This window comes from Hyaena hyaena, unplaced genomic scaffold, assembly GCF_003009895.1.
Source record: "Hyaena hyaena isolate Hyena2069 unplaced genomic scaffold, ASM300989v1 scaffold_794, whole genome shotgun sequence".
Taxonomy (NCBI): Eukaryota; Metazoa; Chordata; class Mammalia; order Carnivora; family Hyaenidae; genus Hyaena; species Hyaena hyaena.
In genome coordinates, this window is record NW_024081427.1 from 1 (window position 1) to 72089 (window position 72089).

At 34.6% G+C, this 72089-nt stretch overlaps 1 long non-coding RNA gene across 1 annotated transcript; it reads right to left on the reverse strand.

Moving 5' to 3' along the window:
* Window positions 1-20374: 20374 nt before the first annotated feature.
* Window positions 20375-34596, reverse strand: LOC120221644. Its single transcript, XR_005525859.1, has 3 exons — window positions 34476-34596; window positions 22007-22165; window positions 20375-20544 (listed from the first exon to the last, which is right to left on the reverse strand). It is a non-coding gene; the product is annotated as an uncharacterized LOC120221644 (long non-coding RNA).
* Window positions 34597-72089: the final 37493 nt, after the last annotated feature.

A 72089-nucleotide genomic window follows, 5' to 3' on the forward strand; every position in this document is an offset into this window, starting at 1 on the left:
CTTGAATGCTGACAAAAACTGAGGACTGATGGATGTGGGGGGGAGGGGGGAATGGGCATGGAGGAGGACACTTGTGGGGATGAGCACTGAGTGTTATGTGGAAACTAATTTGACAATAAATAAATTATTTGTAAAAAAAAAATAGTCTTAATGAAAATCTCAAAGCCTCAGGTCCATGGATCTCCATTTTTTTTTCTGTTTTGTGTGTGTGTGTGTGTTTGTGTGTGTGTGTGTGTTTGATTTTTTTTTTTTTTTTTGGCCATTAATGTTTTGAGAATCACTACTTTTCTTTTTTATGGGCTCACAGGTAGTTCTGTGCACTGGCATTTGAGAAATGCTTCTGGAAGTCAATGTACGTCCTCAGCAGGGACTGTGAGGTCTTTCAGCCTCTTTGGTGGAGGCTGAATAAGGCAGTATGACTAAACCATGGAAACTTTTACAAATCCAAATCGCCTGAAACTTCAGACTTTTTCTAAATTCAACAAGAAACCATAAAAGAGTTTTGTGTGGTGAGGTAACCAAATCAGACATTTTTTAATATGATTAGACAGGTTGGAAGGTTTGAAGATAATTAATAGCTTAAAACAAATCTAGTTACATTGCAAAGGCAATCTAATAAGAGCAACACAGCAAGTAGAAAGGAAGTGACATTTGGTGGTTGACTTTTCAGAATTTGGGAACAGCATAAAGGGGGTATAGGACAGAGGACAAGCTGAAGACAACCGTGCTTTTAAACTTTAGTGACATTCTTCAGACACACCTAGACAGTAATGTTGGGGAAGGACCAAGGAAGCTGCATTTTTAACAAGTACCAACTTCCTGCCAGGGTTTTCAATCCCAGGACCAAATGCAGAAAATACTGGGTTAGAGAGATGGTATGTCACCAACAGAAACTGGTACTATAAGGAGGTCGTAGGGAGAAGTAGATATGGGGGAGCGGTGAGGGTAGGGGAGTGTTATAAAAATACATTACAAAATGTTTATAATTGCTGTAAGAAAACAATGCTCTTGTTTTTCCTGAAACCTCATAGAATTGGTCGATCTAAACATAAATGTATCACAAATTTCCTGGTCTCCATAAAAAAATATCCACAAATATTTTACTTACTTTTATTTTAATGTCTTTTTAATGCACAGATTGTCGTGGCATCTGGACACATGACATACTTGAAAACAACACATTAAATTTATACTGCCCAGAATAGACAAAAAGCTGCCTTGCATGTACCATCAACAATGCTCATCGCTAGGGAAGGGGGTGCTACAGTAGCTGGGTCCCATGGAATTATTTTTTTTTTTAGTTCTGAACTTTGCATGGGTATCAGAGGAATGAACAGCTCAATTATGAGAAGGAGAGAATTTCTATCAAGTAAGTGACCATGTTCCTAAGTAGAAAAATGATCATTACTATTTACAGGCTTTAAAATTAACAAAATGGGAAATGCACTTCAGCTAATTTCTTGTATTACATTTGTAAGAGGAGATGCGTTAGCTAGAGTAGGACTAGCCCGTGATATAACTTTTAATAGTCAATAAAAAGTCACTAGTGACATAAATTATACTATTCTTTCAAATAAAGGATGTTTTAGGTCACTTTACTTTCAAAAAGTTTCTAAGGTTATAATAAATGGTACCAAATAAATAAAACTGCAGACCCTGTTTTTACTATTACAAAGTGCTGATACAAGGAAGCACTTATCTGACCATATTAAAAGAGCAAAGACATCTACAATTCTCATATAAAACCGGTAAGGCAGGGGCGCGTGGGTGTTTCAATCAGTTAAGCATCAGATTCTGGATTTCAGGTCAGGTCATGATCTCATGGTCTTGAGATGAGCCCCAAGTTGGGCTCAGAGCTCTGGGCATTGAGCCTGCCTAAGATTCTCTCTCTCTCTCTCTCTCTCTCTCTCTCTCTCTCTCTCACACACACACACACACACACACACACACACACACACTGTCCTTCCCCCTCTCTCTCTCAAAAAACAAAACAAAATGAGACCAAAAAAAACAGTAAGGCAAATAAGACAAAAAAACAAAACAAAACAAAACAAAACAATAAGGCAGGCAGCTCATACCACTTAATGATATTAATTAGTCAAGAGGCATGGGAAGAAGAAAGTATATGTTTGGCTTCAGGGATTCTGAGCTAGAGAAAAGCAGTTTCATATCTGCCTTGACCACTATACACTTCCACACTGTTTTTTCTGATGAAACAATGATTAATTGAAAATAGAATTATAGATCTAAAGGTCACAAGATTGAGATTTTCAATACTTACAATCCCTTTTTTGGGTTATTTTAAGGTAATTATATGAAACCCAAGATTGTCTCAATTATCATATGGATAAAAAAAATCTGGATTTTGTCCAGTAGGTACCAAACATTGGTGGCCGAAGAAAGAGGGAAAACAGTAAGCTCTAGATGCAAACATCTCAGACAGCATCTAGTCTTATCTCTGTAATTCCTAAGTAAACAGATAGATATTTTACCATGATTTCTCAATACAAACTCCTTTTTCTTGGTTTTCAAGTAACATTAGTGAATTCTTATGATTCAGAGCTTTCAATAAGTTCCCCAAAACAAGGTTTACTGACAAAAAGTACATTTTTAAAAGATATTTAGCCCAAATGTTTAAATATATTTGACTGAGAACTTCCAAATAATAAATCTGTGTTCAGAATAGACGAAATGTTCTGATATACTATAAATCTATCAAAATCACAAAAACCAAGTTTGGCTTATTCAAAGTTAAAGTTGTAATTTTTCTTAGTTTTTATGCATTTTACACTGAAGCAAACATGAACCAAGTTCTCCAACTATGGTAGTTTTAGGACAACATACTAACAATTTTGGGAAGTCTACTGAAAAGTTTTTCTGAGTCTCTACATGTGCTCTGTCAGTTTCTTAGAGAGGAGTTGAAAATGTCATGTTTCCAATGTTACTTGACCCACTTTTCAAGTTTTGCACATTATCATCTTGTGAAGCCTCCATTTCATGTAAAGTTTTGGAATACAAGGATTATTGGAAAGCTGATTTAGAAGGATTATAAGGAAAGTGAATAAGCAGCTGGTTAATGAATAAAAGATGTGAAGAAATGGCTAAAAGACACACTTATCAACTCCCCAGCATCATATAGGAAAGGAATATTCTGCCAACAGAGACCTAGAATAGGATGACCGTATAATTTACCATCCAAGCAAGAACAATTTTGAAAGTGAAAGGGAACTCTGTGTCACCAGGACAACAAGTATAAATCAGGACTGTCCCGGGCCAACTTCTGCCCCAGTACGCTATTGCCCCAACTATAAAGTACACAGGTACAACTCACAACACACTTTACCTCAGCTAGTTTTGTCATTCATAAGGTGTTGCAATAGAAGGAAGGAATGGCAAATCATCTTCTGGAATACTTACATCTCAGGAAACAAATTATTATTTTAGACAATACTTGCTGCAGATATGACAATACCACAATATGAGACTGTGCTATGGGACAAACTGTCCTTATTTATGAAATCTCTCTGCTACGTGAAGCACTACTAAATACTTGGTCTTGAAAACTAAGCTGTTGGTTTTCGAGCTAATGCTGTCCAATTTTCCCTTTCCTGTCTTTATTTCTCCTTTATCACCTTCTTCTTGTCACATGCTGTCTTGCTCTCAGAGCATGAGCAGTCTGCCTCACATGCTCTTCTTGGGTACCTCAGTCCCTTGAATATAGGGATCAGGGACCCATATCCTTAGCCTTGGCTTATTCAATCACACATCCAGCATCATTCTAACTGGACATGACCAATCTGAACTGCTCTTTTCTTCCAATGACTGCCTTGTTTTATCCAGGTTCTATCCTCATTAATTTTCTGGCACAAAACTCACAGGAATATCACAGAAGCGATCCTGTTCTCTTCTTATAGTATGTTTTCTTCAACTGGTAATGTTAACTTTCATTACTTGATTAAGGCAATAATCTGTGACTTCCCCAATGTGAATTTAGCCTTTTCCTCTTTGTCAATAGTAAGTATTTGGTTGGGGGAGGGGTACTTTGAAACTATATAAATATCCTGTTCTTACTCAAATTTGCAACTACTAGTTTAGTGTTTATTGATGTTTCATGCTGAATTACTTATATTCATACAGTTGTCAAATGATGATTTTCTAATTTCATCATTTCTTCTACTTTAGCTGGTATTCTATGGTATAAAAAAGTGTTTTTCCCTCGTTTATGTATTTGTTTCTGTGTTTATAGCAGTATATATTAATAAATTACTGTTTTATTCAATGGGTGAAAATTCATTTCTATCATATGTTTATTTTGATGCTCAAATTGTCCGGGATTTAGCCAGTGAAAGATCCATTAAATGACTTATGTCTTTTTGACGTATTGCCATCATTTTTTAAGCACTTGTTATTTTCTGACACAATAAAATATTCCAGGTTCATCTTATACTTTCCCTGATTCTGCCCTGGAATCTGTCATTTCTGCCATGAGCCCAGTTCCATTTCAGTGAAAAATAGTGCTTACAAATCAAGATCAGGGGACAGGATATGTTCACTGCTAAGAGAGTGGTGCTGTTTCCAAGCTTGTCAATGCACAGAGCTAGGGGACATATGTATTGGCATGAGGTCAGTGCTTCCAATTTCCAATCAAGTGCCACCCAATTCATTGTAGTTTTGTCCTTTCCACATATTTGTAACTTTCTTCTCCTATACTGACAAACCTGTCAGCATTGTCAAGGAACCTTGTCATGTTTAATGTCTTGTATAATATTTAGTAATAAAAAGTTAACACCTAAGATTTTTTTAACTTGTAGATCACCTAACAAACAATGGACAAAAGCCCATTTGAACTAAACCTACCAAGTAACCAACCTGTGCTGATGTAGACCAACTTGAGGGTAATACTAATATCGATTAAATGAACCACAGATGCCTATCACATTATTTAGGGCCTTATGGACACATGCTCTATTCTGCGGCATGAAAAATGAGACTGCTCTTAAAATAACTAGGCTTATCCCTAAAGGTAGCCATGGGATCTACTTCTCATAAGCCTATATTTGCATACAGAAAGAGTAACTAGTGGAATAAAATCAAAATTCTTTGAAGATAAAGGGGAATTCTAAACAGACAACCAAAAGTGAGATTTCAATGTGTAGTTACATATGACGTATACATAAGTACTCATACATTAAAAAACAGATTGCATATATTGAATTGTTAACATTCAAGATCTGTATTATGCAATTACATGTATCAATATTGATTCATCACTTAATCTAAGATTTGAAAATTATGGATTTTCATGTTTTTGTTTATTTGTTTATTAAACCTTTTAGTGCCAGTGCAGTTAACATAGAGTGTTATATCAGTTTAGATGTACAATATAGTGATTCAACAATTCTATATATTGCTCAGTGATTGTCATCATAAGTGTACTCATTAATCCCCATCACCTATTTTAACCATGCCCCGCCCACCTCGCCTCTGGTAGCCATCAGCTTGTTCTCTATCATTACGAGTCTGATTCTTGGTTTCTTTTCTTTTTTTTCCCCTTTGCTCACTTGTTTTATTTCTTAAATTCCACATATGAGTGAAATCATGTTATTTCTTTCCCTGACTGACTTATTTCATGTAGCATTATATTATGTAGTTCCATCCATGTTGTCGCAAATGGCAAAATTTCATTCTTTTTTATGACTGAATAATACTGCATTGTGTATATATGGATAAATACTACATGTTCTTTAACCATTCATCAGTCGAGAGACACTTGGCTGTTCCATAACTTGGCTATTATGAATAATGCTGCAATAAAATAGGGGTGCATGTCTCCCTTTGAAACACTTTGAATTAATGTTTTTGTATTTTGGGGGTAAATACCAAGTAGTGTGATTACTGGATCATAGGATAGTTCTTTTTTTAACTTTTTGAGGAACCTTTATACTGTTTTCCACAGTGGCTATACCAGTTTGCAGTCTCACCAACAGTGCAAGAAGGTTCCACATCCTTGCCAATACCTGTTTCTTCTGTTTTTGATTTTAGTCATTCTGGCAGGTATAAAGTGCTATCTCATGCAAATAGCTTTGATCTGCATTTCCGTGATGATGAGGGATTTGAGCATCTTTCATGTGTCTGGCAAGTGACTGTTGGCCAACTGTATGTCCTCTTTGGAGAAATATCTATTCATGTCTTCTGCCCACTTTTTAATTGAGTTATTTCTTTCGGAGGTGATGAGTTGTATAAGTTCTTTATATATTTTGGATACTAACCTTTTATAAGGTATGTCATTTGCAAATATCTTCTTCCATTTAATAGATTGCCTTTTAGTTTTATAACAATTTTCATTATGGCAATTATCACTTATACTAATTATTAGTCATTTTATTGTGTATTATATATTTCAAGTAATTAGGTTTTCAAATTTAACAAAAACATCCTGTGAAAAGTCACTTAAGTCCATCTAGATAGAGCAAAAACTAAGATTTAACTTATAGATGAAATCTAAAAAAACAAATGAACCAAAAACCTGAAGAAAAAAAACAGAAACAAACTCATGGATATAGAGAACAAACTGTTGCTTACAAAGGAAAAGGTAGTGGGGATATGAACAAAATAGGTGAAGAAGATTAAAAGATACAAACTTCCAATTACAAAATAAGTAAGTCATGGGGAGAAAAAGTACAGCATGGGGAATACAGTCAGTAGCATTATAGTAACAGTATTTGGTGACAAATAGTACCAATTTATGATGGGTACTACACGTTGTAGAGAATTGCCAAATCACTACATTGCACAAGTAAAACTAACATGGTATGTCAACTATATTTCAGTAATAAAAATCTTCTTAAAACTTCAAAAAATAACCTAGATTTGTCCTTATTTCTCTCTCTCTCTCCCTCTCTCTGTGTGTGTGTGTGTGTGTGTGTGTGTGTGTGTGTGTGTGTGTCTGGCAAACTACTTTAGGAAAAGTGAACTGAAAAAGGAAATTCTAGTTTGGTATATGGATAGTTTCCAAGAAACACTCAATGTTAATATACCAGCCCAGAACATATAAAACTTTAATTGAGTAAAGTCTTTTTTAATAAAAGGTTGAATGAGCTTGACTAAGTCATGCTTTCTCCCTTCTTATGTGATTCCTAAATTTCCTTCAAATTTAAAAATGTAGTTTACATGATCATATATATCACGTTATAATTATTTTCATGCCTAGAAACAAATTCCAGAAACAAACAAATTAAACAGGCCCAATAATAATACGACATACACATTAAACATATCATTTAGAACCAATGAAAGATATGTTCACTGAGGTAAATTTAATCTGAATATATAAGGGAAAATAAACATCTCAAGGCAATCATCAGAACACTCTTTATGGTTATTCTGTTTCTAATAGTTTCATAATTCTGTATGACTTATTAAAAATAGCTTTGTTAGTAAATAAGTGTCAAAAGTATAAAAATAACTAGTATACATCCAATTTCATAGAAGTTGCATTAAATGCATTCATTATATTGAAGTCCCATGGGATTATATCATTACCATTTTACTAATGTAAGAATTTCTTAGATTGGTACTTTTCAAACATATTGTGTTGTTAAAACATATTTATAAACAATGATGCAAATTATTCACTTTTAAAACCACCAAACTATACTACCCAAGAAATACAATAAAAAGTATTGAGTTTAACAATTAAGAAAACAATGTGGAAAAGGGTTATTTACTAACATAATTTTATTATGTAGAAACAAGTAAATAAATAGAGAAAAGTGCAAAAATACAAAAGTATATTTACATGTTTCTATAATAAGGTATTGATAGAGGAAAAAAATATTCCAGCTATGAACCAAAACACAAATGAGAAAAACATAAATTCTATTTTGTACCAGGCTCTATTTCTCATCACCTATTCCCTAATTCCTGTTGTATCAAATGCATTATGCCTTTTATAAGGCATTTCACTTATAAAGATGTCAAAGTATTGCTTGATAGCTGACCTTTTTAAATATTTCACATTCAGTTTCACCAAAAAAAAGAAATAATTAAAGAAAAGCTATCAAGTGAAAATACGGAAAATATAGATTTGAAATAGGTAAAAAGCAATGAAAGACTTTACATTGTATCATGATTATGAATTACTGAGATTGAAACACTTCAACCTAGAAATTATCAGGATTCTGTATACATGAGCATTCATTTTGTGAAAACTGAATATCTAAATTCCTGTGTTATGTGCACGTTGCTTTATGTATTATACATCAATTAATGGTTAAAAATATTACAGGATTCAACTACCATAAAACTTAGAAGAAAGAAATTAAAATAGACAAAGACTGAGAAAAACTAAAAAGAAAACAGTAGGAAAAAAAGGAGTAAAGTTCCTCAAATTACAAGGAATGATAAACTAAGAACAAAAAACAATGAAATAGGAAACAAAGATGCAAAAGAGGTGAGATAATCAACATTGATGGAAGCTGATCTTTTGAAAAATAACAACCTGTAGCAAACTCTTGTCAGTATAGCACAAGAAAAAGATACAAAAGTATGAGAAATGTATAAGGGAACATAGCTAAACATTCAGCAGCTATCACTATTATATAACAAGAGGATACTATAAAAAATTCTTGTCAATAAATTTTAAAATTAAGATAAAATATTTCTTAGAAAATATAGTTTCTAATACCAGTTCAAGAAGGTGGAGGTAGCATAAAATTGAACATCACAAAAGTCAATTAAAGGAGTCAATTATGTTTAAAATCTACCCTTAAAAGTTAAAAGATATACACACAAAACAAAACAAACAAGACTGGATAGCTTTACAGGTAAGTTCTCTTACCCATTCAAGAGACAGTTAATCTTTATAAATAAGCTATATCAGATACATAAAATGATAAGCTATTTTGAAAAATACAAAAGGTACAACACTTCTCAACTCATTTCATGAGGCTAATAAACCCTTATAATGACAAGGCAAGGACATTATGAAAATGAGAAATCATAGGCTAAACTCACTTAAAAAGAGAGAAGAAAAATCCTAATTATAATATTAGAAACCCAATCCAGTATGTATAATTATGATAACAAAATTTACCATGATAGAGCAGGGCTATTAACAATGGAAGGATAGTTTAATATTATATAATGCACTAATAATATTCTCCATGTCAACTGATTTAAGGTGAAAAAAAATTGGAAGTCCTCAACAGATAGAAGAAAAAAAAAAGTTGTATTCAGTACTCATTGATTCTTAAAGAGTGAGAGAAAGTAGAAAAGAAGGCAGGGAGGGAGGAAAGAAAGGAGAAAAAGAAGGAAATAGCAATAGAAAAGAATTTTCTTACTCTGTTGATGGGTAGCAAACAGGGAAAGAAAAGATTACCCTTAATAGTGAAAATCATGAAGAAGACATAGATAATCACTGTAATCAGAAATCCAGGTAATATAGAGAGACAAGGGGAGTCAGGACATAGGAACTGGAAAGGGAAAAAAATGTTATTATTCGCAAATAATATGACTGGGGAGGGAGAGAGAAAAACTACAAACAAATTATTAGAATCTGTACAAGATTTCTTTATAAGACCTCAGGAATGTTACAATTTATAAAGTGTATATACAAAAATCATAACTACTACAGCAATAAACATTTTTAAATATCTATAAATACTATGAATACCTCTAAAATATATGCAAGACTACTCATGGAGCTTTTTTAAGAGAACAGATTTTTACAATAAAATAAGAGCAGTAATTAATGAGTATTTTGGTGACAATGGCAATTATCTAGTAAAATTTAAGATATGTGTATATCAGAACCATCAATTCCATTGCCTAGCTATATGAATTAGAGAAGCAATGCTATATGTGTAAAAAACAAAAAAACTAACAAGACTTATTCCCTGCCACATTTTTAAAAACTTTTTTAAATCTTTCTTTTTTTGAGAGAGACAGTGTGAGTAGGGGAGGGTCAGAGAGAGAGGGAGACACAGAATCTGAAACAGGCTCCAAGCTCCGAGCTAGCTGTCAGCAGTGAGCCTGATGCGGGGCTCAAATCCACGAATCGTGAGATCATGACCTGAGCTGAAGTCGGCCACTTAAACGACTGAGCCACCTAGGCGCCCCTTCACTGCCACATTTTTAATAACAACAAAATAAATTTTTTTTGAAAACAATCCGAAGCCCTGTAGATATACCACAATTTATTCATCAATGAAATACAATACAGTTAAAATATGTGGGCAATGATCCACGTGTTAACACATTTATGTAACATTTTAAAATATTCAAATCAACAGCTGATACTACTTAGGGGAAATATATATAATAAAAATGTTATATATTATATAAATATCTCATGTTTCTTAATAATAAACGTTAAAACATCTAATTCTTTTGGGTTATCTGGTAGAAACAAGGAAAACTGATACAAATGACACGGCTTGCACAGAGATATTTAATTGGATCTGTTAACAGCATATAGTTGGGTCTTGTTTTTTTACCCAGCCTGAAAACATTTGTTTTAAATGGAGTGTTAAGATCATTTTATTTAATGGAATTGTGTTTGTGTTTGTACCTGCTATTATGTAATTTATTTTATATTTGTCCCATCTGTTCTTTTCCTTGTTCTTCTTTACCTGCTTGTTTAGGATTGATTGAACATATTTTAGTATCCTATTCTATCTTCACTTTTAGTCTCTGGTGATTCTTCTTTGTTTTGCAGTTCTAGTGGTCACTCTCGTTTTTAATGTACATGAATTGCTTATCACAGGCTGTCCTCAAATAATCTTCTACTACATTACATCATATAAAGCTTTACAACAGTAAGCTTCCATTCCCCTTTCTCAGTCCTTTGGGCTATTACTGTCATGCATGTTACATCTACATGTGTAATAAATAAATCAGAGCCAATATACTTACTTTAAACAATTAAGTATATTTTTTAAATTTTTAAAAATGATACAAATGCTTTTCATATTTACCAACATATTTACGATCTCCAGTTCTCTTTATTCATTGCGTAAACTGATTATTTCATTTTCCTTTTTCCTGAAGAACTTAAACATTTCTTATAGTGCAAGTTTGGGGCAATGAATTTTCACAGCTGTTTTGCTTGTTTGTTTGTTTTTAAGATATGGAAGTATTTGTTTTGTCTTTCATGCTTGAAGAATAGTTTTGCTGTGTATAGAATTCTGCTTTCTTTCAGTACTTGATAGATGCCACTCCTTTGTCTTCTGGGTGACATAGTATTGAAGAAAATTCTTCAAAGTTATTCTTTTCTCTACTTCCATTCCCTGCTTTGACTCTTTTACCACTGTTTTCAGCAATTTAATTTTAATGGGCTTTGCTGTCTGTTTTATCTTGGTTAGAGTTCTTTGGGCAGTTCAGCTAGCCTACTTAGGTTCCATCCTACCCTAATCTTGCTAACAATGACAACAAAATAAATAATAAATATTTTTTTCTAAGAAAACCATGTAAATATTAATCTGAATTCTGCTGTAATTGTGTGAAATTTAGACAACTGGCTTTTGTCTATACCAGTAAAGAATACTGATCTAGTTCAATACTCACAGTTGAAAAGCAACACACCCACAAGATTGATGCTTTTCAGTACAACTCTAGGACTCAATTAACAAGAGTATGTCAAGGACTGATATTTATTGTTTCTCTGTTAATTACGCTTGAGTTATTTCCCTATCCATAAAAAAAACCCTAAATTTTGAAGAGGTTCTAAGAACAAAGGAGATTACATTACCTAAAAATTAAACTTCACATTTAAGGAGTTCAAATTGTGGCCTAGGTACATTTACATATGATAAAGAATCTTTAAAGCAATTGGCCAGATTCAATCACTATAAATTATCTTATGTTAGACATAATTTATGCACTTGACCAGATTCACTGCCTACCATAGTCTCAATCACATGCCCAGGGCACAACACCAACCATTCCCTTCAACTCATCTCGGGTTCCTCTGGGTGTGAAGGTGAAAGCACAGCCTCCACTACCCCATCCATAGTCACAGGAATACCTTACCACTCCAACACCCACAGGGAGCCTGGCCTCTCTCACCAATTCCAAGATTCCAATGAAGCCCCAGATCACACAGTGTAAGATTTGACTTTCCCAGAAACTGAAAAGTACAAGGACAGTAGCATACGGTCAAAGGTGAGCTTTAACCAATGAGAAACCAAAGATAGGAGATGCTGGCAGATAAATTTCTTACTCTTCCTCAGTTCAACTACAACTGACCTTTGAGCAACATGGGGGTCAGGGGTGCCAAACCATCACACAGTCAAAAATCCACATATAACTTTTCATACTTAACTACTTAGCTTAACTGCTAATAGTCCACTGTGGACTGGAAGCCTTGCCAATAACATAAACAGTCAATTAACACATATTTTGCATGTTATATATATTATATATCATGTTATATTCTTACAATAAAGTAAGCTAGAGGAAATACTATACTGTATTGATTGAAAAAAAAATCCACAAATTGAAATACACAGTTCAAACCCATATTGTTCAAGGATCAACTGTAATTCGTCTTGTATAGCGTGTCTGGAGATGAACCACTTGATGAAACAAATATCTACATTTTTTTATGCTGCAGTGGCCAGCTAAGTAACCACCTTGCATTTGTCTTTCTTATTATCTACTGTTTTTTTTTTTTTTAACATTTTTCACTTACTCATATCCCCCTATTATTACACCCACGTTTAACCTGTACCTCAAACTCCATTGTCTGATGAATCTATAATGAACCTATAAGGTAATTCATTACTATACTTCTGTCACATCAATTCCTAAATATATTACAGCTTTTTGCAGTTAACCGGGATACTCTGTGGTTTCTCAAAACAGTTTTGAATGTCTGGTGGAGACCCAGAGTAACTCTGCCTAGAAATTCATAAGCTGCTTTTTAAAAATAGAAATCTCAATGTGTGGGTTCCCTATGTCTATCCTGTTCTAGATAAGAAAAATCTATGAAAATAGTGGCAGAGACGTAGAAAGTGGTATGGCAAATGTAGAAGACCTGTGTGTAATGTAAAAGACCTGTGTCAAATGTGAAAGACCTGGATTAGCTGCAAAAACAATGAGGTGACCTTGCAGCACATATAAATCAGAGTTTGTGTGTGGGTGGAATCTGTGAACATGAAGAAATATAACTCTTATGGCTATGTTACATTAAATGGCAAAAGAGATTTCACCGATTTAATTAATATCTATATCAGTTGACTTTAAAACAGGGATATTATCAAAGTGGGACACATCTAATATTATAATCACTTTAAATCTTGGTTTAGAGGTCAAAGTCAGAGAAGTCAGAGAGATTCACATTAAAAGGGACTTGATACCTAAGAAAGTCTCCACTGTTGGATAGAGCCATCTGGCAAGAAAGATGAGTGGCCTGAAAGAGTTTAGTCAGCTAAGGAGGCAATGAAGACTTCAGTCCTACAACCGCAAGAAACTAAATTCAGCCAACAACCTATATAAGTTGAGAAGCAGAGTCTTCGACAGAGCCTTGAATGTCCTGGTTGGCATTTGATTTCAAGTTTGTAATACCCTGAGCAGAGAAGCCTGCCAGGCCACACTGGGCTTCTGACCAACAAAATAGGGAGCTAATAAAAGGTTATTGCTTTCAGCCACAAAGTTTATGGTACTTTGTTATGCAGCAGTATAAAAATAATTAATACATAGGGGCGCCTGGGTGGCTCAGTCCATTAATGTCCGACTTCAGCTCAGGTCATGATCTCGTGGTCCGTGGGTTCAGGCTCTGTGTCAGGCTCTGTGCTGACAGCTCAGAGCCTGGAGCCTGCTTCAGATTCTGTGTCTCCCTCTCACACTCTGTCCCTGTCCCGCTCATGCTCTGTACCTCTCTCTCGCAAAAAATAAACATTAAAAAAATTTAAAACTAATCAATACATACCTGGAAATAGGTCATCTGATATCTAGACGACTGAATCAGCTAAACTTACCAATGCGGGTTATTACTAGTAATTATTTTTAAAAACAAAAGAATGTGTAACTTTTGTCATATTCCCTCCTAAACTATATTCTTCTTAGTAAGCTAAAATGTCTCAATATTAACATATGTTTAAGTGGCTTTTATATTAGAATCAGTTGTTATTCTACTATGGCGTTAGTACTCTGCAAGTGGTCTCTTTTCCACTGGCCAATTTTCAACAGGGTTGATAAAATCCTCCTCCAGATAAGTTAACATTTTACCTCTGAATCAGGTCCTCTAGAAGGATATTTCCCAAAGAGACAGATTATTGTCAGCAGTTTGCTATTTGCCTCATGAACAAAAAGAATAATGTTCACTGATGTTCATAATGAAAGGCCACAAAGCAAAGGAAATACACAAATGTTTCTCAATTTAAAAACGTACTTATTTTAATATAGTTTATAAATATATTTTATTTCACTTTCTTTCATACACTATTACTTTTATATTTATATGAGTAAATATAGCATCTCCTTCAGCTATGTCTTATAATAAAAGAGTTTGTTTTACTTCTGCCCCAGGTCTTTGTATCTGAACTTATATGTCATTCAGATATATAAGGTACTGATTGAAAAAACATCTTTTCATCTTTATTATTTTCAAATAATTTGAAAAACATGTACTTTGGATCTTCTGTCTAAAAAGAAGTAGAAAATAAATACAGGCCACCCCAGTCACCTGCTCTTTAAATGCTTATTCATACAGGTATACATTGGGACCATGCAACAATAACAAGAAAACCAGGAATAGTGACATATGTGATTTTTATTTGTACAGTCTCATACTTTCTATAGAATCACTTGCTTTGCTACATGATGAGAAGACAAGCAATAGAATGCTAGCAGCTTTCACTGAGTGTTTCATGTCAATTTGTTTCTTAATTTTGCAAATTGCACTTAAATTTTTACTAAGCCCACCTTAGGAACACTCATACAAGGAAAGAATGGCATCTGTGCAATGAACTGTCATACTAGCATGTAAAGCATTCCTTATGAAAAGATAGAGAGAAGTGATATACTAACAAAGAATTCCCACATCCTTCACTTAACACTTTTAACTGTGAATATCATTATAAAGAATAAAGGAAGAATAAAAGATGTGTAATAAACTGAACTCATAAGATCAATTAAAGGTGCTCATGTTCTATGTGATTAAAGGAGCGTGATGATTTTGTGAATTCAAGACTGAAGTTTAAAGGGCTTACTCACAATGAGAAACTCTCTGAAAATAAATTCGTTGCTACTAGAAATGGTTTATTTCAAAGATTTAAGCAATATGTTGATCACCATGATGTTAAAGTAAATAGTTTAACTGTAATTGCTGATAAAGGGGCAATGAAACATTTAAATAAAAGTTTTAGTTTCAATTATTAAAAAGAAAAATATACAAGTCTGACAATCATAATTTGCATAAAATTTCATATTCAAGAAGATATATAGTGGGGTTTGCTTTAATTTGACAAGGAAGCTGTGTAAGTTATCTCTACATAAATCAATAATCACATTTATTCACAAAATCAATATTTTCACAACAAAAATACTCTACGAAAAACTGTATATGTGTGGGTGCATATACAGAACAAATATGTGCAAAGATTTTGTGTACAAGCATAGATATTCATTTAGTGTTATCATGTACCCAAAGAGATAGCTCCATGTATAAAGTTTAGAGTATAAAATAAAATTAATTATTAATTATTTTTAAAAATTTCCTAAAATATGTCCAGAGGAATGTCCAGCAGCATTTATAGTTAAAAATGGAAGCAAAAAATAGAAAAGAAAAAATATATCTGCTGGTACATAACATAACTATTTAAAAAACACATATACCTTAATTTCCCAATGAAAATGATGTCTTGGGCAGAAAGAAAATGACTAAAATATCAAATCATAAAATTTTAAAAATGGTTTGTTCAAAAACATAGACTCTTAATAAAAGTCTACTCTACTTCCTAGAATACTTTGATGATATGAAAATGATGAGTAAATTATTTTTCAAGTGTGATGTATCTAGGAAATAGATCAGTGAAACAAAAAGAGTAATATCATCACAGCATACAAACAGAAAATTCACATATAGAAGGAAAAAATCACAGTTTACATTGCATTCATGTTTAAAATCAAACATCACTTTTTCACATTCTGAAGATTCCCCCCCCCCCCCGTAAATATGGAAAGAAAAACAAGCCAGGGCTTTAATATAATATTTTTTTCCAACCTGGAACAGCTGCAAAAAACAAATCTTGCTGGAGATAAGCTTGGTTATAAATATCAACATTCCCTTTAAATAAGGGAGTCCAGTTTTCATACCATCTGCCTCTTTCTAAAAGGGAAAAAATATGAAAATCATAAACTAGGACATTCTCTTTCAAAGAAGGCATTTAAAAATGAATGTGGTAAAAAGGCTATGAACTGCTCTGAGCCCCTGCCTCCAAACGTGCCCTGTTTATTAGCTCAGGTCAGGAGACCGGATTTCATGAATGTAAACAACTCTTAGTCTATGAATAAAATACTTAAAGCAATTAATAAAGAAAAAAAATGTTCCCAAACTTTTTCACATTATTGGCTATAATCACAATCTGATAAGGTCATACTTCTTCTTAATGTATTATACTCCTTACTGTTCATTTTTAAACTACATTTGCTACTTTTGTTACCTCTACTTCTTCCAAAACCTTTTTATACCCTGTTCCAAAGACTCTCATGTTATCTCTTCTAGTACAAAATCTAGTTGCTAACAGAACTGGACTCTTCGTTTAATACAGATTCTAACCTCTGCAAAATCTTTCCAATGCTTCTCTCAACACAGTGGTCTTCTGGTACGTGAGTCTGGGTTTTATCTTAAAACCTTTTTTCTTCTTTTGCCCTTAATTATTTTTCATTCTTTGTTAATGACCTTGTGATTGAACACTTTAAATTTTTACTGTACCACATCATTACTACTTCAATAATGAAGTCCATAAACCTTATCCATTATTTAACTCCTTAAAGCATTCATAAGAAAGTATTAATGAAAGATGGCCTACCAAATAGAGCGGTTCAGAGTGGTCTACTAGAGATGGGTACATAAAGGAATATCCTGTATAGCAATACTAAGATTGCTTGAGAGAAAGGAGAAGAAACCCAAGACCGAGAGAAATGGCATCCTTTATTTTAACAATATATGTAAATGTTTAGTCAATTCCTAGAATTACAGTGGTAGGATTCTGAAAAGCTACTGTAACAAAGGCACCTAGGGAGCCCTGGCATAATTCATTCTCCTCATATTCATTCTCTGCTTTCCTCTTTTTCTCATACACACATAAAGGCACACTGATACAGCTGAACAAAAAGAGCAAAATTGAATCTTCAATCATGAGCATTTGCAGTTATTTTAAGGTGCTAAGACTGCACTTAAATGCGTCCTTCCTAGGAAAAATATGTCTTAAGACTTTTTTTTCATTCACTTTCATTCCATTTTAACCATGGACCACCCAGGTCTGTAATAATACGAAACAAAGTTCTTTTACAAATGACAAATGACATTTAATTGCTTTCTTGGAATGATGCTTCCTCAGTGTGCAAGGAGGGAGGACGGGAAGATATGTCTTCAGAGTAATGGTCAATAACATTTAATCTCAAATTAATTATTTAAAATAAATGATGATTTTAAATAATCAATATTTCATGCTTTTCGCAATTTGATGCAGGCACTACAAAATGATACAAACAATCAGATTATCAGTATTGTAACAGAAATGTTATCTTACCTTAGATCTATCAACTATTTAAAAATATTAAAAAAGGCTTTTTCATATTAAATTTACTCTACTGTTTCTTTTCTGAATTCTCTCCACTAGAACATAGTACACAAGAGCAAGGATCTTTGTTTTTATAACTAAAATTCCATAACAATTAGAAAAATGTGGTACACAGTAGACACTCATTACATGTTTTGAGTAAGTATTTTTCAGAAGACAGTTAACATTGACTTTAATCTTCCACATTTTATGGTTAGTTATTGTAAACACATAAAAATGCTTTGAGTTTTAAAATGTTACTATGAATTCTCTATCTCTCACAGGAATATGGGGGTTAACTCTTCTCAACTTTAACTCATTTCCCTCTGGTTCCATCACTTTTTAGTTGCTTCCCAAGCTAAGCTCATTTACCATTTTTAAAATGGACACTGTAAGAATACCTATCTCCTATGGCTGTTGTAAGCGCTGAATTAAATAGCTAAATATATAAAGTACTTAACATAGTCCTTCTCACATAGTGTTTATTAAATGTTTTTAATATCATTACGTCATGCTGGTTTAATCAGTTACTTGCTGTTGAGATACCACAGAGTCCAAATGGTTTTTGTGAACAAAATACAACCTGAACTTGATGATCTCACATTTGTTTAAGAAGTCAATGAGCTCCCTTACAGTTAAGGTTCTAAAAGTATAAGAATGGTCTCAGAATATACTATGCCTGTACTAATTTAATTACATATAAACTGTACACTTTCTGCTATTATTTGGTCTTCTAACAATCTTCTATTATCAGTTAAGTGACTTCAACAAAAATATCTTTGGACAACTTTTAAGATGCCAAATTACATGTACTGTTTTATTGTCAGTAAATATCGGAAATTCTGGATTAAGAGAGTACCACTTTCATGCTCACAGCATATGTACATAATCAGTACTCAAAAATACTTTCTAAAATGGAAGACTTCTAAACAAACAAACAAAAGCTTAAACACTAGTCCTCAGTTTTAAAAGTGATAACTATAGCTCTAATCTTTGTCAAGTGTTCTAAAATACCTTTCAATCTAAGAAAAGAATCTTTTCAGGTCAACTTTTCCACCAATTCCTTGTTATTCTCTCCTGAGAAGATGTACTAAATGTATATATATCTCCACAACACGCATTGAGCAGATCAATATGTTCCCTATTAGATAAAACTGGTTCTGTCATCAAGGTCTCAAAACTTTCATTTGCAATACTAAATGTGGCATCCCAAATATTTTAACCATGGGTTTAATACACAATGGCAAACAAGAAACATGATTTCAGAATATCCTTTTAATTATAGTACATACCAAACAATGTCTTCTGAAAACTTTCTTAAAAAATATCACAAATATTCTAATAATTTCTCTATCTTCTTTTTAAAAATTAAACCTCACTGTCGCATTATAGTACTTTATTTGAAAATCTATCATAAAAGCATGATCCCATAAAAGCACTGGATAACTACCTCACTAGTTTTCGACATTTTTATTCCCTCTGTTGTGAAATGATTGGGTCCTTAATATCATGGTAACCAAAATTTGAGAGCTAGAGTTAGATTATATCTCATGAGTCCCTCTAATGGAAGCAGCATACACAAAAGTCTTTTAAAGTGTACATTTTTAAGTTATTACTGATCTCTAAACAATTTAAAGAAAAAGTAACTGAACTTTCCAAAGTAATATTGCAGTAAAATATATAATCTAAGTTTTTATAAGTGTATAACATTTCCCAGCAACCTCTCTGCCCCAAGTCAACTGTATGTCCCATTTGACTCAGCAGCCATTAAAACCTGCAGGGCTCTCCTGAAGTCTTCCACTCACCCTCATTTTATTTTAGGCATATGAACTTATTTCCCAAGTTACAAAGAAAATACAGACCACTAAGTAAAAATCGCTCACTTGCAAGCTTGCTCTAGCTCATTGTTTCACACACCAACATACACATTGACACATACTCCAAACACACATATATACACACATACGTGTTAACATACAGACATTGTTTAGGTAATCACCTCTACCATAATCTCAGTGAAAGAAGTGTCCTGTGGTGTACCAAGGCTCCCTCTGTGCCCTGGAGTCCACCCCTATGTATATACTTTTCCTGCCTTTTTTACCTTTTGTTCTCCTCTTTTACCTTTCTTCTATCATTGCTTTTGTCTGGGATCTCACCAGCATTACTGAATTAGTATCATTATTAGTCTTCCTGTCTCTGGTCTTGCTCCCCTCAAACCATCTCCCACACTGTTTCCAGCATAATCTTTCATAAATTAAGTTAATCAAGAAAATCCCCTGAAGGATATTATATCATTCAGTGTTTCCCTATGTCCTGTAGGATGGAGTTCTAATCTCATAGCTTGGTATATTCTAACCCCTGTTCTCCTTCCGATTTCTACCTGTCTTTATCCCACACAAACAATGTGCTCTAACTATTTTGAATTGCATACAGTTCCCTGAAATTGTCACACTACATAACAGCTTATTGCCTTTGCCTATACTCTTCTTTTCTCTGAAAATGTTTTCAAATACTTCTTTATCTGGATATGTTATACTTCTGTAAAACAGTAGAAAGGTATAGCAGTCATTAATTCTACTCACATATCTTCCAATTCTCTTTTCCCTCTGAGTAGAGACAATATTGCACTTCATAGTCCCCCTTTTGAAATTTGTTTTGACCAATGTATCAGTGCGTAATTAGCCACTCTCTTCCCATTGCTGCATCTGGGTCATGGAAGTACATGAGCTTTCCTACCAACACGTTTTGGACATGTAGTCTGTGTGAGAAAGAAACATTTGTTGAGTTAAGACACTGTGAATTGGGCTTGTTTGTTTCTACAGCATAATTCAGGCTATTCTGGCTGATAATAAAAGGCTACCTTTTCCAGCAAGCCTTCCATGAGCCCAACACAGTGTGATTCAAATGCTGTTTCTCCAAGGGCAGACAGCATTGTATTCATACTCGTATCACAACACAACACTAGTAAGATGGCTGCCATAACTACCCATCTCCCTTCCAATAGTACTTCTGAGGGCAGGAACTGTGTATTTCATCTCTATATCATCACCAATTAGCATAGTGCCTCGCTCATAGTAAATGTTGAAAAAATGTTTGCTAAATTTACCGCTCTTTCATTAATTCACTCATCAAGAACCAAGGATTCATCTAGTTGCTACAGATAGAGTAAAACCAGAGGAAACAAAAACACCTGCTGTCACAGGAACTAATATTCTTAAGAAGGACAATGACGATAAGCAAGACAAATAAGTATAAAATGTATAGTTCGTTATACAGTGATAAATGCTAAGTAGAAAATACAGAGCAGGGATATTTAGATGGTGACCAGTTAAGATCTCATTTAGAAGATGACCTTTTAATAAAGACCCAAAGGAAAGTAAATAAATTGGCTATGAAGATATCTAAGGAAGAGCAATTCTGTAGAGAGAATACCCTAAAAACCCTGAGATGGGAACAGTCCTGGAATGTTCAAAGAACATCAAAGGAGCCAGTATGGCTGAACAAATGAATGATTAGAGATGAGATTAGAGCAGTAACAAGGACCCATCTCTTGTGGAGACATATAGGCACGTTTAAGAGCTTTAGCTTTTATCATGGTGAAATAGAGAGCCATTGAAAAGTTCTGAGCAGAGGAGGAGGTGGGAGAGGACAGCAGAAGATAAGGTCAGGGATATAATGGGGGCCCATATTCTTTGACTGTATAACATATTTCCTCTTTCCACAAAACACGTAAAAAGAGGATATAGCAATTAATCAAGAAAGATTAAAAATGACATTGAATGACATTTTACAATGATCTTAATGTGTTCCTTACTTACTAAGCAGAAACATTGATTATGATCCCTACACAATTACCAAACTTACAGTAATGTACCAAAGTATCATAAAGGACCAAACACCAAGAGAAACAAGTATTTAATGTAGAAACAAATCCTAATAGACAATAAATAATAATAAATGATTCAAAAATATATCAGATATAGATTTATAGTTCCATGGATCTTGTTTTATTTACTTGGATTTGTCCAAATGCCACAAAATAAATATAAGTAAAAACATTCCCCCATTGTAGTACTTCTGTCTTCCATAAGAAACACTACCTTCCAAACTCAAGCTCATTGCCAGAAGCAAACAAACCAAAACAAGAAACAAGTGAAAAAAAAAAAAAAAAACCGCAAGTCAAAACACCTTTTGCCAAATGTTAGATCAAATAAACACACCTTGTGTTGTGTCCTTGATGCTGCCAAGTCTGAACTCTGGAGAGCTGCCAAGGGGAAGATGTTTCCAAAGGCAAGATCTTTACTGAAGAAGCCGTGCTTGCATTCCTGGAAAATTCAATTCCAGATACCAATAATAATGCTCTTGGTTGTTTTTTCTTACTGGAATTCAAAATAGAGTATATGGAAATATTAAACAGATGATCTCCAGTGCCCTAATGCCCACAAGATAAAATCACTATGGCGGCAATATCCAAGAAGTGTTTCTTGGTATGCTAAGTCTGTTATACATTCAATCGAATTAAGCTTCTCTGGTCAATACAGTCAAAAAAATGCTGCATACTATGCCCCTTTTTCATAAAGCACACCTTCTAAAAAAAAAAAAAAAAGGTCCTGAGAAGTCATGTAATAAGAAACCTTTTTTAAATTTACTTGACCCAATGTTTCTGAAATATAAAGACACCCTTTCCACTGCAATAAATAGTAACATTATTTCTACAGATCATACTTTAATCACTATGCATTCACTGTATAGTGATTATCTGAAAAGTAGTGAGAGATGTGTTCACTATATTTTTAGAGTTGAATATGTATGCAAAGAGACCAATTTTAATTTGTTCTCTGTTACTGCAATTTGTACAAAGGTGACCTATAAAAATAATTTCTAAAACTACAAAAATAATTTAATGAAATATAAATATTAAATATGTTACTTTCTAAACTAAATGCCCATTAAAAAGCAACAAAGAAATAACATGATTTATTCATTTTTGTTCAACAGGTATTTACTGAATATCTATTATGTGCCAGGCACTGGACCTATCCCTAGTTTTATGTTGCAATTGCTCTTATATAGATAAGAGTATCAAGTTTAAATGGTTCCAACCACTGTCCCATAATAATAAAATCAACTCGAAATTTATCCCCAAGCCTCTGAGAACACAAGTTTCATTAATTCCAAGCATATCATTAAAAATAGCTCGCAACCTTTAGGCCATTTTAAATAGTGATAATAATCCAGGTCAAGCATGATAATATGAAAGCACAGGTTTTTTTTTTTTTTTAAACAAATGGTACTGCAAAAGAATAAAACTGAAGTCCTGCTTCATAATATGCACAAAAATTAACTCCAATGAGTCACTGACTTAGATCAAAATACTGAAATAATTAAATGCTTAGAAGAAAACAGAAGAGTAAAATTTCATGACCATGGGTTGGCAAATAGTTTCTTAGATACAACCCCAAACATACAAGCAACAACAACAAAAAACAGGTACACTGGACTTCATCAGAATAAAGAAAAACTTTTGTGCTCCAAAGTACATAATCAAGAAAGTGAAAAGACAACCAACAGAATGGGAGAAATTACTTGCAAATTATATATCTGTCATGGGTCTTATATCCAGACTAATGAAGAACTCTTACGACACAACAGTAAAAATGTAAATAATCCAATTTTAAAAAGGGCAAAGGATTTAAATAGACGTTTCTTCAGAATAAATACAGACTGCCAATAAGCGCATGAAAAGATCAGTCACTAAGGAAATTCAAATCAAAAGAGATACAATGAGATGCCACTTCACTAGACAGACATTAACAAGTGTGGGTGAGGATATGAATTAGACCTTCCTACATTGCTGGTGGGAAAGTAAAATGGTTGCACAGCCGTCTTGGAAAACAGTTTCTCAGTTCCTCAAACCATATGACCCAGCAATTTCACTCCTAGGTATTTACCCAAGAGAAATGAAAACACATTTCATGTCCACATAAAAACTTGTACATAAATGTTCATAGCATCATTATTTTTATAGCCACAAAGTGGAAACAATCCATGATGAATAGATAAATAAAATGTGGTATAACCATACAATGGAATATTATTCCACCACAAAAAGGAATGAAATATTAATACATGTTACCCCATGGGTGAACCTTGAAAACATGCTAAGTGAAAGAAGCCAATCACAAAAGTCCAATTAATGCATCATTCGTATTGTTCTCTTTGTATGAAATGTCCAGAATGAGAAAATCTATCAAGAAAGAAGACAGATTAACAGTTATATAGGTCTGGGAGTGAGAGCAAAAGAGATGGGGCATGACTGATAATGGGTACTGGGTTTCTTTTTGAGGTTATTTAAATGTTCTAAAATTACATAGTGGTTATGTTTGCACAACTCTGTGAATATCCAAACAAGCTACTGACTTATACACTTAAAAAAATAAATTTAATGGTTTTCGATTATATCTCAGTAAAGCTGTTCCTAAAATAAAAAACCATAATAATATATATAATCCTTATCTAAAATGTTTGAGCCAAAAAATAAAATAAAAATAAAATAAAGTAAAGTAAAAAAATAAAATAAAATACAGTGTTTGGGCTAATTGTGCCTTGGAGGTTTTTAGATTATAGAAAAGTTAATATATCCCATTTACCATAATTACATAACACTCCTGGAGGAAAGTAGGGGCAGCACATTAATATTTCATAGTAAAATCTTATCAATATTAACACTGACTGGAAAAATAAAGACTACATAAATAGTCCCAAGTCATTTTAAGTATGATTTTGCCTCAAATGAGTTTATGCAAAACTTGGAAACAAATTATTCTGCAGAAATTTTGGATTTTGAAAATGAGAATAATGGGTGTTGGACCCTTATTAATGATGATGATTAACATCAGCAACAACAGGGGCGCCTGGGTGGCTTAGTCGGTTAAGCGTCCGACTTTCGCTTAGGTCATGATCTCGCGATTCGTGGGTTCGGGCCCCGCGTCGGGCTCTGTGCTGACTGCCAGCTCAGAGCCTGGAGGCTGTTTCAGTCTGTGACTCCCTCTCTCTCTGACCCTCCCCTGCTCACGCTGTCTCTCTCTCCTGGAAATAAATAAAACATTAAAAAAATAAAAAAAAACATCAGCAACAACAATATCAGCCGTTTCTATTTACTGTGCTTTGCATGTCACATGTATTATCAGAAATTCTCATAACATTCCTGCAGGACAACTACAGTGAACCCCAACCGAAAAAACTGAGTGTCCTAATGATTAAGTCACTTTTCCAACGCACACAGATTACAAAGAAAAGGGCAGAGATCTGAACGCAAATCCATCTGATCACAGAGCACACTCACTTTCCTCTATAAGGAAGAGTATATCCAGATCATCCATCTGAGATATAGATTTCAAATCTATAAGATGGAGAAAATAACTCTTTTATATGTATCACAGAGATGACTGTAAGGATGAAATGAGATCATTTTTATGAAAATAATGTGTTAAATATAAAGATCTATATAAATGTGAGACAATATTACCTAGAAAACTTTTTATTATATATCTGAATCAATGTTTAAAATGAGATATGGTTTTAATGAAATTCTTTTCAGGTATTCAAAACAAATATGCTAATTTTACCAGAAGAAATGCTAAGCATTAAACATTGTTTTTTAAATATCTAAGAAAGGAAAATCCCAATATGTTCAAGGGGGTCCATAACTAAATGCCTATCATCTCAAGTTTTTATAAAGTTTTTATAAGCCATATATAAAACCAGTGCAGTATGCAGGCATAATACATTATGTTTGGTCTTAAAGTAGCTCTGGGTACCCAGGAGAGATAAGACAGATCATTTTTTACCTTATAGGTAACTTCTTAATCTTTTGAAATTTTAAAATTATTCCAGTTTATGTAGCAATCTGCTCACAAAAGTTTCCATACCACTTAAGTTCCAAGGATAACTGGGGGATTGCTTATGTATCCTTCCTCAAGGAAAATTCTGTTATAAATAGGACATACGTAGGTACTGCCCAATGCAACTTTTGTTCCGTGACGGTATATTCATAGCATTAAAAAAGTTGAGGGAGTGCTGTATTTGAAAAGTTTAAGAATTATTACTCTAAAATATTGATCTGATCATGTGGACTCTACAGCATAAAAATCTAAAATGGATCCTCATGGCCTAAAAGATAAAAATTGCTTTGTGTGGCACATAACACCTCTCTCGGCCTGGACCACACGTCTTTATTGCTTCAACTCTAGCTACTTTTCTCCAAATTGTGTTCCAGCCACTGAATTTCTTTCATTTCCCAACTATGTGATCCTATTGACAGCTTAGTAGCTTTACAAATATTGTTCTCTTTGCCTGATTACCTTAGCCCCTTATCTACCTTAAATTCACAGGCATCTTTCCAAACCTTGTTTCAAAGCCACTTCCGCTATATAATTCATCAGTGCCTGCCAAATGAATCTTTGCTGATTAATGACTGATTCATACCTTCCTTATTAAATACAATACATGCTTATCTCTATAAATACATAGATTTTTGGCATACAATAATACAGTGATAGTATTTCTAACAGTACTGCAATATATAAATGAATGTCTCTGGAAATGAAATTTAAAAATCTTTACATTAACATGTTTCATTTAAAGCACAGAGGTAAAAAAGAGAAATTTTGGATGATTAAATGTAAAAAATAATAGACTTGTTTTTCATCGCAGTCCATAGAAGACCAAAGAAATGCTGGGGTAAGCAGAACACTGAAGGGCAATTACTGAGTAAATTTGGGTGCCTTGAAATAAAAAGAAAATTCTTCAATTTTATACACTAAAGTTTTTTTTTAATATTTTATAGTTTATTTTTGAGACAGAGACAGAGCATGAGAGGGGGAGGGGCAGAGAGAGAGGGAGACACGTAATCAGAAACAGGCTCCAGGCTCTGAGCTGCCTTCACAGAGCCGGACGCGGGGCTCGAACCCACGAACCGCGAGATCACCACCTGAGCCGAAGTCGGCTGCTTAACCGACTGAGCCACCCAGGCGCCCCTATACACTAAAGTTTATAGTTTAGGTCAGGAGTTGCCAACTTTTCATATAAAGGATCAAATCATAAATTTTTAGGCTTTGAAGGTTGAAAAGCAAAATCAAATTACAACTATGTCACAGCAAATCCCAGTGCTCTGAGCAATGCAAAACTACACAGCCACACATTTGCATATCCGTTGCAATTACTCTATACTGCTGTTTTAGTGCCACATACAATATGTAAACAAATGTGTAGGTGTGTTCCAGTGAAACTATTTATAAACAAAATCTTAATTTCATGTTTACATTACAAAATATTATTGCTTTGCTTTGTTTTCCCCCACCCATTTAAAAATGTAAAAACTATTCTTGGTTCACAGGTCATACAAAACAAGCATGGAGCCAGATTTGGAAAAGCCATGGATCATAGTTTGCTGAGGAATGCTTTAGGTATATTTTAAAGTCTATTCATACTATTAAATTACTAGGTTTCATCTCTGGCATAAGTCAATCAGAAAATCACAAAATGCTATTTACATATAGATTGTCGTTGATGAATTTTTACATTATATATCTTTTCATGTAAGCAATTTTTTACATTTATAGTCAATTTTTCTCTAGATTTGACATAATTATTGAGAGCAACATCAATACTCTAGAATTCTAACATGTACCATCAGCTTTTTAAAAAGTATGCCATGGCTGGGGCACCAGGGTGGCTCAGTCGGTTAAGTGTCCGACTTCGGCTCAGGTCATGATCTTACGGTTCATGGGTTCGAGTCCCACGTCGGGCTCTGTGCCAACAGCTAGCTCAGAGCCTGGAGTCTGCTTTGGATTCTGTGTCTCCCTCTCTCTCTGACCCTCTCTCTCTCTCTCTCAGAAATAAATAAAACATTTAAAAAGATTTTTTAAATACGCCATGGCTTTTACACTTATATCATCTTCTAATAAACTGTTGGTCTTAGGTTTTTTCCCCCACAAAAAGCAAATAGGGTGTAGTTTAGGGTCCCTTATAACCTTAGGAGTGGTTTTCTGTTGCCATTACACAAGAAATATAAAAAAAAAAAATCTAAAATTGTTTCCCTGTTGTCTTCTACTTAATGCTCCAGGAAAGGAGTCTGAGACCAGTCTAACTTTTGTTTCCTAATTTTAATATGCTATTTTTCTCTATTTCTAGATATAGAAAGTATTTTTCTGTATCATTACACTAGTTTGAAAATTTTTTGATATTGTGTCTCTTTGAGTTGTCACATCTTATTCTTTCTTCATGTCTTTTTCAACTCAAAAAGTTTGGATTCCTGTTACTTCTTTGCTTATTTCCTTTTTTTCAAATACTGTCTTCTCTTCTTTAGGAATAATTACCAATATGGCAGTCTCTTCTTCAAAAACTCGAAATTTTCATAGAGTGTACCTCATTTTTTTTCCTCCACATATCATCTTTCTTTTCATGAATTTAAGATTTACATTAGGAGAACTTTTCAAGTCTATTTTTCATATTGATTAAATTTTCTACAGTAATATCAATTCTGTTCTTTACTGCCTCAAATATAGATTTTTAATATGTCACTGTGGTAGGCAGAATAATGTGTCCCTCAAAGATGCCAAGGTCCTGAGGCCCTAACTTGTGATTATGTGAATATTACCTGTGAGGATTACATAGCAAAAGATGTGATTAAATGAGGAACCTTAAAAGGAAGAGATTATCGTGGATTATCCAGGTGGGTCTTTATAAGCTGATCACTTTTCTTAGCTGTGGTCTGGATGGGATTTGACTACAGAAAAATATGAATGTAATGTTGCTGGCTCTGAAGATGAAGGAAGGGAGCCATTAACCAAGGAATGCGAGAAGCCACTAGAAGCTGGGAGAAGCAAGGAAACAGATTCCCTCCCAGGGCCTCCAGAAAGACACGCAGCCCTGCCAAAACCTTGATTTCAGCCCAGTGAGACCTGTGTCAAACTTCTGCACTACAGATTAAGATAATGACTTTTCGGGTGTTAAAGTCACTAAATTTGTGGTAGTTTGTCAAAGGGACAATACAATACAATACAATTCTCATTTTTAGTTTTTCCTCATCTTTCTGTTTTACCTTTCTATCTTCCTACTGTCACCTAATCACGGTCTGTTCATTATATAGGGAGTTCTCCTATCCATAGAGGCCATGAATTCTTGCACATGTTAGATGTCAAAGAATTTTCTCAAACGTTCTTCCTTAGCTTAAAATTCTTCTTTGGTTTTCACAGGTATGCCACTGAGTCTTCTGCTGATTACCTTTTCCTTGGGTTTGTGGAATTTTTTGTTCCACTTTTTCATTTTGAATGCTAGAGTTATCCAGCTTATTTGGCTTTGAAATAGACTGTGGGGACTGTACCTCTTTTCCAAAGGTACGTATGTATGGGTGGGTGGGAGAGGATGTTCAGGAGAGGAGGAAAGGCAGAGAACAGACCTCTAGAAAATGACAAAATGGAATCAGAAACTGGTTCTTTTTTTAAATTACTTTCAAAAATTTTTTTAAGTTTATTTATTTATTTTGAGAGAAGCAGAGAAAGCACGAGCAGGGGAGGGACAAAGAAAGAGGGAGAATCCCAAGCAGGCTCCACGCTGTAGGCACAGAACCTGACGCAGGGCTCAAACTCATAAAACTGTGAGATCATGGCCTGAGCCAAAATCAAGAGTGGGAGGCTTAACCAACTGAGCCACCCAGATGCCCCATAAACTGCTTCTTTAAAAAAAAAAATCTGATATGCCCCTGCCCAGGGACATTCATGCTATATTGAACCACTGTGAATAATGAGAATGTATTATAATGTTCAAGCACATTCTTCATAAAAATGGAAAAACACCACAAATCTTCAACTCTATATATTCACATATAAGGAACTTGATGCCTAGAATATTATCATCCCCTCACCCCCCAAATAATGTATCTCCTGCTGGAACCAAATCTAAAGCTTTCAGTCCAGTGTACCTTCTGTCTAGTGTAGGTTACAAACTGTAATCCACAATTAGGATTTTGTCACAGGTATTCATGTAATTTATCAGTCTACACTCAGCAATATTTGAATATTTTTAACATCTAAGACATGTTAAAAAAGGTTTTCTTCCTTTTGTCTTTGCCAAAATTTTAAGTTATTCAGTCTAATTGGTCTGCTCTTTTTACAACTATGTCACTATATAATACTATTATAGAAGAACAAGTTTCTTTTTATTCCTGTGGTCATTCTCCAGGCTCAGTGGCTTGAAAATCCTTAAGATCCTCTCACTTATGGGAGGTTCAACAAAACAGAATTTGTGAAACCTCTGAGTACACAGTATTTACTTTCTATTGTTTTTCAACATTTCCAAGTTAAGAAGCTAAGAAATCATCTTTTCTTTTTCAAGAAAATATACACTCTATCATCACAAAGATACTTAACATTTCTGGGGTGCCTGGGTGGCTCACTTAGTCCCTTAAGCCTCCGACTTGATCTAGGCTCAGGTCATGATCTCAAGGGTCGTGACATCAACCCCCATGTTGGGCTCCGTGCTGACATTTCTTGGAGCCTGTTGGTATTCTCTCTCTCCCTCTCTCTCTGCTCCTCCTCTATGCTCATACTCTCTCCCTCCCTCCCTCCTCTCTCTCTCTCTCTCAAAATAAATAAATAAACAGTTAAAAAAAAAAAAAAGATGCTGAACATTTCTGTCATACCAAAAAGGATTAAATGTATGTACCAGGTGTCAAAAGATTTAGCTCTCAGACTCTATGATCCTTCTCTGTTCAGTTAGAAATGTTTTGAGGATATCAAATATTATGAAATATGCATCATTATTTTCCATTAACATTGTTTTACTTATTCTGGGAGAATACAAAATTTGAAAAAAACTATTTTCTAAGCAGTATTTTTATTAAGACCTTCACATTTAGAGCTTAATGTAATGATATCAAAAACGTGAATACAGAGGAATGAAGATTAGGGGGAAATCTCATCTAGCCTCATGCTTCCATGGAGAGGAACTACCACTAGAACAGCAGTTCTCAAAGGACATGTTTTTGGTCTTGGGAGTGTAGGAAGAACATTCTTCATGGAGCTGGACCTCTATGTTACACAATATTTACCATCCCTAAACTTCAGGGTCCCAAAAGCCAGTATCTTTTAAAGACACAATAATAATTTAAAAACACCTCCACTTACAGGACTCCTGGGTGGCTCAGTCAGTTAAGCATCTGACTTCGGTTCAAGTCATGATCTCTCCATTTCCCAGTTCAAGTCCTGCGTGAGGCCCTGTGCTAATAACTTGGAGCCTGGAGCCTGCTTCGGATTCTGTGTCTCCCTCTCTCTCTGCCTCTACCCTGCTCATGCTCTGTCTCTCTATCTCTCAAAAATAAATAAACATTAAAAAAAAATTTAAAACACCACTTATTTCAAAAGGCCCAAAGGGCTCATCGAGAGTGGAAAATCAGAGCACTCGGTTAACAGTCCTGGCCTCAGGTCCTAACTCCTTACTCACAGCTTCCCAACATAAGAGTTATCTGATTGGTGACTGGTGGCTGAAATCTATTGGTCCATATTACTCCAATGGGTAGATATTAGCTATTAGAAACCCGTAAATACTAGAGGTTTTCCTTCTTTTGCTTCATTTATAATTCTGGGTAAAGGTACCTTTTCTGCAAACTGAAATGATCTCTGACTCAAGTCTAGGATCTAAGAAAAGAAGTGGAGGTAGAAGGAGGCAGGAAGTTCTAGTACTCATTTTTGATCTCCCATCCAAAGCACTATGCCAAATCAGCTCTTCAGTAAGGAAGGCGATATTGCAAACTCCCTCTGTCGGTTTATATACCCGAGAGAGGGAGGGAAAAAAGCTATTTTTTATTGAGCCCCTAAAAACTGTAATTCCATTAGAATGCTTTCTCTAATCCATTTATCTTTTCATCAGTTTCTCTACCAGCAATGGAGCTGATAAAGTAATACTCAAATACTAAACAGCTCAAAAAAAATTATAAATGATACGGAAAACAACAAGAAAAAATATACTCATGTTTATTACAAAAGCAATATATACTTTGTCTTCTCAGTGTTTTCCCTTTCTGATGATAATATCTACTACAGATGCCCACTTTTATTAATAAGCCTAAAGAAACTTTAGGAAACAAAATAACTCCATTTATAGCCTTTATTTTCATAGAAATAAGGAAAAGAGCCACAGTGGAACCAATCACAATATTTTTTAGCCAAGGGAAATTAAAATAGTATAAAAGAGGACTCAAATTGAAGAAAAGAGTTCTAGGAGTCAGGTAATGGTATTCAAGTTGCACGTCCTAACCAGTTTCTCTTTGTCCAAAATGGACTTTGATAGAAGAGAAAGTTTATGTATTTAATGTTTATCTCAAAAATACAATTTAACATTTTCTCAAAATATTTGACAATGATTTCTCTTTTAATTAGCTTAAATATAAGACTATCCTTTAAGAAAATAATCAAAGGGCATTTGAAAAAAATTATAGCTTAGATGGCTTTGAAAGACAACAACAGGGGCGCCTGGGTGGCTTAGTCGGTTAAGTGTCGGCTTTCGCTTAGGTCATGATCTCGCGGTTCATGGGTTCGGGCCCCACGTTGGCTCTGTGCCAGCTCAGAGCCTGGAGCCTGTTTCAGAGTCTGTGTCTCCCTCTCTCTCTGACCCTCCCCTGCTCAAGCTGTCACTCTCTCTCTCTCCTAGAAATAAATAAAACAGTAAAAAAAAAAAAATTAAAAAAAAAAAAAGAAAGACAACAACAACTTACTGAGCATTTGTATTCCTGTTAATTAAATGGTATTAATAAAAAAAGGATTGACTTAAGATGCTGAACTAAAGAAAGCTCTGGTAACATGGATGCATTGTGGAAAAAAGAAAAAAGACCAATTTCTATTCCCAGCTATGTTCTCAGTCACTCTTTGGGATGAGGCAAGGGGTAGAGTAATTTCCTTATCCCTCAAGAAGTTGACTCAAAATTGGGTCTTAATCCAGGGTCCACTTATGCTTCAGTGTCTTTCTCTAAGGAGAGAGTCAATAGCTTTCTTTGGCTTCTCAAAGTAGTACATGATACCAAGAAGGTCATTCATCTTTGGATTAGAAGGTAATCTTTCCAAATCCTTTTAGGCTATGTATATACTTTGAAAAACCTAGTGATGTCAACAGAAAAAAAGTGTCAAGCAAGATATTTAAGGTGCCACGTAACCAGAACTATCACAGAATCAACAACAAATAAATGAGTTTCTTCATTTCTAAATAACGCAATGATAAAAGAAGTGCCAAGGGAAGTTTGAAACTACTTTAAGCTGAATGATCATATTTCTATGTTTACAAATTCAGATCATATAGACAAGAAGATAAAGTGTAATCAATAACACTTCACATCTGTGTAGATTATTAATACTACTTTCATAATCAACTATTCCTCTTTACTTTTTGGGAACAAAGTGCAAAGTATCCCTACTTTGTAGATGAGAAAACAGTTATGAAGGTTATTGCCCAAGGACAAACATTTCCTAACCCTGACAGTTTTCTGATTTATAGGCCAAGGTTCTCCCCAGTGTTAACAAGCAATACAACCTTCCTTCTTGGGGATTTACACAGTAAACTTACCAGAAGGAAGTAAGAGCAGACTTTAGCTCCTTTTATGTTTTCTCTCCAGAATGTTTGTTCTGCTGAATCATTTGGGGCCAAATGGTAGGAGCAAAGTGATCTGAAGTGGTTATCTGTGGTTACCATCTTACAGTTAATCATTAAATGTGGGCCAATGAAGTCAAGGGGCTTGATCTGCCTCGTATCACTCACTTTCCACAGTAGGGACTGAAAGGGAGATCATGTATTGGAGCTTGTCCAAAAAATGAACCGCCTCAACTTCTTGAGAGGCTCATCGCGCTCAAAGGGTCAGCAGCGAGAAAAAGAATTCCAAGTAGAAGAAATTAGATATCCTATCCCCCTTTCCCTAGCCATCCACATGGACACCAACACCCTGTGGGTCCAGGCAGTCACCAAGCACCAAGCACAGATCTCTCCTCCCATCTCACCCTAGCCCCTCCCACAACCCCGAGCAAATAAAGCCACCTCATGCTGCCTGAAGCTCTTCTCTGCAAAGGTTTTGGTCTGCAGATATTTACTAAGAAGGGAAGGGCGGGTAAGAGTACGGAGTGGAGCAATACTAGAGAGAGGCCAGAACAAGAACTACGAGACCCCTCACCCTGGACTGTAAAATAAAAGGACACGCATTAACTGACAGCACAAGGGAGCCAATCGCTAACCGAGTGAGAGGCCTCGGGAGGTGGGTGGAGCTAAAATCTCCAGGGCCGGGCGCCGGCGCCGGCGCCAGACACGCTGGCAGGGCGGGAACCGCTCGTTCCTTAGCAACAGAGGCGGCCACGCCCACCCACCTCCCCTACTCCATGCTCGCCATCCCCACCCCCACCGCCAGCGCCCTGTACGCCGGAAGGGGTCCTTAAGTGATTACCGTACCTACTGGGTTTCCCAGGCTTCGGGTTCCCCGTCTTCTAGAGCCTCCCTACGCCCAGCCAGCCCAAGGGCCGCTCTCAGGGGAGGAACGACCATCTCCTAAACGCTTTGGGGACTCGCCAAGGACGTGCGCCCGCTTTCATCCCGGACCCCGAGCCTCCCTGGCAGGGCTGCCCCAGCACCCTCTCCCTCGCCGGACACACACACCTTAGCTCAGCCAAGGCAAGGGCCGACAAACTTCGTGTCCCGCTGGAAATGTTGCTGTCCACGGTCCTGTCACTCAGAGGCAGGGGCGGGACGAGTCGGCTGCACACCCCTACTCCCTAAGGGCTGTACGGAAAGAGGCGGGGCTTAGCGGAGAAGGACGGCCCCAGTCCCCAGCCTGCGCTCCGATTGGTCAATCTGTCTCCTTCCTCTGCGCGGCTTCTGGTCACCGAGGTGCTCTCGCCCCAAGGCCTTTCCCTCCTTCAGACAAGTCTCTAGCTCTAGTACCTGACTCACAAAGTGACCATAGAAATTAAAAATGAGAACTATGACTTGTTTTGTAAATATAAAAGACAAAAATATGTTCTTTACATACTGAACCCTCGCCACCTAAACACACACACAAACACACACACACACACACACACACACACACACACACATTCCCATCCCCAGTTTCCGGGGAGCATCCCCTGGAGGAAGCATGGACTACCTCTGAAAACAACACTGTTTGCAGATTCAAGCTTTTTACAGGAGATTAATCAATATAGGAAAAGTGATTCCTGAAACATGACCAACAACAAAGCTTTGGAGGTATGTCCGGGTACTCAGTGTTCACGTCTACCAAATGGGAATGAAATAATAAGTTATCAGTTATTATTTGGAAAGCATTTGACAATTGAATGATTTATACCTTTTAATCTTGTAATTCCCTCAATACCCAACGAGAGATGTTATTATCCAAGGCTTGTGAACAATGAAACTGAGGCTCAGATAGTTTACATGTATTCATTCAGTCATTCAATAAATGAAGAAGTGCCCGCAGTCATTATTTTTTATATCGTGGTACATTGGATTTAAAAGTCTTGCAAAAAGTGTGTGATTTTCTATTTAAGTTTTCTCTTGATTTAGTGTAAGTCATTTTCCTCCAGTCCAGCCTTTCATAGCTACAAAAAAATAAAAAGCCCTTGAGAAAATAAATACCATACAGAATACAGAAGGACTGAGACAAGTATAAACAGACTAACTAGAAGGTCTCTGAAATCTCCTAGGATATCAGGGCCAGGGATTGAATCCAAAATGTAATTTTATTTTCTTTTCTCCTAAATCATTTGCTGGTCTCCAGTTTCTCTCCCAGAAATAAAGGTAGAGTTAAATGAGATTATCTTAATACTCTTAACCAGATTTGTATGTGTGTGGCTTTAAAATAGTGTAACCCTTTTTCCTTCTATATTAAACCAATACCCAGAAGTGTTTATCTTGTCAATACAATAGTAATAATAAAGGAAAAACAAAACAAAATTTCTGGATAAGTGCTTTGAAATTCAATTAAAATGTCCAATATACTATGGTAAAATTGTTGGAATAAAGGAAACATTCCAATTGCAATTGATGTTATTCTCATGTCCTGCTGAATTTTCAAATTCTTCTGAAAGCTCAGTAACTATGAATACTGCTCTACAAAATTTCTTGATTTGTATGATTCGTGATCACCATTATGTTTCTTTAATCTTTTAAAAATATTTAGTTTTAGATTAAAAAGAAAGAGCTGTGATTGTATATTAATAAGTATGTTATATAAATAAATATTGTAAGATTTAAATAAAAGTGGTGAATTATTTATTTGAATCCTTTTTCAATTACATATTCAAATAAGTGCAGCAAATGCATTTGTTTGAATATTCTCACATATATAGGAGATTATACAATTAAATAAATGTATTGTATGCATGTAAATGTGTAATCATTGAAATAAACACAGCTGTATATTGCCCATATGTATAGCTCCAGATGTTTGAAGCATACATTCAAATTTCTGGAACTCTACACCTTGGTATCTAGTTAAATATCCAGTAGAAAATATTGTGCCATATATACATAGGAATACATTTCAAAATGTATTCGCTCTATCTGCAGCGAGGAAATAAGGTTAGAACAATGAAAAATGAGTCTCTATCACCGAATAACACTAGCCAACTTAACCTATATTAATACTATTGCAAAGCAGTCTTGCAAGTGTCTATCCAAATATTTAAACCCCCCAAAATAATGTTTCCAATTAACTTCTCTATTTTTGGAGTAGGAGAGTCTCATGTTATCCATGCCTCAATTTTTTTTTAACTTACATTTCTGCTCCAATAGTTGGAAATTATATAACTTGAAATTTCCCCATAGGCACAAATGTACATGAGAAAAAATTAGGAAGTACAAACTAACCAGTTATGAAATAAAATATATCTTAGGGACATTGAACAAGAAGTAAATGGCTTCATGTAAAATTAAAGCATCCAGATGTATGTTATGCATATGCTTGTTTCTTTACCATGTAATGACACACATGCTGTATTTAAATCTGTAGTAAGTTGAAATATAAATTAGAATCTAGTAATTATATGTGCTAACATCTTTGGTCTAGATGAATATGTATATAGCTTGAAATGTGGGGGAATCTATTTGTAAAAATTATGATTCTGTCAAAATATGTGAAATTCATTGAATATATTAAAATCAAATACAATATTAAAATGTCAAATTATTAAGACTTATATAGTACTTCTTTGCCTTAAATTTTAAAAGTTGAAATATCCAAGTTAGCTGTCTCAGTAGCTGGAATTCGTTGGTTAATAGGTCAAACACACATATTACCATTTCTGTTTAAGTCATCCTAGAACATTAGGGAGGCACGTAAGGTGAATTTTGTTTAAAGCATATATAGAAATGATTTTTTATGTGAGTTCATTTAAGAAATCCCTGTGTGTGATCTCCAGTATATGCTTGAAAATCTTGGTTTTAGCCCATAAAAATATATGGAAGCCACTTAATAAAACCTAGAAAATGGATATACCTTTTCTAAAGAAAAACATCCTTTACAAAACTCAGAAAATTAATAAACCATAAAATATTTTGATCAATTTGTGTAATATTTGAAATTATAGTTATATAGCATAATTTTAGAATAAACTCTCCCTGGAAGGAACAGACATACATTATCAAATACATATCTCAATGTTTGTTTGCTTTTTGAGTAATTGAACAAGATTGTCCCTGAAATCTAGAATAGAATTATTTATCTCAAAATATTCTTCAGATGATGAAAGAATATATATAGAAAATTATTTCATGTACATGGAAGAAAGATCACATATTATAAATATTTTGATGATATAATTTTAAATGGAGAGCGCCAGCTATTTAACTGGCAAATGACATGTAGGTGGAAAGTATATATCTGTAGCCAGTTGAAGATGTTCACATTTACTTTTTTTTTCAGTGTACTTAAAGTTTAATCCAATATGACAATGACTGAACATTCTGAAATTAGGATGCAATTTACAAATAATTCACTGACAGCATTTTCCCACTTCTTAGGGGTACCCATAATAATAATGGCCTTTTCAGAGGATAGCCCCTTTATATCCAAGTGGTGACTCATTAATCAAAACTGCTTTGATCTCGTGCCCCTTACCTCTCAAAACAAGGTCTCGGAATTTCTCACATCAGGAGAAAAGAGCAACTGCCGGTTTTCAGAGTTTCCACTGCTGCAGGGCAGAATTGAGGCACAGCATCGGGATGTACTTTTGTGTACTTTTGTCACTTATTATTGCTAAAGCTCATCAATATTATATTCATTTAACATCACACTGATGAAAGCAATCTTCCTATGCTCCCCCTGTATCTTAACCCCCAGTTTCTCCACCTCAGGTATTCCTGAGCCCACGTACCGACGCTTCACTTGTTCGTTTATAGTCAGGCATCACTTTGTAGTGCACTTTATATATAATTTACCTATTTATTATGTGCATTACTTATCTTTCTCTACCTCAAGAATGTAAGTTGCTTGAAGGTAAAGATCCCAACAGTTCTATTAACTGATGTACCCCAAGATCAGTGCCAGGCACCTAATAGGCACCTAATCAAAGACATTTTTGATTAAATTTAGTGTTCTGCTTAGTTTTGATTGATTTAATTCCTTATAATATTCTAGTGCATGAATATGCCACAACTCGTATATCTATTCTTCTATTGCAGGGCTTTGGGGCTATTTCCGGATTTCTTCTTTGATAAACAAGGCAGTTGTAAACGTTCTTACACAAGTTTGCTGCTGTAGATTTCCAAGAGTTTCTCTTTGATTTATAACTAGGAGTAGAATCACAATTTGTAAAGCATGTGCCCATTGTAAATGAAAGTATAATACCAGGGGTACTTGGGTAGCTCAGTTGGTTGAGTGTCCGACTTTTGACTTCGGCTCAGGAAAGATTTCAGGGTCATGGGATCTAGCCTTGTGTACGGCTCTGCGCTGAACATAGTCTGAATAAGATTTTTTCTCTCTCCCTCTGCCCCCACCCCAACTCGTGCATGCTCTCACTATATATATAATACAATAAGAACAAAGTATAATACCAATTTTTTTCCCAGGGTGTTATACTATTTTGCCCTCCTAACAGAAAAAAGTATCTGTAAGATGTATTGATCTTTTCAGAAAACCAAATTTTGGCTTTTAACTTTCTCATATTTGTTTTCTATTTCATTGATTCCAGCTTTTCTTTATTATTTCTTTTTTTCTACTTACTTAATTTTCTTATTTCTGTATATCATTAAGTAGAAAGTAAGATAATTGATTTAAATTGTTACCCTTTAAAATTATTGGTCTTTAAAGCTAGAGAATTACTTCTAAGGACTGCTTTAGTGATAGCCCATCAATTTTGATATGTTGTGCTTTAATTAGCATTCTCTGGAAAATATTTTTAAGTTTTTCTTTCTGTGAGTTCTTTTATCGTTGGGCTATTTATTTAGAATTGTCTTGTTTAGAGACTAAGCATTTGGGAGTTTTCTAAATGCCTTACTGTTAAGGACTTTTAGCTTAACTCCATCGTTGTTCAAGAACATACACTGTAAGATTTCAAACTTCTGAAAGTTATTGAAACTTATTTTATAGCCTGGCATATGGTTTACCTGAATGATTGTTCCCAGTGTACTTGAGAAGAAAGTGTATTCTGCAATTGTTAGATGTAGTGTTCTAGAATTAATAATATGCATCCTTAAATTATTGCTAAGATTCGTCAATATTGTGTACTTGTAATATTGTATTTGTAAGAGTGAGCCCTGTATGCCACACCTTCACACTCCTCTAGTTTTCTCCTCCCCTCCCAGCATCCCAGAGGTGGCATCCAGCTTCACATTTCACACACGTTACATTCCACTTCCCATTCATACATCACACTTCACAAATGTCAGAACTTTATGACAGTGTAATTCCATGTATCTGTCCTCACTCCATCATTTGTATTATTGTTGCTGTATATGTTTGTTTTAAATGCATTATAAACCTTCAGTGTAAAATGTATTTGCTTTTGACCTAAATGATTAGCTTTTTTTAAAGAAAACAAAGAGAATTGTCTTTTAGAGTTACTCATATAATTACCATTTCTGGCACTTTTTGTTCTTTTCTACACTTCTGACAATATCAGAGCTTTGTATTACAGAATTAATATTTTTTCTGTTCTCTTCAACCTTCAACTTTCCTTCTACACAAAATATGAGATTATAAATGATTCTATTTTGTACATGTATATGTACATATACTTCTTTCAAATAAAAATGGGTACAAATAAACACATACATACATACATACAATTGGAATTTTGAACACTTTCTTTGAACTCAACAAAATATATCTACACATTTCAATAATTTCTTGCAACATTCATCTGAAGTTACATTTACTATCCTGCGTTATCTTCAAAAATAAGGAGAGTGAAGTTAGGGAGATTAAACTTTTAACAATTACTTAAAAATCCATTAAGTACAATGCTTACCTCACTGCTTGGAATGTAGATCTTCGAAAATTATAGTGAGCATGTAAGATAATGAATTCAAGATTCAGATATAGATATAGGTGTAGATATAGATAGATACAGATGCTGGAACAAAAAATGCAGTTAGAGTGCATTTTTTCCCACCGCTTGATCCCACCTCTAGCAACCATCAATCTGTTCTCTCTCTCTCTCTCCATACATATATATATGGAGATATAGGTGGAGTTCAGCTTACCTCTCTCTCTCTAGAGAGAGAGATGGGCTTATTTTGGGGTTTTTGGGGAGGGGGAGTTTTTGTTTCGTTTTGTTTTTTTCTTTTTAGATTTCATACATAGGATTTACCATATGGTATTTGTCTTTCTCTGAATTATTTCACTAATCATAATGCCCTTGAGTTCATCCATGTTGTCACAAATGGCAAGGTTTCATTGTTTATGTCTACATAATATTCCATTAGATAGAGATAGAGATAAAGATAGAGATACATGATATAGATAGATAATATAGATATAGATGATAGATATAGATATAGATACAGATATAGATATAGATAGAAAGCTATACCACAATTTCCTTATCCATTCATCGGTGGACAAGGTTGTTTCCATAACTTGGCTATTGTAAATAATGCTGCAATGAACATAGGGCTGCATATCTTTTTGAGTTAATGCTTTCATTTTCTTCAGATAAATACTGAAGAGTGGGATTGGGGGATCATATGGTAGTACTATTTTTAAGTCTTTGAAGAACATTCCATACTGTTTTCCATAATGGCTGTACCAATTCACATTTAGCCAAAGCAGTCTTGAGAAAGAAAAACAAAGCTGGAGGCATCACTCTCCCAAAATTCAAACTATATTCCACAGCTATAGTAATTAACACAATATGACATTGGCATAAAAACAGACACAGATCAAAGGAAAAGCATAGAGATCCCAGAAATAAACCCATGCATATATGGTCAATTAATTTACAAAAAAGGAGCCAAAACATGCAGTGGGGAAAGAAGTTTCTTCAATACATGGTGTTAAGAGTTAGCACTTGTTTGGATGAGCACTGGGTGTTGTATGTAAGCGATGAACCACAGGAATCTATCCCAAAACCAAGAGCACATTGTACACACTGTATGCTAGCCAATTTGACAATAAATTATATTTTAAAAAAGAATTAGTATTTTTTATTAGTCTAGGTATGTTGATAATATTTTCTCTCAGTTTTTATTTGTCTGAAAATGTCTGTCTCCTCTCTCCTTTTTGAAGTTACTTAGAATTTGAGGTTGAAAGTAATTTTTCTTTGAATTCTTTAAATATATCTTTCAATTATCTTTTTGCCACCATGTTTCTTATGTGAGGTTAGCCATTATTTATCTTACACCTGTTTGCAATCGATCTTTTTGTTCCCATCTCTGACTGCTTTCAAGATGCTATCTTTGGTTTTCAGGCTTGTGACTATCATGTGTCTAGGGGTATACATGTGCTCTTCTTTGTATTTATCTTACTTTGATTTTGCTGAAATTAGATATATAAGCCAAAGCCTTTTATTATTTGGGACGTTTTCAGCTATAATTTTTTAAAATAATTTTTCTGGCCCATTGTAATTCTTTCATTCTTATTTTTATCTTTTATTGAAGTATAATTGGTATACAATCTTATATTAGCCTCAGGTATATAACATAGTGATTTGACAATTATATACATTATGCAGTGTTCACCATATAAGTATAATTACCATCTCTTCTTTCATCCTTTAATGCCATTTACATGAATGATATTGTATCACACAGATCACTGGGGTTCTGTTAATGTTTAAGCCTTTACTCTTTGTTCTTCAGATTGGATGCCCACTTCTGCTATCTTTAATCTGTCCTTAAGCTTATTCAGTAATTTTTTAATTCAGTTACTGTAGAATTTTTAGAATTCTCATTTAAATGTTTGCTATATTTCTATTTATGTTTGTTATAGGTCTATCTACGAAGATTCCTTAATTCTTCACTCATTAAGGCCATATTTCCCCTTAAGACCTTGAACATGTTTATAATAGTTGCTTTAAACACTTTACCTAGTAATTAAAACATCTAGACCTTCTCAAGATCAGTTTCTATTGACTGCTGTTTTCTTTCCTGTTGGTCATATTTTCCTGTTTCTTTGCATGTCTGGTAACATTTTATTGTATACTAAACATTGTGGATGATACATTGTAGGGGCCCTGTAGCATGTTAAATTCTTCTGACAGGTGTTTTGTTTTTGTTTTATTTTGCCTGTTTTTTATTACAGCAAGTTCAATTATATCTAATCACCTTGGATTTGCCTCGGCTTGCCTAGGATTTGCCTACTTTGTGAAGGTGGATTAATGGAAATTCCAAGATGCTTCTCAAGACCCTCTGCATTGGCTCTCTTCAAATTCCAAATTCTGTTTCCCTTCCTGTTCTTGACCAGGCTTGGTTTTAAGCTCTGTATAGGTCCAGAGTGGTTTTTACTTTAGGACATGGTCCTTTCACCTAAGTTGTGGTCTTTCTGCTGTCTCAGTTTTACTTCTGAAGTATTTCTGACGTTTTATCAGTCTACGTGGGCTGGAATTTTATCTCTCAGCTCTGATCAATCTCTAATATCTTTAGAATTCCCCCTTGTAAAGTCTTTCATTTCATATACCCAGCCTCTTCGTTGGCCGACTTGGAAGAAACCTCCAAATGGAGTTTTGGATTCTTCCTAATGTGATCTCTCCAATATGCTGCCCCGCAGATTCCAGCTGTTTCGACAAACCAAGCACTGAAATCTGCCTCTACAGATCAGTGAAACTCATGTGCTTTGCTTGTGCTTCTGCTCTTTATGCTGTGATGGGGAAACTGGCTTCAGACAGAGCTGTAGTGAAGATGGGGCTCATGTTGTGTGTTTCCCTTCTTTAAGGAATCGTGGTCATGTGCTGACTCTTGCCCAAGGCCTGAAAAATATTGCTTCCTATGTTTTGTCCAGTTGTTAAGGTAGAAGGACTGGTCTGGCACAAGCTATTCTGCCATGCATGAAGCAGATATCCACATTGATATTTGAATTTTGTATCTTACAATTCTGCTAAACTTCTTTTTAAATTATCTACATCATTTTATTATTTACACAATCATGTCATTTGTAAATGACTGTGTTTTCTTCTCAACATTAGTATGTCTTTTTCATGCTACAATATTGAAAAGAAGTCATGATAGTAGACATCCTTATCTTTTCTGTATTCTCAAAGGGAAGGCTTTAAACATTCTTTCAATATGTATTTGTTAGCTTTGAATTTTTTATGATAGTACCTACAGGTTAAGGAAGTTCCCTTTTGCATCTATCTTTCAAAGATTTTTTTAGGGGTGCCTGGATGGCTCAAGTGGTTAAGTGTCGACTCAATATCAGCTCAGGTCATGGTCTCACAGTCATGACATTGAACCCCCATCAGGCTCTGCACTGAGTGTGGAGCCTGCTTGGGAATTTTTTTCCCTCTGTCTCTCTCTACAAACGCTCCTGGTTCACACACTCTCTCTCTCAAAATAAACAAATAAACATTAAAAAAACAAAACTTTTAAAATAAAAAGTGGATATTGGCTTTATCAAATATATTTCTGCATATTAGAAATGATCATAATGTTTTTCAACTTGTCCTACTGGTATAATGAATTAGATAATTTTCGATGTTGAAATTAACCCCAGGGGCTTTCCCACCATCCTACCAAGTGCAGCTGAAGCCCTGGCTATTGGCCCAGGGAAACACCTGGCCATACACAGGGATTCAATTGGGTCATTGGGAACCAGAAACTTTATCCATCCTTTGGCATCATGCCACTTGATATGACCCCAACCAGCAGGGTGACAACACTATCTTCTGTACCTGATCCATAGAGACAGGGAAGTGAACTAAGAGAATGGATAAGGCCAATCCCACCATGTGTAACCAAGCAGTGCTGCACCCTTTGCAAAGGCCAACAGTTCTACCTAATTTTTACTGAGCTCCAGAATGTACCACTCAAGGCCAGCATGAGAAATGGGTAGGCCCATAGGACCCCAAGTTCACAAGGGTTCTGTGTTTGATTAATGCTCTGCTGTTGACATCATGAAATTCTTAACAATTTTATCTGTGGAATTGCCTTTTGTAAAGGATGTCTAATTGGATAATGGAGGACGCGCATGAGCAGAGGAGATACACACAGTGTGCATGTTTGCCACAATTCCCTGGAGTCCCACTTGCATATGGAGCTCAGGATGCCCCATGAGCACAGACTTCTGATGAACCTATGATGTGTGGGAGTTCAGCATAACTCAAAATACAAGTAAGTGTGTTATAAAAGTCACTGGCAATACCAAGAGAGTATTGGTAGAATGTACACATATAAAGAAGTGAAATAAGAACAGTTGAGTTAGTTTTGTGCCTTGTTACTACTATTTTAGCAAGAACAAAATACATATGCATGCATGAGCTATGACATATAAATTGTATAATTTCAGTGTTTCTGCATATCAGTAACTGACCAAGGATCCATGGTAGTATAACATGTACTGCCCCAGGTGGCCTTCTCTCATGGCTTCTTCAATTTCCACTGGTAGGAAATGATATTATGTTACATATAGTAAAAGAAACTTAAAACAATATATTTCCATTTCTCAAGCCTTTTGTTATTGTCATGCACTTTATTTCTTCATATATTATGATCTTAACACTATGTTACTAATTTCCTTTGGAAATATTTTTAAAATATAAAAAAGCTTTTGTATATTTACCTACATATTTTAAATTTGTAGTGTTGTTTAATCCTTTGTGTAGATTCATGTTTCCATTTGTTTTTTTTTTTTTCTGCTTGAAGAACTTTCTTGAATATTTCTTATGATGTCTGTAGTGATGAATTCTTTTGTATCACTAAATAAGTCTTTATTTTGTCTTCATTTGTTAAGATATTATTTCTGGGTATAGAAGTCCAAGTTGGCAATTTTCATTTTAGCATTTCAAAGATATCACCCCACTGTCTTCTGCCTTTCATTATTTCCAAGTCTGCTATCTGCTATCATTTTATATTTGTTCTTCTGTAAGTAATGATCTTTTATCACTAGATGCTTTTAAGATTTTCTCTTTATTAGTACCTTTAGGCAATTTGACTATATATTATTATGTAGATTTCTTCATATTTCTTGTGTTTCGGGGTTTTTTTTAGTTTCTTGGACCTATGTGTTTATGATTTTTGTTAAATTTGGAAAATTTTCAGTCATTATTGTTTCAAATATTTTTTCTATCCTCCCATTCCTCCCTCTCCTCCAAGGACTCCAAACACATGTACGTTAGGCTATTTGACCTGTTCATATCTTTCTAGATTTTTCTCTCTGTATAGACTTCTGATAGTTTTTATTGTTCCATTGCATTGTAGTCAAGTTAATTTACTTTTTTTTTTTTTTGCTGTTAACCCCAACAGCATATGTTTTTATGTATTTTTCATATCAAGAATTTCTTTTTTTTAAGTTTATTTATTTATTTTGAGGTGGGGAGAGGCAGAGAGAAGGAAAGCGAGAATCCCAAGCAGGCTCCACACTCAGCATGGAGCCCAGTGTGGAGATCAGTTTCACAATCATGAGATCATGAGCTGAGTAGAAATCAAGAACTGGACGCTCAGCCTACTGAACCACCCAGGTACCCCTCAGAATTTTTTTTATATCTGGAAGTTCAACTTAATGCTTTTCTATATGATTCATTCCACTCCCTAAAATGTTCTTCCTTCTGGCTGACTTCTTTAATGCTTAGGAGATAATTGTAATAACTGTTTCATCATTCTTATCTACTAATTATTTCATCTGGTCTGTTACTACTGACAGAATTTTTTTTTCATCCTGAGTCATATTTCCCTATTTATTTGAATGCCTGGCAATTTTTTTAATTGAATGTCCCACATTGTGAACTTTACCTTGTTGGATGCTAGAAATTTTTATGTTCCTAAAGTATTCTTGAGCTGCTTTCTGGAATGCAGTTGTTACTTGGAAACAATTTAATCCTTTTCCGGCTTTATTTTTAAGCTTTGTTAAGCAGGAGCAGAGCAGCCTGTAGTCTATTAATCTTTCCCCACTACTGACCCAAAACACTTGTGTTTATGCTAACCAGTGCCCTTTGAATTATGATGTATTTCCAGTTTGGCTAGTAGAACGTAAACTATTAATGACCCTGTGTTAGCCCCATAGATTGTTCTGTCTCCCTCTTCCAAGTAGTTCTTTCTCAAACCCAGGTCATTCCTCACATACACTCACTGATCAGTACTCAGTTGAAATTTGAAAAGGAAACTTTTATGTCAATGTAGAACCCTCACTCTGCAGTTTTCTCAGGTCTGGTGTTCCTTCCTATAAACTATAGCTGTTTTGGCCTCACCAGATACCCAACTCCATCATCTTGACTGGGAGGTACCAGCAACCTCCACCTAGGACTCCTTTTCCTGCACTATGGCCTGGGAACTGTCCACACTGTAAACTGGGGCATTCAGAGCCCTGACCTCAACATTTTCTTTCCCTGGAGATCAATGTCCTGTGATGCCTAATGTCCAGTGTTTGAAACCATGCTTTGATAGATGTTGAATTTTTTTGTTTCAGGTGAAAGTTAGATCTGATCTGTATTGCTTAATTATAATTGGGAACAGAAGTTCTAAATGCTCAGTTTTATTTGAAAATTAATTATTAATTATTTGAAAATTAAAATTAAAAAATGGTTGCAGGAAAAACCTCTCTTTCAGAGAGGATTTGTATCACCATTCTAGGCACATTAGGGCAGTAAGAATGTAGACTCATTTAAACTTTAACTGAAGCATAAGGACCTCAACTTTTGGCTGCACATAAATATAAGTCTAGCTTGTGAATATAACTTCTCAGGGATTTTTTTTTTCTTTTCTCTGCTTGGAAACTGGGCAACAATAGTTCTTTGAGAATAGAGGCATGAGTATATTTAACTTTGCTTCCTTCTTCCACTGAAGTTCTCAATTCAATATTTGAGGGTTTCCTATCATATTGCCCACCTTGGGCGAGCCCTGACTCCTAAAGTCTGTGAGAACCATTGAAGTTTCCAGCTTTGACATATAGTTTCAGGACAATAGCAGTCTCAGTATTCTTGCTACTTGCTGAAATACAGCTGTTCCCATCAGCTGTTACTGCTTAACACACCACCACTAGCCCAGTGGTATAAAACAACAATAATTTTATTAGAATCAAAAGTCCAGTGGGTCAGGAAATTGAACAGGACTCAACAGGAAGTGATTGGCTGCCCCACGATGTCTGGGGCCTCAGCTGGGAAGTCTGAGCTGCTAAGGAAGAACACAAAGAGCTGGTAGGTGGAATGTCCTTGAAGCTCTTCTACACAAATGTCTGCTTACACGGGTCTGGATGTATTGCAAGCCACATTGCACTTAGCTGGCGCTGTTGGCAAGAGGACCTATACATAGCATCGCCGTGCGGCTTGGGATTCTCACAACACGTTGAGGTCACATTGCAGAAGATCTGTGGGATGGAAGAAATTATACCCACCTTTGGAAAATGTGACTCGCCATTCCTACTCTTATATTTGTGGTTGAAACATGCTTTAGTCTTATTAACTTTGGGGGGATTTTTAGTTGTTTTAGTTGCTTTCACCACTGGGAATTAAGCGTCAAGAATTCCAGAGATCAATCTGGATATTTAGGCTCAATCATGTCACTAGGAATGGAGCTCTCAACTTTTATGTAAATTTTAGAATCCATTTTTCAAGTTCCATAAAAATCTTACTGGTATTTTTGTGGATATATCACTGATATTACTGATTTTTAAATGTTTTTTAAATACTGGTTCTCAGAGCCCTGGACCTGATGCCTTCCCTGGGGAATTCTACCAGACATTTAAAACAGAATTAATCCCAATTCTTCTCAAGCTATTCCAAAAAATGGAACTCGAAGGAAAACTCCCGGACTCATTTTATGAAGCCAGCATCACTCTGATTCCCAAGCCAGACAGAGATCCAGCAAAAAATAGAGAACTACAGGCCAATATCCTTGATGAATACAGATGCAAAAATCCTCAACAAGATACTTGCAAATCGAATCCAACAGCACATAAAAAGAATCATCCACCAAGATCAAGTGGGATTCATTCCTGGGTTACAGGGCTGGTTCAGCATTTGCAAATCAATCAATGTGATACATCACATCAACAAAAGAAGAGATAAAATCCATATGATCCTGTCGATAGATGCAGAAAAAGCATTTGACAAAATACAGCACCCTTCTTAATAAAGACTCTAGAGAAAGTCGGGATAGAAGGAACCTACTTAAACATCATCAAAGCCATCTATGAGAAGCCTTCAGCTAACATCATCCTCAACAGGGAAAAACGGAGAGCTTTCCCCCTGAGATCAGGAACACGACAGGGAGGCCACTCTCACCACTGCTGTTTAACATAGTGCTGGAAGTCCTAGCATCAGCCATCAGACAACAAAAGGAAATCAAAGGCATCAGAATTGGCAAAGAGGAAGTCAAACTTTCACTCTTCGCAGACGACATGATACTCTACATCGAAAACCCGACAGAATCCACCAGAAGCCTACTAGAACTGATCCAAGAATTCAGCCAAGTTGCAGGGTACAAAATCAACGTACAGAAATTCGGTTGCATTCTTATACACCAACAATGAAGCAGCAGAAAGAGAAATCAAGAAACTGATCCCATTCTCAATTGCACAAAAAAACATAAAATACCTCGGAATAAACCTAACCAAGGATACAAGAGATCTGTATGATGAAAACTATAGAAAACTTATGAAGGAAATTGAAAAAGACACAAAGAAATGGAAAAACATCCCATGCTCATGGATAAGAATAATACATATAGTTAAAATGTCATTACTACCCAAAGCAATCTACACATTCAGTGCAATTCCAATCAAAATTGCACCAGCATACTTCTCAAAACTAGAACAAACTATCCTAAAATTTGTATGGAACCACAAAAGACCCCGAATAGCCAAAGTAATACTGAAAAATAAAACCAAAACGGGAGGTATCAGCATCCCAGACTTTAGCCTCTACTATAAAGCTGTCATCATCAAGACAGTATGGTATTGGCACAAAAACAGACACATAGACCAATGGAATAGAATTGAAAACTCAGAGCTGGACCCAAAGGTATACAGCCAACTAATCTTTGACAAAGCAGGAAAGAATATCCAATGGAAAAAAGACAGCCTCTTTAACAAATGGTGTTGGGAGAACTGGACAGCAGCATGCAGAAGAATGAAACTAGATCATTTTCTCACACCATGCACAAAAATAAACTCAAAATGGATCAAGGACCTGAACGTGAGACAGGAAACTATCAACACCCTAGAGGAGAAAGCAGGAAACAACCTCTTTGACCTCTACTGCAGCAACTTCTTACTTGACACATCCCCAAAAGCAAGGGAATCAAGAGCAAAAATAAACAATTGGGACCTCATCAAGATTAAAAGTTTCTGCACAGCAAAAGAAACAACCCACAAAACTAATAGGCAACCAATGGAATTGGAAAAGATAGTTGCAAATGACTTATCAGATAAAGGGTTAATATCCAGAATCTATAAGGAACTCACCAAACTTCACACCTGAAAAACAAACAACCCAATGAAGAAATGGGCAGAAGATATGAACAGACACTTCTCCAAATAGGACATCCAGATGGCCAACAGACACATGAAACGATGCTCAGCATCCCTCCTCATCAGGGAAATACAAATCAAAACCACACTGAGATACCACCTCATGCCAGTCAGAGTGGCTACAATGAGCAAATCAGAGAACTCTAGATGCTGGCGAGGATGTGGAGAAACAGGCACCCTCCTACACTGTTGGTGGGAATGTAAACTGGTACAGCCCCTCTGGAAAACAGTGTGGAGGTTCCTCAGGAAACTAACAAGAGAACTCCCCTAGGACCCAGCAATAGCACTGCTAGGAATTTACCCAAGGGATACAGAAATGCTGAGGCATAGGAGCACATGTACCCCAATGTTCATAGCAGCACTCTCCACAATAGCTAAAACATGGAAAGAGCCAAAGTGTCCATCACGGACGAATGGATCAAGAAGATGTGGTTTATCTATACCATGGAATACTCCATGGCAATGAGAAACAGTGAAATCTGGCCATGTGTAGCAACATGGATGGACCTTGAGGGTGTTAGGCTGAGTGAAATAAGTCAGGCAGAGAAGGACAGATATCATATGTTTGCACGTATAGGAGGATTAGGAGGAACTTAACAGAGGACCATGGGGGAGAAGAAGGGGAGAAATGGTGGGGGAAAGGGAGAGAGGCAAACCATGAGAGACTCTTGAATGCTGAGAACAAACTGAGGACTCATGGGTGTGGGGGAAGGGAGGAGATGGGCATGGCGGAGGGCACTTGTGGGGATGAGCACTGGGTGTTATATGGAAACCACTTGACAATAAACTATTTATAAAAAATAAAATAAATAAATACTGGTTCTCATTCTTGAACATACATAGTACTAGTCTTTGTTTTAGCTCATTAACTAACATTTCATAATTTTCTCTATTCAGGTCATACACATTTTCCTTTAGGTTTGTTTTTTGGAATATTATAGTTTTTGTGGTTTTATGAATGATATTTACTGTATGATGTTATATTTTCTAATTGCTTACTACTGGTTTGTGGGAAAGCCGTTGGTTTTTGCATATTGATCTTATATCAAGCCATTCCACTTGCTTTAATTTCTTAGCTGTTGCCAATTGTGCTTGCTGATTATCTTGAAATTTGGGATATGTACAGATAATAATAGACTACCTTGATATTTAGAATCATGTATGAATGACAGAGTTATTTCTTCCTTTGATGTATACACCACTTTAATTTCACTATTCCAGTAGCTAGGACCTCTAACATAATGTTGAAGAATAGCAACAATAGAGAGAATCTTTATCCTGGTAGTTGTAATTTGAAAAAATTTTAATGTTTCCCCCATTGTGATACGGTGTTCACTTAAATATCTGGTACTTTATTAAGTTAAAGACATTCTATTCTAGACTTGTTAAATATTTTTATTATGAATGAATATTCATTTCTATTAAATATCTATCATTACCCATTGAAATAAACAAACAACATTTTACTGTTATTACAGTAATAGATATTCTAATATGGGAATATACTTTATTCTGTAAAAAAAATAAAGCTACCTAGTCATGCCTTTTTTAAAAATGCTGCTTGACTTGTTAATATTTTATATGTTTTCTATCTATTTTATATGTATAAATGGCATATTGTAGGGTGTGTGTGTGTGTGTGTGTGTGATGTTTGCTATCATAGCCCAGTTTCATTAACTATTGGCTATATTAAGTTACTTCTTTCTTCTACTGCATGCAGTCTGCTTTGGATCACGTGAAAGTTAAGATAAGGCTTCACTTTATTTTCTTTGCTCTGGAAATCTTTGCAGAAGATGAGAAATTGTTTATTTTTGAAGTCTTACAAGAACTCATTATCTGGGCAAAAATTATTAGACTTGCTATGCTTCAATCTCTTCTAGGGTTTGAGGTTTAATTCACTTGTTCCAATTTCTCTTGAACACACTTGGAAATTCATATTTTCCTGGAAGCATATACATTTCTTGTAGTTTTAAAAATTTATGGCATAAAATTTTGTACATTCTCTTATAATATTTTAAACTTTATTTAGTAACTTTGTCAACTTGAGTTCCCAATGTGTTTCTCCCTTTTTTCTTCATGACTATACTTTTCAGTTATTTTTTACATTTATCTCTCTAAAAACCTTACTTTTGATTTCTATTGATCAGTTTTAGAACTCTTCTTTGTTTTTTATTTGTTATTTTATTAATATGTTTTTTTAATTTTACTGACTTCTGTTTTTAAAGTCCATGTTATTTTTGTTCTGTTTTTTATTTATATTTATTTTTTATTGTTTTCTAATAATTAATTTAGGTTTATAAATCTTCCTCTGATTCCTGTCATAGACACAAAGTACACATTTTGATAAATAGTGCTTTTATCCTTTGAAAATAGTTTAAGGTTTATTTTTTTAACAAAGACTTACTTAGAAGCATTTTCTTTAATTTATAGGTTTGGAGGTTTGGAGGGAGATTGGAGAAGAGCTATTTTTGTGTGTCAATTTCTTATTCTCTTGGATCTTCAATGAATATGGACTCTATGATATCAGTTTTTGGTATCTTTTTTGAGATTTATTTTGTGGTTTAGTACATAGTTGTTTTCTTTTGGTGTCCTATTTGTGTTTAAATCCTTCATTGAATACAGAATTTTATAAAACTCTATGTATATCCACTGGATCGAGTTTGATAATTATGTTATACAAATATTTTGTCTTTATTATTTTTATATCCCTATTCAACAAATCAAAAGTTTCTAAAGGTAGGGATCAATGTTTCTGACTATAACTGTGGATTTATTAAATTTTTGTATATTTATTAGTTTCACTTTAGTATTTCTCAACCATGCTTACTGGTACATAGAGAACTCTGCTCTGTACTGCTAAAATTCCTATATTACTTTTACTTATTATGCAATATCCCTCTCTCTTTCTTCAATGCTGCTTACCTTAAATTCTATTTGGTCTAATGTTATTATTGCTACTGATGGCCGCCTGGGTGGCCCTGTCAGTTAAGCGTCTGACTTCGGCTCAGGCCACTCAGGTCATGATCTCGGGGTTCATGAGCTAAAGCTCCACATCAGTCTCTGTGCAGACAGCTCAGAGCCTGGACATGCTTTGGATTCTGTGCCTCCCTCTTTTTCTGCTCCTCCCCTGCTCGCACTGTGTCTCTCTTCTCACAAAAGTAAATAAATGTTAAAATTTATTTTAATATTGCTATTTATTTTTTTCTTAACAAGTTTCTAATTTAATTGTTTTTCATTTCTTCTCTTATTTCCTAACATAATGTGTTCTTTGTTTTAGGTGAGCTTTCTTACTTCTACTAAATGCAGTCTGCTTTGGATCTTTTAAAATTCTCATAGTTTCTGGACCAAAAAGAGATATCCTTCTTGTTTTCCAGTGTTTAAATGGATATTTAAAAAAATACTTTGGGGCACCTGGGTGGCTCAGTCAGTTGAAAATCTGACTCCTCACTTGATCTTAGCCAAAAGGCTGAGAAGCGATGAGCATCTGACTCTTGATTTCCTCTCAGGTCATAACCTCAGGATTGTGGGATTGAGCCCCATGTTGGGTTTGGTGCTGAGTGTGGTGATTGCTTAAGATTCTCTCTCCCGCTGCCTCTCTCCCCTACTTGTGTGCTATCTCTTTCTCTCTAAAATTAAAAAAAAATAACAGTAAAATTTTTAAAATGAAAAATATTTTTACTATGAACTCCAAGAAATAGAAACAGAAGGATAGGATGCAGCACTTACCAGTGTGCCATTTTGATCCTGGTGCATTAATAGTGTTTTAGGCTCTGTAACTTACCATATCTCAATGGTATTATTTTTCCTTATAAAAATAATAACTTTCATTTTATATTACAGAGCATACAATAAAGCTCCATTTTCATGGTATCCAGAAATAGTACATAAGATTTTCAATTTTTGAGAATCTTAGAAAAAGCAATAAATGGAAACAAAATAGAAATATTAAAAATTAGCAATAAGTAGTAAAAATACATTATTTATTTTGAAAATCTGACTTCTCTTTGGTAAATTTTATTTGAAATCTGCTAAATTAACAAATGTATCATTTGCAATATTACCTTACTTGGGTATTTTTCTATGGAAAACATAATTCTGAGATTCAATTAGACTTAAAAACAGAAAAGCTAGACAGTTGGTCCATTTTAATTTTAGCAATGTATATTTTCTAAATTTCAATGGAACATGTTTTTATATATAATGTATTTGTTGTGGAATGTTAAACCATAGTTGTACTCTGCAAGCACAATAAAGTGTTTTGTCAACCAGTCGAATGCTTGAATACTGGACAAGAAAAAATTCCTACAGCAACCTGATACTCACTGAATTAACCGTATGTTGTTCAGTTGTAGGAAATGTCCAGGATGAGGGAGAGCTATGACCGACTGCTTTCAAGGCAATTGTATCATGCTGGAACATCCTCCAGAACTTTGCAAAAATCTGAGAGATACAATTTTTCTATTTCTAAATGATTAAGTAGATAAGAATGTAATAGTCTTTTAAGTGTTCTACATCTGATGTAGAATCAGATGCCCCAAATATCAGTGGGAGCTGTTATATTCTCTTTTCCCAACCGCCAACGATCTTCTGTTATGCTTCTTGAAGGGAGTCATATCTTAAGCCCAAAAGGAAGAAGTGGTGATGTGATACTGAGGCTCTTCTGCCTCCTTGATGGAGGGTGGTGGTGCCTAAAGGAAATATTAAGAGAAAGATGGATCTTGCTACACAATCCATTTTGAGGGGCTTTGGGGCCTTTCAGAACTGAATTTAAGTGCTAGGTCTACCCAATATGTATGCAACAGATTGGGCAAACCCCTTAATGCCTCTATGCCTTAGAGTTCTCATCCATAAAATTAGGACACTAATACCCAATTCACAGTGCTACTATAAAAATTATACAAAATAGTGTTTGAAAAGTTACAAATACAGTGAAGTCCATGGTATGAATTATATGCTTTTTTTGATTTAAATATACTCTAAATCACATTTTTTTAAGTTTATTTATTTATTTTGAGAGAGACAGAGACAGTGTGAGCTGGGAAAGGGCAAAAGGAGGGAAAGAGAGAGAATCCCAAGCAGGCTCCATCCTGCCAACTCAGAGCCCGATGTGGGCTCAAACCCATGAAGTGGTAAGATCATGACCTGAGCCGAAACCAAGAGTTGGATGCTTAACCAACTGAGCCACCCATGTGCCCCTACTCTAAATTACTTTTAATTGTAGAAGTACTGCACTAAAGAGAGGAGCAGGGTTACTATCTACTTGGTGGTATATACAGGTCCCTTCAGATCATTCTATTGGAAGTAATGCCACAATAGACACAACATAGAAGCAGCCAGGAGATGAGGGAACTTCACTTCAACTCAAGTCAAAACAAAATATTCTGCAATTGTTCATATGCACAGAGTAGAGTAACTGCTGTAAGAAACAAGTGCCAAATTTCAGGGGTTTAACATAGTAAAGGTTTGTTTCTTGCTGACTTCACAATTGTTACAGGAAAGCAGGGAGTGAGGGGGCGCCTGGGTGGCTCAGTCGGTTAAGCGTCCGACTTCAGCTCAGGTCATGATCTCACGGTTCATGGGTTCAAGCCCCATGTTGGGCTCTGTGCTGACAGCTAGCTCAGAGCCTGGAGCCTGTTTCAGATTCTGTGTCTCCCTCTCTCTCTCTGACCCTCCCCTGCTCATGCTCTCTCTCTCTCTCTCTCTCTCTCTCTCAGAAATAAATAAAACATTAAAAAGAAAAAAGGAAAGCAGGGAGTGAGGCCTCTGCTCCATGAAGTCACCTAGAGAATCAGACTTTTATTCATCTACAGGTTCCACTATTCCTAGGTCTTGAAGATCTTAGGTGAATCCATTGCATCTGTCAAGCAGAAGTAAAAAAAGAGTAAATAGAGAAATACATGGATGAATTTTTAGAGACCATGCATAGTAGTACATATCATTTCCAAATGTTTCATATTACATTGGCCAGAACTTAGTCAAGGCCAGAACTTAGTCAAATGGTCCCCCAACTGGAAGAAGAGAGATTTGGAGATGTACTCTGTATGCCCAGGGTGGAAAGAAAATAGAATTTGTTACAGCACATAGCATTGCTTCTGCCACAGATGTTATTTGGTCAGACACCAGCATAAGGGCTGGAGTCCATTGAATTTTTCTTTTTAATTTCCTCACTTAAGTTTTTTCATGCTCCTTTCATATGATCTTCAACATAAACATCCAATGTTTGTTTAAACGGAAGAATAAACACAAGAATAGTTTATGATTTGGTCATCAGCTCAGTTCATCAGATCTTAGTTCCGTGCTGGATTTTTAGGGCTAGCTCTTTGTAAAGCTGAAGTGATTTAACCTCTCCAAGTTTCATTCACCTGTAAAATGTCTATCTAAATCACAGAAATGGAAAGTTAAATTGAAATAATACATGAAAATGTGTTTATAAATTAGGAAGCATGAGCCATTATTTTTACTAATGAAAAGATGGCTGAAAAATTACTATAGTAGGTGACGTGGCATTCCATTACCACTCTGCTCTGTCTTCATCAAATCCATTAGCATCCTTGTACAAATCATGTGTTTAAATATCAGATGGATCTTTGAATTTCACATTTGCTATACAGATGGAATGTCTATTTAGTTAACATTTTCTTATACTGAGAGAGTTCAAATGAGCTATGATGTAAAAAATAATGAAGTCATCACAAGGGACAGAATCTTACCATTACATGATGAGCCAAGGATTTGGAAGATAAAGATTCAAATGAAGTAAAGGGAGAAAGAAGTTTTTAAAGTTTTCTTTTTTTTTTTTAAGTTTATTTACTTAGAGAGAGAGATTATGAGCATGCAAGTTGGGCAGGGGCAGAGAGCAAAGAAGAGAGAGAGGGAGAGAGAATCTCAAGCAGGCTCAGCACTGTCAATGCAGATCCTGACACAGGACTTGAACTCACAACCATGAGATAATGACCTGAGCTGAAATCAAGAGTCAGACACCCAACTAACTGAGCCACCCAGGTATCCCAGAAAGAGGAGTTTTTAAAGAGTATGATGAGCAGGGTATGAAAAGTGGAGAATTCAGTTAGTTGTTAACATTATATTAGATATCAGAATAAAAAAGAAACCTGAATACAAGATCTTACTTAAGCTAATTCTTCATTAAACAATCGTAAAGAAGGGGGCTCCTGGGTGGCTCAGTTGGTTAAGTGTCCTTTTGGCTTAGGTCATGATCTCCTGAGTTTGAACCCCATGTTGGACTCTGTGCTAATAACTCAGAGCCTGGAGCCTGCTTCAGATTCTGCATCTCCCCTTCTCTCTCTGCCCCTCCCCTGCTCATGCTTTCTCTCTCTCAAAAATAAAAAAACATTAAAAAGTTTTTGTGAAGAATTGAAAAGAGGAACTTAATTCTTTAGTTCCTCTTTCATTCTGTTATAGACATTAGCAAATGTGTTTACTTTGCAATAAATCATTACTTATTTAATATTTACAACCCTGTCCTTAATCATCTAAATGGAAACTTAAAATCAAATGATTTTTCATCCAAATTGGAAGATGATATGGCAGTTAAATGAAGTCCAAATTTGTAATTTTTAGGTAGGTTGAAAAAAATGATTCTTTTCTCTTGCCTTTCTTACCTTCCACGTTGCCTTTTCCCTTCATTCCCCCTACATTTTCTTCATTATATTTCCACAAGTATTCTTGACTTTGTATGTATTTTATGTATTTGGTCTATAAAATCTAGAAACTGCAAAGGATATTCAACTATTATGCATAATGTAGCACTTGTTACCTCTAACTGAGCTAAATATTTGTAGAATAAATTAGTTCTTCTGCCAACTTTCATGAAAATTTCCTCTCCACCTGTCCTGTGTCAAAAGGTTAATAAATTCATTGTCTTAATTTTTTCTTTGACCCAAGTCAGATACTACTATATATTTGCTTCATTTTAGCTTTCTTTTTTCAGAGTCAACTGACACAGTGATAGATTTTGAATGACTATTATTGTTCAACAAGCTTGTATAAAACCATTATTTAAACACATACCTGGTTGGTTGGTTGGTTGGTTTGTTTTGCTTAAATGTGAGTTGAAGTATGCATGTACCCATGTGTGCAAAAGGGAGAGAAAGAGCTAGTGTCTGCACAATAAATGTTCATTGCAGAAGTTACTAGTGACCATGAAGTTTTCTCCCTTCCTCCTCATTTCTCAATAGCTTCTAGAATCCATCTCTTATTTCTTCTTCCACTTTTCTTTTTTATTTCCTAGCAACTCCCAAATGAACGCTCAGTAGATGAAATCCATGAACCTGTCTACTCCTAGTACAAAACAACAACACCAACAACCACAACTGGGAGATAGGTTAATTTAGAGACATGAGAGACTTGGCTTCACTATATTTTTAGTTGCCATTTGCTGTATTAAACCAAAAGCTAACATTTAATCTTACGAATTTACTGTTTGTCCCTGTTCGACATGTCCTGAATTTTCCTCAGGCCTTTTTGTTAGAGCCTGGCAAACTTGACCAAAAACATGCTAGTTAACTGAGGAATGTATAAGTAAAATGACTTTTTGTTGTTGTTACTGTTAACACAAATTGAAATATGTTTTAGAATCTTTAGAAGTAAGAAAGAGAGTTTTACTCAAGCTTAAGTTAAGACAGCTGCCTGGGAAACACACTTTACACAGGGGGGAAGGTGTTTGGGACAATGAACAGTTTTTTTTACAGGGTTATATACTTTTTCACATCTTGTAAAAGCTCAAAAGATTATAGATTAGCAGATAGGCAGGAATCACAAGTGTTATCCTAAAGGAATGCGGTGAGCATGAGCATTAGTTCATATATCAAAGACAAGATGGTTTTCCTTTAGGCTTCTTATTCACAAAGCAGATGTACAATGCGTGCATGGAGAGCCATAAATCAGGCTTTTGGTTTGAACAAAGTTTACATACAGTCATGTTGACTTAGAAAGAAATCTAAAGTGGCTTCCCTTGTATATCAGGCCATTAGAGAGTTTCTTCTGTCATCACTACTATTGTTATAAAACCATATTACACATTCCATGCCCAGGCTTTGGCTGATAATAGGCCACATATAGTGGCCATTAGCATAATCCAGGTTCTAACCCCTCATATTTACAGGCTAAAAACTTTGATTTGTCAGTTTACCAAAATTAATAACCATCCAATATTCTCTACAGTGGCTAATAATTTACAGTGAGTAATTTAATTGTTCAGAGTACCAGCTGCTTTACTCTATTTCACTAGGAAATTTTCTTGCTATATCTGAGTTATGTGGAAAGTCAAATTATTGGAAAGGTATTTGTGGCATTAGATCTAGCAAAGTAGTTCTAGTTCAGTGATTTGAATGTACAATAACATTAGACTGGAAATCAAATACATGTTCATGAATCCTGTATATTGTACAGTATAACTTAATAGAGCAACCTTTTTTGCAAGTTCTTGAAAGGCACCATGCTATTTTCCCAAGTATCAAGTGCAGTAATTATGTTGTTTCATATGGTTTTGTGGCTCTGTCAGACATATGCTGTGTCTGAAATTTACATTAAAACCTTTTACTTTAAAGATTTTTCTTCTACAGGCAAAATACAACTACTGGGGAGATAGTTGAGCCTGTGTTAGTAGAATTAGCAACTGTATTTATAGGCATAAACAGGAATAGTTTATAGAAATAAACAGAAATATATTTCCCAACTAGTCTTTTTTAAAATTTTTATTTAAATTCGAGTTAGTTAATATAGAGTGTAGTATTGGTTTCAGGAGTAGAACCCAGTGATTCGTCACTTACATATGACACCCAGTGCTCATCACAAGTGCCCTCCTTTAGCTGTTAGTAATCACAACCTAATTTAACATGAAAATTTTACTCAGACTTTAATTAGAATACACCCTTCTAACTCATTCTCTGTGGGCCCTGTACCTCCTTAAGTAATTCTGGAACAACTCAAGTTATTCCAATTACTTTTAGTTGAAATAACTTCTCAGGCCTTTATCTCACACCTAGTTCTACTTTCCTATTTGATACAAGGCAGATGAAAAAAGTAGGAATAAGATTTGTCTTATTTTTTTTCCAAACTAATTAATGAACTATTTTTAGGAGCTAAGTGGAGAAGTGCTTTACTGTCTCCTTTTTCCTTCTATTCCATTCTTTCCTGGTAGATGACCATTCTTTCCACACTGACTTATAGTGCATGCTGCCATAAATCAGGTAATGATAGTTGTATGAGGATTCATGTTACAGAAGCCCCAAATTTTGTTCTATATTAGTTATTGACAAAATGTAGAAATTGGAGGCTATGTATGGACATGCAGAGACTTCTATATCCATGAAGGAAGATGACTGGGTAGCATATAAGGGTTATAGTTAAGATAGTTGCCCTCCAATAATGTGAAAATAGAGGAAGTGAAATTATACCTTGAAAGTGAAATTACAGATCAAAACATGACCTATGAGAAGCTACTCAAATAGTAGACCTGTTTTGCTCAGGTGTAGGACTAACGGGAGAAAATTTAGTGGTCAGCTGAAAAGTTAATTTCTCATTGTAATTTAAAATGTGAACTTTCAGAACTTTCCATTTATTGTAATTTCAGATAATAAGAATCAACCTCCCTGAGATTAATTGTTTTGGGGTAGACTGGAGAGGCCTCTGGCACTGAAGCTTTGATCCAACCCACACAAAAGTGGTGTAGCCAAAAGTACACTTGTAGCCAAAGATTCTTGGTCTAGTCATGAGAAAGAATTAAAGGAAACACACGACACAGTGGACGAGCAGTGTAAGTGAAAACGTTTATTAAAGCAAAGTACACTCTGGAGATGTGAGAACAGTCAAGCGGGGGAGCGGAGGGAGTGGAACATGAGCAAGAGAGAGCTGCACCCCTGGGATCTGGGTTTCTATCTTTAATTAACAGTTGTTAACAAAGGGGTAGAATATTCATTACTTAGGCTGGGGAATTATTGGAAGCATTGGTTTGAGTTCCTTATTTGGTCAAGTGTTCCTTATTTGGTCAGGGGTTTCCAACTTATTTAGTCAACCATCTTGGGCCTGTCTGGTTTGAGCCTGTTTCTTGGGGTTTTGTTTTAAAGTGCTTCCAAGACAGGCCTCTGACTTTACTTGGACATGACTTCCTTTTTTGATGGCTTCTAGGCATCCTATGAGAACTTAACTAAGTGCTTCTAACATAATCAAATATGGAGCACTAAGAAGAATGACTTTTTTTTGAGTTGTATGAGTATTAAATATCACAAATTCAAGAAGATAATATCATACAGACCTCTTGAAGCATCAGCAATTGGCTTACTTTGTTGATGTTCTGCTGAAAAGTTCATTCCTACCTCTATAGTACAATCATGTTTTCAAGGGATGACTCTGTAAATATAAAAATATAAGCAGGTGTCATACACTTTCTACATTCCTGAAAGAATTTATTCAGTTCTTTAAAAATTAGTGAAAAGAAGAATTAGTTATCTTCCAGAGAATGGGAAATTCATAAAGAACTATATTTTGTATAAGTGTGTGTGTGTGTGTGTGTGTGTGTGTGCGCACGTGCTTTGGTTTTACATGATAAATATTTATGCTTCCCCTACATAAGTAGTGCAAACATAGAATGAATGGGTACTATTATTGTCTTTGAATACCAGCAGTTTAAGAAAGCAGCTAGTATGTTGGTGAGTCAATACTAGAAGTAATTGTTGACATAGTTAATAATAGTCAAAATTATAGCAGGTAAATAGAACAGTCACCAAAACTTATGAAAATTAAAATCTTCTGAAAAAATGGTTAGAATTATCTATAACACAATACATTCATATTCTAGATTCTTTTTTAAAATATTTTTTAATGTTTTATTTATTTCTGAGAGAGAGAGAGAGAGAGAGAGAGAGACAGCGTGAGCAGGGGAGGATCAGAGAGAGAGGGAGATACAGAATCCAAAACAGGCTCCAGGCTCTGAGCTAGCTGTCAGCACAGGGCCAAACATGGGGCCCGAACCCATAAACCACGAGATCATGACCTGAGCCGAAGTCGGACACTTAACCTACTGAGCCACCCAGGCTCCCTATTGTATTCTAGATTCTTATTACCTATTAAAACCTTGTTTTTAAAGAATATTTAAAAACTTGGAGATAACTCCTCAAGTGAAATATCAGGTTAATAAACATAGTATATTTACTATGATCTCAATATTGATACAGATAGATGCAAACACAAAGATTTAGCATTAGAAATGGTATATGGATAATCAACCATTTAAGCATAAAAGTGAAGGAAACATCAGAGAATATACATCTGACTACATAAAAGTATTTTTTTAGAAAAACTTGTTTGGGGGCGCCTGGGTGGCTCATTCAGTTAAGCTTCTAACTCTTAATTTCGGCTCATGTCATGATCTTATGGCTCCTGAGTTTGAGCCCCACATTGGGCTCTGAGCTGACAAGTGCAAAGCCTGCTTGGGAGTTCTCGCTCTCAAAATAAATAATTAAACTTAAAAAAACCCCTCTTGTTTATTATAAAAAATCAGAGAATTAAAAGACAAGCAACAAATAATGGGAAGATTGCTGTATTAATGACTTTAATAAAGCATTTATAATAATTGCTTTTTAAAAATATTAGTAACTCAAGTATTGAGGTCATGAAAGGGCAATACATAAAAACATTAAAAATAAAATATTGCTATCACAATATTCTACATTGGTCAGAATGTGGTAAGATTGAAACATTATGTTGAGAATCCCAAAGAAACTGTTTATTATGCTGTTTACATTGCTTATTAAAACAACAAAATGAAGAAATGCATTTTATGACGATTTTCTCAAATGTTGATAATTTCCTTTTTATTTGTCAATAAGAAAATTAAATTAACCAGAACATCTGCTTCTTTAAGAATTCCAGTCAATTATGACACTAATATTGATACTGTTTTTACTGTCATGCTCCTGTTTTATTTCCTGTGATTTTTTTCATGCTTACTCAGATTTGCCGAAGATTTGTTTTTATTACTGGTTTTTAAATTAAAGAACACATAAAAATCAAGTTTTATTTATTGTACCAGGTAGGATGTATAGGATCTCAAGTAACAAAACTGCCTTTGATTAACGTAAGCCAGAAAAAAATTAAACTTATTACTGGATTATAGAATTGAGAAATGTGAATTAGAGAAGCTTCAGGGATTTTAGAAGCGAGGACCCATGTTAATTTTTAGGTTACTTAAGAGTGACTCAACTCTAGTTTTATATACCAGTGTGGAGACTTGGATATTCTTGCAGATTTAAATTTCTAGAATAAAAAACTCTAACTCCTTCCAAATAGCTCATTAGTTCTAGCAGATTTGAAATTTTTATCTTGAGTCCCTAGATTTTCCTGACATATGCAGTCATAACAACAAAGAAGTAATTTTGTCTTTTCTCACCCGTTTCTTATCTTATTGCATTAGTTGTTACTCAAAAGTAAAATGGAATAAATTACTTAATACTTAATTTATTTAATTTTTCTGCTTACTTAATTTTTGTGCCAGCCATTGTTCAAGGCTCAGAGGATATAGCAGAGAACAAAACAGACAAAACCTCTGTACTCAGGGAGTTTACATTCTGGAGGTCAATATGACATAGACAATAAAGCAGGAATGTAATGCTGTGGATGAGCTAAAATAATGGTAACAGGAAGAATCCCTCTCTTGTTCCTACTTTTAGAATATAGACTATTTAGAATGAGTGTTGCTTGTTATGAAATCGTCCTTTTTTATAAATAGATTCTTTCATATTTAGTTTTTAAAAATTAAGAATGGCAGCTATATTTGATAAAATTATTTTAAGCTTCACTTATATAGTCATAAGGATTTCCTCCTTTAATTCATTGATTAGATTAATCACATTTATGGATATAAGCTCATTCTAGCCTTTGCAGAATAAAAAATATTATCTAATAATGATTATTTTTATTTTTTAAATATTTAGTTTTAAAATGCTATATTTAATTTGCTAATATTATAGTTAAAATAGTACTAAAATATACATTTTTTAATGTACAGTTTATTTGTTGATTTTGAGAGAAAGTGAGAGAGAGTGGGAGACAGACATGGAGAGAGGAAAAGAAAAATCTCAAGCAGGCTCAGTGCTGTCAGCGCAGAGCCCAATGTGGGGCTCTATCCCATGGACTGTGAGATCATGACCTGAGTTGATATCAAGAGTCAGGTTCTTAACCAACTGAGCCACTCAGCTTCCCCATTATAACTTTACTTATAAGGAAAATCAGTCTATAATTTTCTGTTTTGTCATCTTATCAAACTCAAGAATTATTTCAATGAGGAATTTTCCATCTTTTTTTGTATGGCCTGAATCATTTAAATGACATTGGGATTATCTCTTCTTCAATACAAGAGTAACAACATTTATATAAAGCTTAATATATTACAGACTGTTCTAGCACAGTATGTATATTAACTTAGTTAATCATGACAGCGACTCAGTGAAGTAGACATTATTTTCACATTTTACACATGAGAAAATCTAAGCACAGAGAAGTTTACACAGCATATCTAAGTTTATGAGAGTGTGATGTCTTTTTATTTAAAATTGATACTAAATACACATTTCAATTATTTCATGATCGTTGATCTACTCATGCTTTGTACCTCTTGGTAGATTTTATAACTTAAATTTTGCTAGAAAAATATCCATTTTTCTCTAATTTTTCAAATGTTGCCTAAGGTTGCCATTTTTATTTTACAAATCTTTTATTGTTTGTATTATCTCTGATTATGTTTCTAATCTTATTCAAATCATATGTTTTTTGCTCTCATAACTTTGTCTTCAATCAGCCTCATTAGGGAATTTAATTATTTTATTGTCTTTCCAAATAACTTATTTTCTAGATCTTAAAATTTTATTAAGCTAAACCTATATTTTTAATTCCATTTTCCTTCTATTTAAAAAATTTTTTAATTTCCTAAGATGAATGTTGTCTTCCTTTATTTTTATCTTTCTTTATTAATATTAAAAAGTATTTAAAGCAATAAGGTTTTTTCCCCCCATTTTTTCACTTTCAACCTGTTTTTGTCTCTGGATCTCAAATGAGTCTTTTATAGACATGATTGGTCTCCTTTTGTTTATATGTCCATGGTATCAATTTGCTTATTCTTTTGCTTTTGCCTTTTAAAAAGTCCCTTTGTTTCTATTGTGTTTCATAAAAAATAATCACAAGGCTTACAACTGCTTTTTTTAGAGGGGAAATTCATCCGATTCATATTCAGGGGGATAAGCTATATATATTTCCACTTTAATATAATTTTACCATTTATTTCACTTTGTTACTTTTTCTGTTTTTTCTTATTTTTCCCTAAATCATTTATTTCCTTTTGTTACCTTTGTTGACTTAGAAGTCCTAATATTTCTCCTTGTCTTTCTCATTCTTGACACTCAATCAAAAAATATTTTTATTGCATTATATCACATGAGATACTCTCTCTGTCATATTAGAGCACTCTTTTTAATTGCTGCCCCATTTTTCCAACTCCTGTCAAAATAAATCTCTTAGAATGCTGCTAATTTTGCTGCTCCCACTGCCAAATTCCTTAGTTGAATAGAATGAGGCCTATGAACATTGGCATCCACTGGATGGGAAATACCTTATTTTGAAGACAATTGGGTAATTTTAGGATGACCAATATTCAGTTACACATTGTTTCTCTTTCAGAGCTATGGTATAATTTCACTTAATTTCCCATAAACCTTTTGTAGAGTATGTTACAAATAGCACCTTTTGCTCATAATGCATTAAGGAATGACTGAACAGAGAGGCACTGAGAGAAGAGGTCTACAGAAAGCAAGACAGTGGCGCCAAAATTAATAAACAAATTGGCACTAGAAATTCAGACTGTGCAGAGTAAAGAAATAAGTCATTTGGGAAATTATCAAAAAATATTTGATCTTGCTAGTGTTTCCGCAGTACATGTGACACGATTTTGAGACATTATTTGCATATTAAACGAAAGGACAACTCAAACTTTTCAGCCTTGAAAGGCTAGAAAACTCTGGTTATCAAGGTTACAAATTTGTTAATTAAGTGAACCATGTTATGTCATCTTATACGCAGCTCAATTCTAGTCATCAGAAGTGAGACTTAGTGTTTGTGATTTATTCTTACATTTTGACATAATGGAGAATATTCCTTTGATGTTTGAAGTGCTAGTAAGTAGGCACGATGAAAAGGTTCTAGTATCTAAGCACCTACATCTAGTAGATTTTTATATATATTATTGAATGAATCAATGGATTAATTAGCTAATCAATCAATGAGTGAGAGAATGAATGAAAAAATGAAAGAATGAATGAGGAGTCTAGGAACTGGGTTTACTTCTGACCTTCAGGCTTCAACTGTCATATCCATAAATGTAGAAAATTTGAATTTCATCTCAGAAATCCTTCTAGTTCTAATAGACCGAGAAAGAATATTAAAGGCTTCCCAAAAAGAAGACAGTGCTTACAAAAATAATGTAAAGTGAAATCTAGAACTGTTATAAAACTCATTAATTCAGAAAAATTAAAATATCTACAGCATTAATTTCTAAACATTTAAATATATCATAGATCAATTGATAGGTAGATAGATAGATAGATAGATAGATAGATAGATAGATAGACAGACAGACAGATAGATGATAGATAGACAGGCAGACAGACTGGGAAACAATAGCAGTCATCAATACAAATGAAAAAAATGTAAATGCTCAGTCAGCCCCAAGGCTTAACTTTTTCTGTTAAAAATTAAATAAACAGTAACTTAACTTATTCATATTTTAATCCTATATAAAGCCCCCAACTCAGTACTTGGCCCTTAATAATCTCTCCATAAATGTTTGTAGAACAAATGAATGAATGATTAATGATTACATTATGTAATCAAATATTAAATATTTAGCCTACTTAATATTGATATATTTTAATTCTCTTTCCATATTCATTTTAATTCTTTCCATTAATTTTCAGTGTTATAATAAAATGTAGAGCTAAAGAAATGGGTTTAAGCTTCAATGTGAGGATTTATATTCACTTTAAGAAAGATAGTTTGGCAGAGAAGATTGTTTGATAAGACAGCATTTCACTGAATGGGATTGGAAATTTCTAATGGATTAGTGTTAGCACAGTAAAAAGGCAGAAAATTAAATTAAATCAATACTTTTTAAACTTCTATATTTTGTATTTCATCAAAGACTGTCAAGAATTTGAGAACTACCATTATAAAAATACAATTCCCTCATTTTGTGTAAAGGTCAAGTATTTTATATATAACATAAGGCCAGTTCTAGGTAAGTAATTAATTACAATAGCATTTGGGGGAATATTATTATTGATATCTTCAAACACAATAAAATAATAAATTTCATTATTTTTTGTTCATTGCAAAAGATAATTAATGAAGCCCTATTATCTTACTATTTTAGAAGTGAGGTTACACATGAAATGAAATAAAATCTTTAAGGTACTCATACTTTAGTGGGAAAGTCAGGCAAGTAAATCACACTTTCAAGAGAGGCTCATAGGTGAAAACCAAGGAATGCTGGGAACAGTGAAGAAAAACACCCATCTCAATTTAGGGAAAGATTTATAAAAATGTCTCTAGATACTATTAAGAAAATATGTCAGGTAAGAAAAGGAATATGCCTTTGGCAGAGGAATGTAAACTTGTAGGACTATTGGATTTGAAACTGTAAAAGCATGAGACAACATGGTTTATCCAAGCACAAATGAGTATTTATTTAGTGCTTACTATATTCTGGGCATCCGAGGTGCTGGAAATATAGTGAAGAATGAGTTTCCAGCCTCAGGAAGCTACAAGCTAGAATTTAGAAATAGTTTGGTAGCGCTTGAGGAAATTTAAAGTTGTGTGTGTGTATGTGTGTGTGTGTGTGTGTGTGTGTGTGTGTGTGTGTGTATTTCTGAGAGAGAGAAAGAGAGACAGAGAAAGCAGACAGATATGAGCCAGATCACATTCTTCTGGGGCAGCTGAAATGTTGAATAAACAAATATAATAGTGTTAACAGCATTTGGTAGGCATTTCCGTCCAGCTTTCAGAGTGCTGGTACAGTCAAATTTGAAATTTGACATATTTTTTTAAGATGTAGCAAACCCAGACAATATCTAACATTATTTTTTAATTACTTCAAAGAATATTATCACCATAAGCATAGTTGAGGCCATGTCCCTTAGTAATAAATTCAAATTATGTTCTAGATTGTAGCCAAATTCTGCCTTTTTCTTTATCAATCATGTCAGAATTTGTATCATAGATTCAACAGTCTTTGCCTCAAATTGAAAATCATCTTTCTCTCAGTTCTTTACTTGAGTCAAAACAAATGTGTTTTGTAATAAGTGTGAAACTAATGAGATAGTCATTAACTTTGAATTATTTTTCTTCTTCTGGTAACTCAATAATATATATAATAAATCTTATTTGGTAAATTTGATTTTTGTCTTCGGCACACTGGTTGACTGAGCAATATTTAGTTTCAAAATCATCTAACAACACACTTTAAAATTGTTTTTACAAAACCTAAAAGTGCTTCATTGTTTTCTGTAAATATTGTGCTATGAGTGCCAGAAAACATTGTACATGACTTAAGAAAGTCCATTATACTATCATTTTACAACCATCATGCCAACATGTTGTTGTTTGCTTTTCTTTGTTGAATACTAGCTATTGCTGTTTATTAAACCTTTGTTATAGCTCTAGTAGTGGCTTGTGTTTTGTTTGCAGATGACATCTAAATTTTGTTCTAATTGAAACCTTAAGTGTTTTTGACTACTAATTTGACTTGACTATTGATTTGAAACTTATGACAAAAGTTAAAAATACTTAGTCCCTGAACATTTATGTATTATATACTCTAGTTTCTTTCTCCATTTTAAAAGAACTTGGTAAACATTTGTCCATTGAAATATTGTAATTAATAGTTTGAACAGGATCATATTTTGCCAGGAAGAGTTTTTGAGATCAGAAAGTCTTGATGGCTAGGATCATCACCAAATAAAAACAGTGAAGTTACAGTGATCTCATTTTTCTCACTCCAGTTTTTTTTATTTTATTAATGTAACTTTCTTCATCTTCTAATGGGCAAGACAGAATTGGAATCGTTTCTTCTGAATGGTGCATTTGATATAAATATTTTTTTATTCTCATTGTTGACCAGTTTATATCTTCTTTTAATAAAGAGTATGATTGGGGTGGCTGGGTGGCTCAGTCTGTTAAATGTCTGACTCTCGATTTCGGCTCAGGTCATGATCTCACAGTTCATGACTTCGGACCCACATTGGGCTCTATGCTGACAGCAAAGAACAACCTGTTTGGGATTCTCTCTATTTTTCCTTCACTCTCTCTGCCCCTCCCCTGCTCACATAGTCTCTGTCCCTCTGAAAATAAATACATAAACTTAAAAAGAAAAAAGAATATGAGATTTTATTTTGTTATGTTTTTTATTTATTTTTGAGAGTCAGAAAGAGACAGCATGAGCAGGGGATGGGCAGAGAGAGAGAGATACAGAATCCAAAGACAGGCTCCAGGCTCTGAGCTGACTGTCAGCACAGAGCTTGACATGGGGATCGAACCCAGGAACCGTGAGATCACGACCTGAGCCAAGCTTGGAGCTTAACCGACTGAGCCACCCAGGCACCCCTAGAATATGAGATTTTAGATATTTCCACTGATCAAGTTGTAATTTGATGAACATAATTTTCTTTCTCATCATTATTTTGAGTGGTAACTAAGTCTCCATTAACTAAAAAGTATATAACGCTTTACATATGATGTTGATGTGGGTCACATGTTATAAAAATTGGCCACCCTCCCTTGTTTACAATTTCTAAAGACTTAATGAAATCTCTTCTTTGCAGATTTTCTATTATATATATATATATATATATATATATATTTCCTTTTCTGAATTCCACGTTTATAGTTTGTTTCTATCATGTTATCCACTTGTACTCATTCCTAATGATCTAGATAAAGGAATTTTTAAAAAATATATTTGTATTCAAAACATAAAAACTTACATCAAATTTACATCAAAATAGAAAAGAATGTAGCTAAAATATAAAATTATTTTGGTATATATTCAAAGTGATATTTTTCTTTTAAAACATTCAAAATTATTAAAATTTAAAAGTATAAAAATTATAATTAATATTTTAAGTTAAAATTGTTTAAATAAAGCTGAATTTAAAATATCTTCTTGAAGGCACCTAGGTGGCTCAGTTAGTTCAGTATCTAACTCTGACTTCGGCTCAAGTCATGATCTCACAGTGCTTAAGTTCGAGCTCCAAATCAGGCTCCATACTGATGGTGCAGAGTCTGCTTGAGATTCTCTCTCCCTCTCTGTTTGTCCCTCCCATGCATTCTCTCTCTCTCTCTCTCCCTCTTACTCTCTCACTCTCTCTCTCTCTTTCTCAAAATAAATAAACTCTAAAAATGTCTTCTTTAAAATATAATTAAATCTCTTTAAATTAAATGTAATTAAATCTTTTAAATAATTTAAACATATTTATAAAGATAAAAATTTTGCATTTCTGTTTTAATACCATTAAAACACACTGTCAGTGTGTTAGTCTCATATTCCACAAATATATAATATAATGAGTAATGTAATATATAATATAAATATTATATATAATATAAATACACATAAATAATATATAAATATATAAGTAGTTTAATATTGTAATATATTCCCAGACACCATATGCAACTGTTGGAAATACTGCAATAATTAGATATACAATAAGTAGAAATACAAATTGAAACACGAGAAAAAGAATGGGTTTTTGGATTCTTAGAAAATAATATTTTATTTTGCAAATATCACCACATTCATACTATTTGAAAAGAAGAATTTAACAGTTAATTAAACTTTTCCATACCTAAGTGGTTTTGCTACTCAAATTCCCTGTGTACATTGAAGCATGTCACCTATGGCATAACCCATAATAAATTCTAGCATAGTATTTCACCAGCATTTGAATGGTGCTGCAAGAATGGATGTTTCAGGTTAAAAGCCAAGTGCAGGATTCTGAGTATCATAGGTGTCCTTGTGGTCAATAATAAGTTCTGTGTGTGTATGTTTTGTGTGTCTGATGGCCCCTGTAAATACAGGTGTTCCTCTTGTTCCTTTTGCTTAGATCTAATAGCAATAGCTCCTGATCTAAAGCAGTGGAAGTGAATGGAAACCTATCTATACCATACTTACTATTTTAACTACAAAACTTCCCACACACCAATAATGTCTTTACTAGGAAAGATGAAGATGAGATAAGCTGATGGTAATTTAAAACAATAACTCAAAAATAAGTTTTTGGTTAAAAACAGTTTATTTACTTTTAAGAAAGTATCCTCATTGAATAACATTATCATTTTCAAGTTCCCTTCACTTGTCAAAGTGGTGATGGAAGGGATGGGAAAGTACAGACCCTAGCAATGTAGCTCTGGTCAGGCACATCTTATGTGAAGGGGAGAAGGGAAGGAGGAAGAAGAACACTATCAATTAAGCATTTACTTTTACCAAACACTGAGCTGTACTTTACAAACATTTTATCACTGAATCATTACCACAAAACTGTTTAATGAAAATAAACTCTATTTTATAGAAGAAACAACTGAGAACCAGAGAGTTTAGGCAAATTGACTCAAGTAACACAAGTACTAATTGCCAGGGATGGGATTCAAACTTAATCGAAACCTGAAGCCCATTCTCTTACCCACTATGTTTCTACTAGAAGATGTAAATGTGTCAAAACCAAATATATGCAAATTCTGAGAATGGAAGATAGAAGTGGATGATGGAGAGTTGGGTGCAGGTGAGAAGAGAAATATTCATAACTTAGAGAAAAGTATTTAGCACTGAGCTATCAAGGAAGACATTCGTGGGGAAGGGGAAGCAAGGAGCATAAAATAGGAATTAGAAGTGGGTGGGAGGAAATATGGGCTGATTTTGGACTCTCAAAATCTTTTATAAGTCTTGAGCCAAGAACTTTGTTGAGAGGGCAAAGGTTTTTCATCTTTTCTTTTTACATTAAAAATGATTACTATTCTGTCTCTTCTTTGTGCCAAAAAACATCCTAAGTCCAGCCAAAAGCACAGTCTGAAATATCTTTGTTGGTGACCAAGTAAAC